The sequence below is a fragment of the Phasianus colchicus genome, chromosome 4 (genome assembly GCF_987193195.1).
Source record: "Phasianus colchicus chromosome 4, bPhaCol1.hap1.1, whole genome shotgun sequence".
Taxonomy (NCBI): domain Eukaryota; kingdom Metazoa; phylum Chordata; class Aves; order Galliformes; family Phasianidae; genus Phasianus; species Phasianus colchicus.
This window is the reverse complement of record NC_143439.1, coordinates 43,370,066-43,442,154: the sequence shown is the minus strand read 5'-3', so window position 1 is coordinate 43,442,154 and position 72,089 is coordinate 43,370,066. Positions and strand designations below refer to the sequence as shown.

The following is a 72,089-nucleotide window of genomic DNA, read 5'->3' as shown; positions in this document are numbered from 1 at the left end:
ATGCATTAATAAGTAGAAATATTAGTACCATATGATTTATGAAAGCAAAAAACTAGAACCAGATCAACCAACAACATCTCTTCTTATTGGGTCTTAAAACTTTCCTCTGAGAGAATATTCAGGTCTTTAAGTTACTTTCATAGACCATATTCCAAAAGTCAAAGGGGCTTTTCATAGAGTAAAATGAAAAGTTAACAAAGGCAAGTTCCAAGTGGCCATTAGTCCTGATACAATGATTATTGCAAAAGGAGACAACGTGAGCTGTGAACTCTGAGAGGTAACATAATCCTTGTTGGCCTAAAGTCTTGTTATTTGTATTTTTCTCTCCTAGTTTTTCTGCATTTTGGTTACATCTACTTTGTGACAAAAAGTTATAAATAAAACACATGGAAAATCTTCCACATGTGTGACAAGATAAAAATAGACCAGAAATAACATTACTGCAGATAATTAAGTAAAAAAGCAGGAATGTAAGTTGTTACAGATTTTCTGCAATGTCACAAAAATGCATATGAACAATTTCCTATCTTAGGCATCAAAATTTTTGACAACTGCCAAATTAAATTTTCTATTGCCTTTTGTTGATTGTTCTGGGTGTTTTGCCCAAACTTAATTTTCCTCCTGTTGTTCAGATTAAGGAAAAGAGACGAATATAGATCTCAGTGCTGTGAGTTTTGAAACCATCTGTGTTTCACCGATGAAACTGCTTCAGGTCCTAGGCAAAGCACCCTTTTCAAATGGCCTCTCTCTCTCCCATGTAGTGTTTAAGAGGTCTGAAGAGCAATGCCTCCAGTGGATATAAACTTTGTTTAACTTTCCTGGGTGTATGTGAAAATATCAACATTGAATGTCTATATGCCACAGGCCTACAGGATTAGAGAAATAGGTTTTTTTTGTCTGATTTAAGGACAGTTATGGGTTATTCTTACCAGTTTCACATTCAGACCTAAGTTTAGGTGCTTATATTCAAAAGAGAGTATCTGTCTTCGGAGTTTTCTGTTGTCTGTTTTCTTTTCTATGAGAGTGGTGAGGTGCTGGAACAGGCTGCCCAGAGAGGTTGTGGGTGCCCCATCTCTAGAGGTGTTCAAGGCCAGATTTGGTGGGGCCCTGGGCAACCTACTCTAGTATTAAATGGGGAGGTTGGTGGCCCTGCCTGTAGCAAGGGGATTGGAGATTCATGGTCCTTGAGGTCCCTTCCAACCCAGGCCATTCTGTGATTCTGTAATTCCATTTAGCTTGAAGTGTTGTGAATCTCACACAGAGATCTGCTGATGGAGCATACATGTCCCCTAGGAACATCTAGCTTGTGGACTACTCTTCTGCAAAAGAGTGCTATGCTTTAATTCTCAAATTTCTAGCTCAAAAATTTCACTCATAAGCCCCACTAGAACTAAATGTAATACCCGCTACTGCAGCAGAGCAGGTGTCAGAAACTCAAAGTTATTGTGTTGCTTGACTTAGATTTACATGTATCATTCCATATGGACTACTTTGCAGAGACTAGATTCCTCAAAATCCAGATTTTCATCTGGAAGTAATCAGTGTTGTTGATGATAACTTCAAATAAATTTGAGGCATCAATTTAAAATCAGACAAAAATTGACCCAACTTTAACATAAGCTGAAAGACATGAAAAATGTTAAAAGTGTCTTAAATGGCCAAGTCAAAAGGTTAAAGTTCATTTATTCATAATGTTATAATTCTCTAATTTTTCAACTATTCCACTGAAATATTAAAATTCTAATAGAACATTTTTACTACTGAACAGGAAAGCAATGTTAAAGATACCTGCTTATATATTTTCAATAGTCAAGTAAAATGAGGTCAAAATTCAAACAATGTTGATATGATTCCTCCTAGGCATTCATTTTAATAGAGTCACCATGAATATTTAGTCAGTTGCTATGAGAAGATAATTTGGATGTGCATTTTTGAAAATAGCTCTTACATAAAAATGCAATTTTAATTGTATAGATACAATGCCATAAAATTAAATTCCACAAAACCATAAACATGTGAAAAACACATTCTCAGGGAAAATATTTCTGTGCTGCCATCCAATATAGAATCTCAGAAGTAATACTAAGAGGATCATGCAAAGTACGTTTTAAAATTATTAATTAATTTTAATTATTTGTAGTTTTCTGAGTCACCTTATGTTTAAGCAACAACGTAACTGTTTCTGTTGAAGAAAACAGTTTTTAAATTAGTTAGAGAATTCCATTTGATGACAGAAAATTAGCTGCAAAACTTTTCCTATTTGAAGAAGGCACATAAATTGTATCTGCTAAAACCAGGATACATTCACCTAGGTTTTAAATAATGTTATCTGATACAACAGATAAGGCCTTCTCATATCTAATTTTCGTGGTCTTACAACTCATATGAAAAGCCTCTATCATATTTTCCTTGCAGACATTAACTTTTCACTTGTTTGTTTTTGTTCACACTCTTACTAAGAAAAACAAAGTGAAGAAATGCAGAGCTGCTTTTTATATGTGTATTTTATAGGTATTTTATACACATGTACATGTCTTTTTATACATAGTTTATGCACATGCTATATGTGAATACACACACATATGCAAATTTTATGTGGTTTTTTTTCACACTGATTGCTCCTGGCTTCCTGCATGTAAATGAGACAATTAGAAAATTATAATCTATGTGTAAATATGAACAATGTGAGAATATTTTTGACAACAATCAAAGCAGTCCTCTTCAACAGTAGAAATCAAAAAATAATGAATTTACAAAATTGCCTTTCAATATTTTACATTCACAAATCAATTAAGGATTGTTGTTTTTTTCCTGCCAAAAGAGGCATGTATAAAATAAAAATCTATGAAAATTCTTGAGAGCTTTTCCTGAGGACTTTGTTTGTCATGACTCACAGAGGACTTTTCAGAACACTGCACACTGTCATGAAGGAGATTTCTGTGAGTAATATATTACTTGGTCTAGACTATGTTCTTCTCTTTCCCACCATGCTCTTATAAAATGAGAATGTTACTTAAAAAAATCCCAGACTACCAAGATCCAGGGAAAATTCATATTATTTAAATTGGAAAGTCTAGAGAATACTGCTACTCAAGTCTCAAGGAGGAAGTATATAAGGGAAGACAGAATCCGGGAATATAACCTACTGTTTTCCAGAAATAACAGCTGATTCTCCTCAAACACAGCTGTCTAGGAAGAAGACTTTGGAATGTATACTGGTCCCACAAATTTACCAAAAGGCTAGAGAGAGCTCACATGAACTTCAACATTCATTCTCTCATGCATCTATACTACATTTTCCAAGTAGTATATGCAAGTTTAACATGAAAGCACAGAAGCAGCTTATCTATGTTACTTCTATAGCAGTTGCCACCTCCAGTTCTGTATGTATGTATATATATATTTGGTAGTTAGTTGGATTATGACACTTGAAACTTATTTCAGTTCTGTTTCCTGTTTCTTATGAAACCTACCACAACAACATCTACACATTTTGAAATTAGTACAGAAAGATTTCTGCTGTAAAATACATTCATTTGATGATTATCTTTACTGTTTGCAACTACTTCCACTTGATAAGTCCTCTTCCACTAGAAATAATTGAAAATGATGTAACCAAAACACAGAATCCAAAATCATCATGATAATAGAACAACAGTATGATATTTACTGTATCCTGGCATTTCTCAAGCTGCCCAGTTTTTGATCACTGATTAGACTTAGGAAAAAAGAAGAAAAAGACAGGATTTATTATAGTGTTGATCAGAAGGTTCTTTATTGGTCAAGTGCTTTTTTCATACTGTCATTTTCAATGGATTGCTCTGACAGGAAAGGTTATTAAATTTTCTGGTGCAAAAAGAAATAGAAAAGGAGAAATATAATTGGTTTGGCTGAAAAGTTCAGAAAGGTCTGGCACACTGGACAGTCGGACACTGACTTTATTCTACTACAGGGCTACATTTTGCAATGAAAGCAAAGGTCATTCAGCACTGCAGATGATTCAGTTTCTTGTGCCTTGCATAGGCAGCAAGATGTCTTTTTTAAAAGGTATATTTTCAATAATCTTTCAAATCATTTGTCTGTAACAACTGCTTAGAGGTCTGATGTTGAAATACATTAGCTTATCAAAGTATTTTCTTCTCTACAGCATGTAAAGTTTCATGCTAGATATTGTAAACTTGTAATTGATTTTCCAAACAGTTACAAAGAGCTGGGGTAAAAGGAAGGTCATGTTTTGAAGAAAAATGGATATCTGTATGTTCTAATAAGAAAAATAGGTGACAGATAGTATTTTTGTAGATTGCAAGCTTTTCATTTTCAAGGCATGTTGAGCAGTGTTCATTTCACTTCATCACAGTCCACAATAATACCAAAAATGACTTTACTTTGTGTTAAAGGAGAAATATAAGATTTGTCAGTCTTGGAAAGCTGGCTATTCATTTCAAAGACTGCAACACGACTTGTTTTTTCCCTCTTCAACACAAGTGCTTTTACTGCTATGTTGAAGGAAAAAAATATTAAACAATGCTGATGTTTATCTCAGAGTTCTCAAGAGAATAATTGTTACTTACACAGTTATATTTTTCATTTCAAATAGGTGAAAAATATCCAACAATGTATCAAACATGAATTGAGCTTCAAGATTAGAGCTAGGTACCTCTGTTTTCTAGATGTCTTAAGCACATAAAGAAAATTAATATTCTTGAAATAGTCACCCACTAGAATCTTCAGTTCCAAAGGTAATGGCTTTACACTGTAAAGGAGGTAAGTTACCTTTATCTTTAAAATAAGTCATCAGTTTGAAGATCACCTGGAACTGTTTTATCTATCAGCAGTGCGATGTCTTCCACTGAAACTTTGTATTTAGTGTCTGAATTGAATTTATGTGTTTTTCTTTACTTAATGTTGATACATTATTTGCTTACCAGAAGAATACTGGTTCTACAGAAAAACTGGCATTTTGGAACTGCTAATGCATGTAGATGAAGAAAAAATTAATTCAAAATTCTTTCAGACCTACTTCATGGGACTCAGTTGTGTGAGATACTATTAGAAAATATTTTCATAATGTGAAAGAGCAACATTGCCTATTCTTAGATCAATTTAAAGAAAAAATCATAGAAAGGCAGATGTAAAGTGTTAATACAGGGTTAGAACAACTTCCTGTTTTTCATTAAAATTGTATTCTGGAGGAAAGGAAGAAAGTTATTTCTTTATGTGAAAAAGAAAATTAAATGATTGTTTGAAAACAGTTTTTTTTTGTGTTTTTTTTTTTTTTCCCTCTAATTCAGGAACTTCAGTAAATAGGATCATTCTTTACATCAAATGCATGTAATAATAAACTTTCTCAGCTTTATTATATTTTGACTGTTTCATAAAAAAAAAAAAAAAAAAATTACAAACTTACATTGCAGTTTGAGACAATATTTAAATACATAGTAAGTAAAAGTGTGCCAGAGCTGGAAAAGCAGAGAACAAGTACAGATTTTCTTGAGCTGACATGCTTAGAGCCTTTGTGAATGCACATTTAATAGGGTCCCTCAATCTACTGCTTTAACATCCATTCCAGGTAATGAGAAAACATATTCCTCCCTACGAAATATTTTTGTTGAAAGACTGGGAAAAGGAGGAAGAGTAGTCAGCTTTAGAACTGTTTTCTCATCACTCTTATTCTTTTCTCAACAATTATCCAGTTCTATGCTTGTATGCCTCTCTCAGTAGAAGGGGTTTAAGAGCATAAGCAGATACCAAATGGAAGTATATGGCAACAGCATAGCCACAGATTTTTTCCTGACAGAAAGGAAGTTGCCTCATTACCCTAATTCTAGCACCTTGAAAAGTAATTCTGCCACATGGCCCAGATTTAGCCACACATAGAGGAAGATCTGCTATTGTGAGACTTGGAAGTTTCTTCTTTTCCATTCATGTGAAGCAACGATTTCACCACTGTCATCAATATGCGACTCTAAGGAACTATTTGATTTATGCCTGAATTCAGTTCTGCTATTTGGATACAAATGTGTAAGGAATATCTAACAATTCTAATGCAGTAATGACAACACTGTACTTTACCATTAGATTATAGAGATCGTAACATGTTTTAACTGGAGCACTGCTATTAAAAACACGATAAGTATACAGAAACAAAGATTGATAACACTGTAGCTTTGGAAACTGGATTAACCTGGGGACTCAAACTCAGTGCCAATCACTTTGATTAACAATGCAGAGATGGCTACTCAGCATGAACTTACTCCACAACAGCTAATTCTGTTCTTACCATAAACTGAGAAAATTTAATTCCCAGTTTGGAGCTTGGGAAGTAGCTGGTATAACAATGGGATATGATTAGGTTACAAAACAGAAGCCATGCTTATTGAATGATAAATCATTGACTAAATCCCTTTTAGTCATCTTCTGCAAAGGTTTTCCCATGTTATTTTCTTTTCAGAGATTTTCATTTCTCACCTTTCCCAAGAGAAGTTATGCTTCTTGTTGTACCTACTTCTGTACCTTCTATGGTTCCACCAGCTTCAAAGACAATTAGTCAGTTCCACAAGATGATAAAACTGCCATGACAATACCACACAGCTGTAAAGTTTTCTTGTGTGTTACAGTGATATTTTCTCTATAGTTGCACAGAGCAAATTACTTGATGATGAATAATGGCTAGACTGGAGCAAAGTTCTTTGACTAAAGCTGCAGTTTTGATCATGAAACAAGGTACCAGAAATCTGAAATCTGAAAATTCAATCACACAGAGGATAAGAATATGAGTTTCTCTGTGCTCATACCAGCTATATTGTGTTCAAGCAGACTGTGCAGTTCATGAACCCTGCAGAAATTAATGCACAAACCCAAAAAGTAACATTCCTAAATGATGTGACAGTTTCATCATGTAACTGATTTGAAACACTCTGTTCTTTTTTCATCTTCCCCTACTTATATGTTTGTACTCTTTGTTTTGCTTAGTGACATCATCCAATAATGTAAAGCTTTGTTTCTCTATAGTAATTTTTTCAACAATATACATTATTATACCTGTAAGCCTCTTTTACATATTTTTATTCTTTTTAAGATTATACACTTTTAAGTTTTAAGCTCTTACTGAAGTTCAAACAGGAAGTTGGGATAGTCAGAATTAATGTTTCAGGAGAATCACTGTGTCACCTTAATTTACATTTTTATGTTGTGATTTGACAGATTATATGTTATTACATTATCTTTAACAGCCAAACTATTTCATTTCAACATATTTAAAAAAAAATCCTTGCCATAGTTATCTTAAGTTAGCGTTGACTTAGGAAACTTATCTTGCTTTTTCAAGATAAGAGCACTGTATGTAGAAATTCAAAGATGAAACAGATAGAAATAACTATTTTTAGTCAACTTTAAAAATCTTATTTATATTGACAATGAGAAGGAAATATCTTTTTTATTTGTGACTCTGTCCTCATCTAGAGGACTAAGACTGCTTGCTATATTAATACAACACTTTCTACTTTCTCATTTATTTTCTAGTATACCTCTGCAAATTGGAGAGCTAAGTTTTTCTAGTGAAAAATCAGAAAACATATCTATAAAGTATTAACTTCATTTTCATATATTTGCCCACATACACTAAATGCATCGTTTTTCATAACACTAATTACAAAGCGCTTCATATAGACACACAAGTATATATGTGTATGTATGTATGTATGACTAGCAATTCTAAGTATATATGAGGGATAATATAAATTATTAAAATATAAATTTCACTGCAACTGCAAACTTAGAGGAAATAAACACAGCCATCTATACATGAACCTAGCATACAGAGTATCTGTTTCACTAATACTGAGTCTCTTTCAGCTTCCATCTACAGTATTTTTATAGCTTTTATATGCTTCCTACTTGAAAAGTTCATGACAAGGACCATGAACTATTTTTGATTTTCTAGTTCGACCTTCAATAACAGCATATATTTCATATATATTTCTATGCAAAAGTTTAGGAACTGTGCATAACATTCTCATGTAAGTTAAACAAAGAAAGTATAAGTTCAAAGAGTGCTTTAGTTTTCAAACTGATGTACATATGGAACACAGATCTGAAAAGCCAACTAAAGTTAATGAGAATCTGTATATTGACTCAATAGCTTTGGCATAGGCTGAACGTGACTGAGTATGTTGTTTATTTCCAGCTGCTTAACTGTGATAGCCAATAGCTAACTTCAGCTAGATAATTTAAAGGCGTTTCTCTTATTATTTTTCCATGTAAGCAATCTTAACTTTTGCTACAGTGATACTAGGAAGTCATAAACTAAGAGACAGATGGTCACTACAATGAAGAACAGGAGAATTGGTAGTCTGTGCAAAGGAAGAGGTTTATCAAACAGCTTTGTGATCCACATGAAGAAATTGTGATATATTTAGTATGCTGAAATATTATAAAACAAGCAAGAAAGCTACAATGAAATTATACAGAACTTTTTTTTTGCCTTGCTGGTTTCAAAACTAATGATTAATTTTGCATGGTAAAATTGAATAGTCATTTTGAAGGCTATTTTTAAGGTTTCTAACTTCTGCAGGGCTCTGAAGCACAAATGTATAGTAATTCAGTAAATAATCTATTGATCTTTCCTTGTATATACTCTGTATATAAGTCTGAGCAAGTGAAGTTCTATTTCAAGTAGTTAAAAATCCCTTGATGCTGATATTTCTTCATGCTTACTCTTTGGCAATTCACTCACATTCCCTACACAGCACACAACTATACCAGGAAAGAGCATGTAATTCTGTGGAAATAAATTATTGCTAAACCTTTTTTCTTCCACTTGGTTTGTTTTAGGGCCTTGATGTATCTAGCATTTGCAGTGGCTGAGGACTTCAGCTTTATTTCTTCAAGAAAGAGGAACATATCTATATGGTGAAATTGAAGATAATCTGCAGCAGAATAACTGATGTGTTTTTAAACACCAATTACTCCATGTTTTTTAAGGGGGTTGTGATATAACGGTTTTACAACCATGTTGTCTCTCATGTTTGTGGCAGTTAATGGGATTCAAATTACCAAGAAATGTGGTATCTATTATGAAACCAAATATTTTTGTTAGGAAAAATGAATGTTTCTGGAACACCCTAAAAGAAGATTGTATCAGAGGATGGGAGTCTAGTCTTGTTATTACTGCATGGGAATTTTTCTTAATTGTATTATTTCAGAAGTTGAAGACTGGATTTATTGGACAAACTGGGTATGCAATAAATTTTTAGATAGAAACTCTTTTTAACTGGTATTCATAATTACAGATTTTACTATACATAACACATTGATTAGGGCTGCTTCCATTCAATAGCAAATAAATAATAGAATTTATCTCGAATACTAAAAAAAAAGATCCCTTATACTGTGTATTTAAGGGTTCTATTAGAACTTTCTCTACTGAATAACTTTTTACTAAATAAATTAAAGAACTTTACTTATTGGAGGAATTGCATGTCACTGGGATGTAATGAAGATCTTTGGGTCGTCCAAATTTGAATTACCATGATTTAAAATATATGACCAGCTCCAGATGTCATCAGTTTGTACATAAATACAATGCTGCCACTGACAGTATTCCTACATTAAGTTACTGCACTTCTTGCTTAAGTTTTTGTCTAGAAAAAGAACTAAAACAAAATTTGTCATTATTTTTATTTATTTATTATTTGTTATTATTTTTATTATTTTTTTTATCAAAAGCATTTTCATGTATATTTATTCCTTGATACTTATGTTATTTGATTCAAGAGGGGAAAATTAACATTTTTCCTTCCACAGAATGGAATAGCTATTAATCTTGTTCAGTAAAGAATTTCCATTAAAAGTAAATATCTTCCTATTCCACAGGAGACATAGGAATATATAGTAATTTTACATCCATATGGAGTTTCAACTTCATATCTTGGCAGATACCTGCAAGGAACTTCTGCTGATGATTTTCTTCTGCTGGAAGTACTTCTCTTTTAAAATTTTCTTTACTCTTTTTGGAAAAAAAAAATGAGTTACTGAAGAAAAGTAATTGTTGTGACGAAATGAAGCAATGAAAAAAGAAGAGTTAGAAGTATACAAATGGTGAGACTGAGATACATCTAATGGGATACTTAAAACAAAATTACTGCATTGTTAAAAATAGTGAAGAATTTATATCTTGATTAAAAATTTTAGACAGAAAACATTTTCTCATCAGAGCTTTGTTGCTGTACTGAAAGATCTTTTGGAAAAAGGAAAAATCTCTTGCTGAGGTCTTTGAGCTCTACTTGCCTTGCAGAGTACTCAATACTTACTTTTTCATGTGTCTACTCTGAAGATTCCTGTCAATACTGAAAATACACATTTATATTCATTATTCATATTCAGATAACCCACTAATTTCTATTGAGAATGATTTGCATGTTTTTATTGTTGCTTGCTGAAGCCATAGCTAAATACCTTCTGTATGGAAGATCTTCAGTTTGGGTTTTCTGTCCCATGGTTAGTTTTTTTCCTTCAGAGATTAAGTGCAATACTGATTGAGGTATTCCTTTTTTCTTCCCCTCTATAATTCACAATGCTTTTCAAGGATCGTTACATCTTTCATATTCTTATAATACACTGCCAAGAACACTAAATCTGTGCTGAAGAAACTGCCACATCTCTAACTGCAATAATGTGAAGAAGGTCACGTTACTAGGAAAAGAATACTTCCAATGAACAAAACTAGAAAGCAGGTAAGAAAGCAGACACTACCTGCTTCAAGACAACTCCTTTTATAGCTTTTGAGGACAAAGTCCTCAGAATGCTCTGCATCAACACTGCCATACAGAAGTTTAAACATATCTGTTCAAATTTCTCCTGCTGCTGTTGCTAACAACTGAATGAAGAAGAAATGAAGAAGAAAATCTGAAGTTACATAGAGAAATTTTCACCTGTTATGATTTAAATACACTGAGCTTTTCACTTAAAAGAATATTGAAAGCATACATGAGACAAACATCAATTTTGCTTGGGCTTTTGTCTTGAATTGTATGCTACTTGAACATTAACAAGTTGAATTTCTTATTTGTCTTTCTTTTATGAGTTCAAGAAGGAACTTGAATTCCTGATCCTAAATAGGCAACACAGTGAGGGCTAGACAGAACAACTAGAAGTACTGTATTTCTGCATACAAATAACAAAAATCTGATTGAGGATATGATAGTCATTGCTATCCTTGAACTAACTGACCATGAAGCAGTGTGTTTAAGATCTTGAGAGGAGTGATGAAAAACAATAGCAGAATGAAATCCCTAGGCTCCAGTGACTTGGCCTGTTCAGGAAAAAGCTACATAGTGTAAAAGTGAGACAAAGGCTAAAGAACTTCGCAGTTCCTATCCCTCAGTTTGGAAATAGCTGCTTCCAGCCCTGCCAGCTCTCTGCATCTCACAGCAAGTTTTGAGGGAGTGAAAGAGAGTTGAGTTAGTTGTTACTGAGTAAAGAGGAGAACTCACCTTGTCAGTAGGCAGATTTCAGAGACTCCTGAAGAACAAGATGGGAGGCTGCTTGCTAAATTCTTTGGAGTGTTATACAACCAAGAGTGGTTCCTAGTGACTGGGAAAATAGATAAACAAAGTGTTATCTACACTCATCTTCAGAAAAAGAAGGCAGAAGCTTCTGGGTAGCTGGTCAGCCTAACTTCAGTCCCCAGGAAAGTCATGAAGTGAATCCTTCTGAAAGGCATTTTTGGACACATCAGATCCTTCTGAAAATCATTTTTGAATGCATTCAGTGAAGGAAGGTGATTGGGAACAGCCTGCACAGTCAGTATGTCAAAAGGTAGTTGGCCAGCTCATCTCTGAAAAAAAAAAATTAGCTCTAGAGACAAGGGAAGAGCAGTGCATGCTATTTATCCTGACCTTAGCAAGGCTTTGAACATGATCTCCTATTGTAGCCTTTAGCAAAAATCTAACTGGAAGCCAGATGTACTATAAGTTTTGCTCCTCAAGAGTTGTAATATAGTTGTAATATATCCAATAGGACATTTTCATCAACAGTCTGGATGTGAAATGGACTACTCCCATTAGCAAGGTCTCAGAGTAACCTAAACAAAATAAAGAAATTGGCAATCAAAAGCTCAGAAAGTTCAACAAAGTCAAATAAAAAAAGTTTTGTATCAAACAACCCAATGTAATGCTGCAGTTAGTTACTGACTAGATGGGGAGCAGCACTGCTAGAAGGAGCAGGAGGTAGGTTAGTTGGTTTCAAGATGTCCTCTCCAAACTAAATTATTCTGTGTCTGTTACTAGTTAGCATGGGATGGCAGCCAAACTCATATTCTTATGTCTACAGAGAACTAGAATTTGTAGAGGAAAATTTGTAGTTGAGATGTAAAGCCTCTTTTTAAAATCAGAGATGGCCTGCTTTCTGTACCATTATTTTCAATTACTCTTTTTGCTTATAGAAAGATAAAGTGAAAAGGACCATTTCAAACAGAAATACAAAACGCCAAAGCTTTCATTTCCTTTCTGTTGAAAGAAAGAGATCCCTAGGAAGGCTTAAAAAGTGGTACAGCTAAAAACACTTTTTCTGTGGAAGTTGGGTTAGAAAAACATGTCAGATAAGTTTCTCCTCCCACTGAGGGATTTAATTCAGGATCTATGTTAATTAAATCTAAAAAAGAGGGAACCCTAAATACAGTCAAAAAAAGATAACATTGGCAAAAGACTTGGTTGAAATGTCAGTAGTTTAACAGAAATTTTACTAACCATGCATAATGTTGATCATAATTATTCATTCTTTTTAATTGACAACCCTAACATAATACAATTTAAACTTAAATACAGAGGACATCATGTATATTAAACACTGTATGTCCTTATAATAAAGATAATATCCTACTGACCAATGCGATCACGTGGAATGAATTCTCATAGAAACAGAGGATCAGAGATACCTGGCTCCAAAGCCAAGGTACATCCTCTACCATTTTCTCTAACAAATGTCTACCAGATTACAACAAAATATGAGTGAGTAATTAAATCGTATCAAACATGACAGATTTTTGTGATGCAGAAAATAAATCATAGACATTATGCTGTCATGCTTGCTGCACTTCTGGAAATCATTCAGACATTTGAACAATAATGTCAGAATACAACCCATGTACAGATGATCTTTACTGACAGAATTCTTCAAGGATTATATGAATTGTTTTTGTAAATGATGCAGTTTAAATGTTTACACTTAAATCTACTCAATTATTTTGGCTGTTTTTTTTATTTTTATTTTTATAATGTATTTCCCTACTTTGTTTGAAAAAAATCAAACTCTGAACTTTAATTGTAACTCATAAATTCTATGTCATTTCATCCACAAAAATTCTTTGTTTGGATGAAGTAATAGAAATGGTTTTCCAAGGGACTCTAAAAAAGGTCAAATAAAGTATGTTTATTAAAGTTTCCTAGCTTGTAGATTTGTAATTACCAAATAATAGTTTTGCGTTTGTGAGAGTCCTTTGTTTTTTGGCTCAAAGCTTGCTTCCTGAGGTATTTCTTGTGATAAGACTCTGATTGTTTTATTGAGGAGACAAGTGATGGGTGCTACCATGTGACAATCAACATCACTTTGGGGACATTTGAAAGCATCTTAATCCAGAGCTGCTTGCATCCAAAGAGAGTGCTCAGGAGTGTTTACTGGTGGAAAATCTGGCCTGTAACGAAATAGCTCCAGTTTGGTATGGGAAAATTGGGGAATGATACCATCGTGTCCTGTGAAAAACAGGATGCAGGTGGGCATCCCTGCTCCCTCTTATCTGCTAGCAAGGCCCGGAAGATGGGAAGAAAGGAGTTTCTGCTGAGATCCCAGAGCCAGAAGCTGCCACTCCAAGGAGAGCTGACTCAATCACTTTGGATTTGAGCTGTCACTCCGAAGAGAGCTCGACCACTTTGGACTTATAAATAAGTTGGTACTACCATTGAAAATTGGCCATCATCGCTGTGGTCACTGTTGTCGTCAACAAAACAGCGCCCTATGACTCACCACTACTGAAGATCAATGACTGAACTGCGAACCACACTGGATCCATGGTGGTGACTATGTCCCTCTTGCTTCCTATAGAGATTCCTCGCTTCTTCTTTCCTATCTTTTCTATCGCCCTCCTCCCCTTCCCCATTACCCTAATTCGTAATAGTGTCCATCCTCCTGTTCCCCATCTCCCTGATTAAGATTTGTAACTAGTCAGACCAACATTTGAACCATTGTTTCTTAATCTCACGCCGGGTATACAGATTGCAAAGAACCTCCTCTCCCTCCTATAAATTGGAGCATGATAGGTTCATCCCTAGAGATACAAATCTCCTACTATTTGTGTGGAGTTTTGAAGATTTTAAAATACTGTCATATTTTGTTCTTTTCTGTGGTGAGAATGGAGAATTTGTTAACAGGAACTGAATGTAACCTTAAAACTAACAGTAATAATTCATTTTTTGGTGATGTTTAATATTAGTACAATATTTGATTCTTCTCGCACCACAAAAGAGTCACTATCTTCTCAAAACTATTAGATTAAATAATTTCTACAACATTTTAAATGCATAACTAGAGACGATTTTTCATTCTAAAAGAAAAATATCCTAAATTCAACTTTCAACCGGTTGAAGACAACAGCTAAAGACACAGGTATAACACAATTTAGGCAAAGATAATTGCCTAAATATAAAATTTTAAAATATTAAGAAAGTTTTCAGTGGATTTTCTAAATGTTTTTACTATGAAGTGCAAGAGGACTAAAAACTGAAATCAGGAAATTCATTTTTACTGATTCCATTTACTTACGTATAAAAAATATAGAAACACAAAACTCACTACTATATTTTTATCTAAAATTTCCATTTTTCTTTGTTATCTTTTTACTGAAGATTTGATTTTTTGTTTGTTTAGAAGCTTTGATCATTAATTTTGACAAGACACAACTCTCATCCTTTGAGTAGTACTTTGCAATATTTTAGAATTTTATAGAATTGCATGAATGGTTAAAAAAGAGTAGAAAATAAGGTGATATTTTCATGTATGTGCATGTTCTGGAGCCTGAGTCTGTTGGTCCAGTGATAGCAATCAGTATGATTGAGAGAGATGAAGATGTTTTGGTTGACTGAAAACAAATAATTAATCCTTACCTCTTGCAGGACAAAAAATTACAAAGCTAGTTATAATTCACAATGTATTTTAAAAATGTGTTGTTGTTGTTGTTGTTTTTCATTAAAGGACAAAAGCATTAAAATTTCTAGCCAGAGACAACATAAATAAAAACATTTGGGTATGTGACAGCTGTGCCTGCTAGATAAGAGAAGCATTGTGAAATGGTGAAGAAGTAATTTTCCTGCAACTAATTTATAGTCACCACTTCTATAAAAACAGAGGTGTGGGGAGCTGGATGAGACAGAGAGGTAATCGGTCCCAGCTTCCTGGGGAAAAAGTTCAATACTTATTTTCTGAACATTCTGAACTGTCAGAGTGATACCTTTATTCCAGTTCATTTTTCAAACTTTTTAGATATTAATTAATACAGTGAAGAATTTTCAAGCAGATCCAAAATTTATTTATTTCTTAGATTTCAAACAGCTGTGCAGCTGCTAAAAGCAATTCTGTCTGCTTTAAATAATGGAAAAGAATTCAAAAAGTGTTTATAAACTATAATTTCATCCAGTAGCTCTTTGGCCAGTCAAGACAAGGCTATTAGTTCCCCTTAAGAAATAAACATGATTTATTTCTAGGGAGTGAACAATCTCTTTGGATTGTACATCAGTAGGCAGTTTTGCAAAAAACTAATGCATATTTCAGGTATGAAAATATGAATGTTAATTGCCTAGAAGTTAGTTTCAATAAATCTCTTCCCCTTCCCAAATTCTTAGTTAGAAAACAATTACAAAAGAGAGAGGGCTCATTATTTCAGTAGCCAAGCAGAGATGGCATCTGAAATAAAATTAACTTCTGACATAATATACAGTTGACTCTTGGGAAAACCTACTGAATTTCCTGTGTATGAGGAGACAATACAGAATTTCCTTTGAATTGTGAAGAATGACCTCTCCGAATGCAATTATCTGTAAGAGCAGTTATCGTTATATCTGTGTACACTGAAGTGATCTTTACAAGAGTGTCTTATGTGTTGATAGATTCATTCTAGCTTTGGGGAAAATGTTTATAAATAATAATAAAAAAATTTAAATGGAGTTAAATACATAGAAATGTTTCAGTGCTATCTGGCAATGAGCATTATTAAAGAACTAACTGGTGTGGTCTAAAACCTTCTTTTCACTTGAGATTGTTCAGATTAGAGATGACAGTAATCTTGGGAGGCCACTTTGCAGCCCTACAGTAGGGCTTGTAAGCAGAGAGCTTGTAAGCAGAAGGGAGACTGACTTCTTAGGTGGTCTGATAGTGATAGGACAAGGGAGAATGTCTTTAAACTTGAAGAGGAGACATTTAGGTTAGATGCTATGAGGAAATGCTTTACTCAGAAGGTGGAGAGACACTGGGACAGGCTGCCCAGAGAAGCTTTGAGAGTTGCCTCTCATCCCTGGAGGTATCCAAGGCCAGACAGGATGGAGACCTAGGCAGCCTAATCTGGTGGGCAGCAAACCTGCACACTGCAGGTGTTTTGAACTACTTATCTGTAAGGTCCATTCCAACCTAAGCCATTCTATAGAATGCAACTACTTCTTACGGTTTCTTCTTTATAGGAAGGGTTATTAAGCACTGGAATAGGCTCTCCAGGGAGGTGGTTAAATCACCATCCCTGGATGTGTTTAAAAGCCATTTGGATGTGGTGCTCAGGGACATGATTTAGTGGAGGGTTGTCAGTTAGGGTAGTATGATTGGTTAGGTTGTGGTTGGACTCGATGGTCTTTTCCAACTTGAGTGATTCTGTGATTCTGTGGTCCTTTTTTCCTGTAAAGCTTTATGTCTTAAGAAAAAAAAAAATACTTTTCTCATGGAAAAGTGTTTTGTTAAGGAAAGATCCTTAGAAATCTACTTTCACCTCACAAATGATTGTATCATCTTCCATGTTCAAGAAATAGAAATAATTGAAGACAATTTAAAGAGAGATGAGATAAACCATAACAGTGTCACTGAAGTTAAAAAGTTAATTCCAGTTAATAAAGTTAATAAACTTAATTCCTTTTTGAGAAGGAAGGACAACATAAATAACTCAAAATTTCTCATTTTCACTCCATTACCTTTTTCCAGCTTTGTGTCAAGTAAAGTGTTCTATTACTAAATGTTATAATTTTATTTAGCTACTTGGGTGTCTGTCATCTGCTTTAAATTTACTCTGTGGTACAAATAGCTTTTTTTTTGATTGTTCCTAAAATGTAAATACACAAAGGGTTCTCTAATACTGAGGAAATAATAGTTTTCTGAAAACATAACAAGAGATTAAAAATTTTCATTTTACTGAAAAAAAAAAAAATCACTAAATGTAAATCACTTAATAGATTTTCCTCAAGCATATCTAGTTGTCAATATCATTATGCTACCAAGTTAATTAGTCTTTGATATTCTTTTTTTTCCCCATTAAAAATTGTCTTACAGATGAGGGATGTTTTCTTATACAGAGCATGAAAAAAAATAAGACATAGGATATATATATCTATCCTATATAAATATTCTCAGAACTGTATTTTTTAATCAGAGTAATCACTGTTTCTCTGGCTGACAGATTGAAAGATGTGCTTTGTGGTAGTGAAAGAAAACTGCAGCATTAGTTAATCCCAATCAATTTTTCAACCAATTTACATTTAATATAATTTCAGAACTAAGCTTAGGTAACATCCAGGAAGTCAGATGAATCTTTGTCAAGATAGAGAAAAATAGTCTAAGGCAAGAATCTTACCAAATATACAGTGGGTGGAAGTGGGGATGCATTTTTCTTTAAGAGTATAAGATTTATATGCGACTTTCATTTTCTTCATGAAGATTATTCTGGTTTACTAGGAGAAAAATTAAAGTACATACATCTGATAGCTACACAAAAGAACATATTATTACTTAGCTTTTTAACATTGCAAGATAATAGGTAATCTGAATCCAGCTACAGTTTAGAAAGAGCTCTGAATGTGAAACAAAAGTAACAGATTTTAACATTCTCTAAATTCACACACTGCTAATAGAACTGTGCAAATTTTTTCCATCATGGTACAAAAAGTTACTTTTCCCAACTAATGTATTCCCTTCTAACAAAATTTGTACTTAATATGTAATTATGGCTTATACTCTTCCAACATGCCTGTTGCACATAAAGTGCAAAGCACCAGCTATACTCACAGCTGCCCACCTCCACACCCTCATACCCCCACACTCACATCCACCCACACCCACACACATTCATACCCACTTCTCAGAGCAAATTAGAAACAAGAAAGTATTAAGCTGTGTACAACTGATAGTTTATATTCACATCACCGGAATGAAATTCCAGGAAATTAATGGTTATGTATATATTAATGCACACAAATTAAATGAGTCACTTTTCCTGGTTTTCACTTATTAGTGTTACTTATAGAATTTCTAGTGGCAGAGACTTTGGTTTTCATTAGTGCATCCTTTTATTTTACCAGAAAAATGCAGTTAGTAAACTTTCAAAAAAATTGAAGTAATATTCTTAAATAGTACCATTTATATTTTACAAGCTTGTTTGTATTCCACTGTTGAAAATTAAACTCACATTTCTGCTGAAGCACAAATTATATTAACATATAAATATATATAAATATATAAATATATATATAAAACCTAAAGGGAGCCCCTCAGTCCATCCTATATTTCTTGTCTTTTCTCAGAATCTAAACTTTTTAACAAAACTGTGGTACTCTGTATTTGCATAACTTCTTACAAAAAATATTTTTTAAACATATTGTTCACCAGAGAACTCAAAGACTGTTTCAAAACCACTCACTTCTGAATGATGACAAACGGAAAATCTACTAAAATATCTAGGGATATAATGAAGTCAATGATGTTATTAAAGCAGGTCTTGAAAATTAATAAGGATGCTTTGATAAATCCATATTCAAGCAGACATGTGGTTCTTATGGGGAAAACAACAACAACAAAAGCAACACATACAAATAAAAATTAATGATTGCAGTAGTAAGCATCCCAATTGAAAAAAAAAAAAAAATAGAGTTTAGAGTTCTAAGTAAAAATGTACCTCCTACTGAAAGAACATTAGAGGTTTACATTTGGTGGAAGAAGAAGGAAATAGACTGTTTAGGAATACGCACCTCACATTTTCTCTTTTGAATCCCCCCAAAATTTACAAATAACTGAGAGATATGAATGGATTTTATATGCCTTTCTTCATATTTAACCAAAACAAATCACCTCCTTCAGGCATCTCAGATTCTGAACCTAAGATGTCTCAGTCCCTACTGAGAACTTTCACCTGGAATACAGACAACTGATTGTTCAATAAACTCATGTTAGCCAAATGACTCTGATTTGTTTAACCAGATTTGAGCTATACCATTTCCACGCTAATAAAATGAGAAGGGCCCTCTTTCTTTCTATACAGTAGCTTGTCTGTCAAAACAGTGTTTCTCAGATTTTGTAACTGATGACTCATCTGATCTTTTGGGAACAAAAAAAGAAAACAAAATATCAAACTGAGATAATTTTGTATTGCCACAGCAGTTTTCACTCTGCAACCAAAGTAGGATGAAACCTTAAGTCGTCTCTTACTGATTAGGCCAGTCTTGTTTGTTTGCTTCTTTTAGAATGCATGCAGTTTTCTTGACTATATGTATGTAGATCATTCCAAAATTAATGCTTCCTATTTATTTCCTCAAAAACTACAACAGACACAAAGAGCACAAAACACTAGCTGATAAGCAAATTCTCAGCTACAAAACACTATTTTTCAACATAGTCACCATCAGTAGCTATGCATTTTTGCCAGCAATGAACAAGAGCCTGTATGCAACATTCATAAGTAACTTCATCAGAAACGGTAACCCACTGTTTCACGGCTTCAGTTACAGCATAATCTGTCATATGGCAACAGAATGAAATGGGATATTGGTAAGAAAGTTTATCCTCTACATCCACCTCTCATGTCGTGGACCAAGATAATAAAATAGGATGCATTACTTTTGAGGTAGCCCTCAATCAATGATGAGTAAAGACCATTATCTGTTTAATACAATCTTGTCAGGTATTTATGAGCCTGCTCTTCTCTACATAGTATGCTGACACACTACTGATCTCAATATCATAAGACAAATGTTTTAAAATTTGACTTTACGTTTTTGTTGTTGGTTTTGTTTGTTTATTTCTCTTAATATGCATGGATTATACAACATAAAATCCTATAGCTCAAATATTATTTCTAATGGCCAGTACATGTAAAATGTGCATTTCTACAAACTTTTGCAAATTTATCTATAAATTAAGCAACAAACAAGATAACAGAAATATATCTAGGGTAAAAAAAAAAAAAAAAGTAGTGGTGGAGAGTGTGAAAGTTAATATCACCTTAACTGACAAAATTAATATTTCTTATTGAAACTGATTTTTACTAGCAATAGGTTATTTAACTACTTTTCCATGCCATTATGTAACCATAAAATGTCATAGATAGTACCTCAGCAGTGCGGCAGATGTCAAACTACATACTCAGATGAAATATTAGGTGATATGATCAAGATTCTCTAGGAAAGAGTGAATTTTATTCGAATAAATGTTTATTTGAGGGAGGTGGTAAAGGAGTCATGAATTAAGACAAATTCAAGTTACTTTCACCACAATGAATCTAAAATAATTGTTTCTCACTGTTTAACCAACAGGCAATTTTTGTCAGCAACTGAATGAAATTTCAGAATAGGCTAAAATAATAAATTCTTTGATACTTATCTCAGAAATGCAACTATATCCTGGGGCAAGAGATACCTAACAACTCTTTTTCTGGTCTACCATCCCCTACAGAGCTTCAGAACTGGTCAGGCCCCTGTATTTATTATCCTTCTAAAGACACTGTAAGAACTGCTGAAATGCTACAGAAGCCAGCAGTAAACATCAGGGGAGGTTAACACTGCCAGGGCTATCACACAAGTTCAGCCAGCCAAACACTGATCTCAGTTTCTTTGGAAGAAATCCAACAGGAGACAATGGAGTTGTATTGGATGTGTAGTGCTGTAACTGAGATCTGAATTATTTCAGCAGAATTTAAGTGTGTCTGTGTAAATGGAGTTTTGTAATGTTCTACAGAACTGACTATACAGCTGCAAACACAAAATGTTATTTACTATTCTGTGTTCATATCTACTTCAGAATCTCATCAACACTGAAACTTTGGCACACAACTGGATTCATTTAATGACAGCCTTCATTTTCTAATTCTAAGGGTACTTTAATTAGTTATGGACATGTGCAATCTGTACTTGACCACCTGATGTAATGATTCCATAAGGAAAAAAAAAAAAGCATTACTGGAACATTCCTTAAAATTAGTCTGCCAGAACAGATTTCTGAAATGATAATTATAAATAAATAAATTAATGAATAAAGTGAATTAAAAGTCATGTTTTGTCAAATAAAATAAATATCTTGAGTGAGTGTGCATGTAAATGCTAAGGTGTACAGGTACTTTTTGTCCAATGAATGTAAAATTTGAAACTGATATTCAAATTCATGTTTCAAACATGATTATATTTTCTTTTATAATATCCAGTAGGGCTAATTCTATTTATGTATTTTCTGTTCTACAAAACACCTACTCCTTTTAAACAAAGCCATATATGGTTTGGAAGCAGACTTACTATTCATATGTATAAAACAGAAAATGGCCACCCTCTTTGCAGAGACATTATACACAGTTCCTGAAAAAATAATAGTGAACATCTTGTGTTTCATGTACTTCTTCCTATTAAAAGCAAATTGAAAATTAAAGCAGCATGGCTTCATAATAACACTGTCTATGGATCTGAACTTCATGAGGTTCAGCAGAGACAAGTATAAGGTCTTGCAACCAGGTTGTGACAGCTCCCACTATTAGTACAAGCAAACAAAAGGGAACAAAAGGATTGAACACAGCTCTGACAAAAAGGACTTGGAAGTACTGGGGGATACAAGCTGGACAGGAGCCAGCCAGGAACATGCCCTCACAGCCCAGAAAGCCAACGGTATGGCAGACTGCACCTGAAGAATCATGGCCAGCAGGTTGAGCGGGGTGACCCTGTCCCTCTACTCTGTCCTGGTGAGACTTCACCTGGAGTACCAGATGTGGAGTCCTGAGTAAAGGAGAGACATAAACTTGTTGAAGCATGTCCAGAGGGGGTCACAAAAATCATCAAAGGGATGGAACCATTCTCCTATGAGGACAGGCTGAGATAGCTGGGGCTGTTCAGCCTAGAGAAGAAAAGTCTCCAGGCATACCTGATAGCAACCTTTCAGTATCTAAAGGGGAGCTGTAAGAAAGAAGTGGACAGACTCTTTAGCAGGATCTGTAGTGACAGGACAAGGGGAAATGGCTTCGAAGTAAAATAGAGGAGCTTTAGACTGGTTATAGGGAAAACGTTTTTTTTACAATAAGGGTAACAGGAACAGGTTGCTTAGAGAGGTGGTCATGTCCCATCCTTGGAGACATTCAAGGTTGGGATGGACAGGGCTCTGAGCAACCTGACCTAAATGTAGGTTCATTGCAGGGAAGTTGGACTAGATGTTCAACTAAAATAAAGTTCCCTTCCAACTCAAACAGATCTATGACTATGTAATTAATTAGGTAGAACTAGATTTTAGCCATTTAAAACAGGGCAATATACAAGTGGGTAAAATAAGCTTATTAATTCAACGTATTACAGCAAATTTGTTTTCATTCTTGGCTGAGTTGAAATTAAAAGTTGAAATTAGCTGTCATCACATAGCTTTTTTGCAGATAATCCTCAGCAATTTGAGATCAAAATAACACTCAGGCACTGCAATAGTTACAATTAGGAGCATGTCCTTCACCAAAAAAGAAGGCAGCAAAATTATCTTTGGAAAACATTTGGCTTAATTTGGCTAGTACTTCTGAGCACTAAAAAAACTACAGTGAAACATAGTTTGAATTGAATTGAGACAGAAACCATGAACAGATAATAATATAGAATATACTTCGATTTATGCTTCATCATTCTTTCAAAACGATGTCAACAGCCTTTACATTTACCAAAGTTTAAGACAAGCTCATTACAATTGTGTTGTAAAAGCAATGGCTGTACAGTCTCAGGAACAAATAACGTGGTCCATGCAGTCATGTGAATGAACAATGTATCCGTTTGTAATTTATTTGTGTTTTTGTTCTCATCCCACCTGGCATTTAACACCTCTGGGGATGGGGCATCCACAACTTCACTGAGCAAACTGTTCCAATGTCTCACCACCCTCTGAGAAAAGAATTTCCACCTAATATCTAACCTAAATCTTTCCTCTTTTAGTTTAAAGACATTCTACCTTGTCCTATCACTATCAGACTACATGAAAATTCGATTTCCCTCCAGATTATAACCTCCCCTCAAGTACTGCAATGAGGTCTCCCCAGGACCGTCTCCAAGCTAAATGAGGCCATCTCCCTTGACCTTTCTTCATAGGAGACATGCTCCAGATCTTTGATCATCTTCATGGCCCTCCTTTGGATCTACTCCAACAGCTTCATATCTTTCATATGTTAGGGGCCCCAGATCTAGTCCTTCTTTACAGAGCTGCTGTAAATGAATTCTTCTAGCAGTCTACACTTATCTGGGATTATCTTGACCAAGTGCAAAACCTTGCATTTGGCCTTCTTGAATCTCATTAGTTCATGTGGGCCTACTTTTAAAGGCTGTCCAGGTCCCTCCAAATGATTACCGCTACTTCTCTTGTGTCAATTGCCCCACTCAGCTTAGTGTCATCAGCAAACTTGCTGAAGGTACACCATTCGTGACCAGCCTCTATATGGACACAGATCCCTTTACCTCAGTCCTCTTGCTGCAACAATCCAACCAATTCTTTTTCTGCTGAATCTAGCCTTCAAATACATAATTCTCAAATATAGAGACAAGGATGTGATGGAGGACCATGTCAGAAGCCTTGCACAAATACAGACAGATAACATCACTTTCTGTTCCTCTGACCACCCATTATTCCATTACAAGGCCATCAGATTGATCAGGTACTATCTGCCCTTGGTGAAACTGTGCTGACTGTCTCAGATCACCTCCTCACCTCACATGTACATTGATATCTCTTCCAGGAGAAGTTGCTCCATGACTTTCCATGGCACAAAGGTGAGGTTCACCAGCTTGCAGTTTCCCAGATCATCCTTTCTCACTTTCTTGAAAATAGTAGTGATGTTTCCCTTTTTCCAGTCACTAGGGGCTTTGACTAACAGCCACATCTTTTCAAATATGATGAAGAGTGCTTTGGCAACAACATCAGCCTATTCCTTCAGGACCCTGGGATGCATGTCATCTAGCCCCGTAGACTTGTGCATATTTGATATCATGAAGTGTTCCCGTACTTTTTTTCAGTGAGAGAGATTTTACCCACCTGACTTCTACCTAGATATTAAGGGAGACAAGAGGCTTAGAAATCCTGACTGTCAGAGAGGACTGAGGCAAAGAATTTGTTGAATACCTCAGTCTTCTCTATGTCTGTGGAAGTCAGTTCTCCCTTCACATTTATCAGAGGGGGTAAATTCTATTTGCCTGCCTCTATTAACTAATGTATCTTTAGAATCCCTTGTTATTTTTAACATTCCTCATCAAGTTCAGTTCTATCTGTACCTTGGCTTTCCTGCTCCCATCTCTGCACATCTGGATGGCATGTTTATTGCAGACACTTCCTCCCTTTTGTAAAAAATAAGACAAACCACAAATACTAGTTAGGAGTAACTTGGGTAGCAAGAATAAGTTTGAAACAGCATTATGTTGATTGTAATTTGAAAAGGTTTGTAACCCTGTTTTCCTCCACAATCTCAACAAGGCCCCAGAGTTTATTGATTTTTACTGCTTGTAGACTAGAATTGCAAGGGGGGGGGGGTAAATCTTAACTATTAACATAATTAAACTATCCACAAGATCTGCTGTAAAACCATCTGCAAAATAAATCTCCCTTCCAACTACAGATATCTATGAAGAATCTTAAAAGTTTCACTACCCTAGTGAATGTACGTTGAACAGATGGAGAACACTGCCAGGTCACAAAATATATCATGCATTGTAAAAAGATTATCCCCTGAGAGCCCGCCAACCTAATTAATTTACTATATACACTTTTCTGTCCCTTACTTCCCATCCAGCTGCTCTGGGGAAGTGCTAGACTTTTCTGTATTCATCCACTTCAAGTTGGAAAAGCTATTATAAATATTCCCTAAATCCAGGCCTTGCGAATAAGCATATTATCATAACTTTGCTGAAAAGTGCAGCCCACTTTTAATCACTCCCTACACAACACTATTAAAATTCAAAATGAAAAACTGACTTTTTATTGGTCTTTCCTTGAACTACCCATTCCCTTTGTAACACATTAATTAGGAAACAGGAAATCTACTCCAAAAATAATTTCATCAAGAAAACTTATTCCATGTTCCTTGTTTTTCTAGAAATATGCTAAATAAAGATACTTTATTCTAGACTTCTCAAAGTGAGTTTTGAATCTTTGGATTGCACTTAGCTCTTCCATTTCTCATATACTGTTCTAGTTGAAGCCAACTCTTCAAACCCTGTCAAACTTAAATGTCTTATGGTAAACAAAAACAGTATTTTTGGTCAGCACTCCGTTTCTATTTAACTCAAAATCCTGCAGTGTTTAATCATAGAATTTCTATATCAGTCATGAAAATAAATTTTAAGAAAAGCAAAAAATATTTTCAAACACTTAAGAAGCAATTACTGTATCTTTGTTGTTACAAGTTTCATGAATTACTGGCTTTTAATAATTCTGCCTCAAACCCAAAATTCAATTCAGAAATTTGTAACACCAGCAACATAATTTTGCTGGACTTTATTGATTGAAGCTGGAGATCTTTGAGCCTAGCTGATTTTCAGTTTCAATTGATTAACACAGAAATGACATTCCAGCTGAGCATTTGACGGTCAATAAATTCCTACTTTTTATTGGGTTAGTACTTGAAATGTCTGAAATATTAACTTCACATTCACCCACGTCAGACAATGAGTCAGTTATAGATACTGAATTAAAACCAGGAATATGTCTGGTGACTAAACACCTCATGGATTTCCATCACTTCTTGTAGAAGAAAGAATCTTGGAATACATGTGGAAAAAAGTGAACTCTGAAATGTTATTACAAGTCTGGAATTGCTGCAAATTAAACTTCATTACCTTGGGAAAAATTTAACATTCACAAATATAATGTGAAATTATCCATACTTTCATATTCAAGTACTTACTTTACTAAGATGCTAAATGAACAGCCTCCTGAAAACTTTCATTTCTATTGCTTCCTGCACTAAAAGATCTGTAAGGTGATTTAGTATTTTCTTAAAAGACCATTCCTCCATTTTTAATATGTTACTATAATATTGAGAGTGTTACCACTACCACACCAGGGATTTAAATTAATGATATGTCCTTGTTATTTATTTATTTATTTATTTGCTGTGTGCTTTAGTTTAATAAAACTTACAAATACACTACAATAAAGAAAAATTTCCCACTTTTTAATTTTTTCACATTACAATCAAGATCACTGGACAATTGTTAACTTTCTCTTTCTGAGAATATATTTTATTCTAATTACCATGGAAATTTGTACAAAAAAAAAAAAAGGGTTATTATAGTATGCGTATCACACGTAGTGGTGTCCAAAATAAAATCCATATTCGGAGTCAGTTTGTCTGCTACAAATACGATTTTAACTTTATAACAATGATGGCTTCCATATGGTGCTGGAGATCATCAAGATAGGAGGGATAGGGAAATAATTGACTGGAACAGATCTTTTCCTTTCTACTTGATAGAAAATATTTTAGCAGATGCCTTTTCAGAAGGAACTCTTCCAGCTCTCTGGAAATGAAGCATATGAAGCTCACTACTTTAACAGCCAGTGATAAACACTATAGGGGAAAATTTTATTTTGACTAGCATTAAGGGACATATCTTTAAATATCCACTGCAAATTACTCAACTTAAAGTTAAAATTATATACACTGAAATAGATTATAATATTTTAGCTATTATTCAACAGTCCTAAAGTGAAATTTCTCTATATGGTAGAAATTTGGTTTCTTTGCTACTACTGAACAGATTCATTTCAGTGAGAAACCACTTAGAAATCCTCCTTTGTGAAATGGAAAGCATAGCTCTTCAATGGAACAAGGGAACAAGGATGAACTTGACTCTTTCCTTGGCATAATGCCACAACTATTACCGTTGAGCCAGGAGAAGACTGTAGCCAGTGGAAAATGGAAAAGAGATTTTTCTCATCGAGTCATACAGGAGTCTTGATGATACTAAAGCAAAATAACAGTGAATTTGGCTTCTAGGTATTCAGAAAGTGGATATGTTTCCACTTATTAAGCACACTTCTGTAAGAAGTAATGCACAGCTATAATTGAACAATAATTTCTAGGAAAGTTTCTGATTTAGCATCGCTCAAATGAGTGATTTAATTTAATAGCAAGTAAAAAATGTAAAAGTATTGTGGGGAAAGTTCAAGATGACTTTTTTTTTTTTTAATATCTTCTTACTTCCTGCCATATCACAGTTGAAATTATTTCAATTACATTGCCAGATTTTATCTAGACTATAACTGTGAGAAGAAACAGTGATCAGTGTTTCAGCTATAGATTGTTTCAGAATGAGCTGTCTTTACTAAAAATAAAAATTCTTAAGAATATTTTTTGTCACCAAAACAATGAATAATTCTTACTGTGTGACTAACTCATGAGGTTCTTTCATTCTCATAAGGTCCTTTCAATAGCTGAAGGCCTTCCACTACCTGAAGGGGGCCTACAGGAAATCTGGAGAGGGACTTTTTATAAGGGCATGTAGTGACAGGACAAGGGGAAATGGTTTTAAACTGTAAGAATGTAGATTTAGACTAGGCATTAGGAAGAAATTCTTTACTGTGAAGGTGGTGAGACACTGGAACAGGTTGCCCAGTGAGGCTGTGGATGCCATCCCTCACCCCTTCGCCCCCTTCCCCCCCCCCTCCCCCCCGTCCTCTCTAGGAGCATTTGAAGCCAGGCTAGATGGGGCTATGAGACACCCTGGTCTAGAGGGAGATATCCCTGCCTATAGCAGGGGATTTGGATCTAGATGATCTAAAAGGCTCCTTCCAACCCAAACCATTCTATTATTCTGTGATTCTCTACTAAACAAACAGGCTTAGATAAGTTATCTATGCTGAACAATGTAGAAAAGAGGTCTATTTCAAAACAGATAACTTTATTTTGTTGACGACAAGTACTAATAAAGGACTGATATTAAAGACATCTAACATGGTTTACCTTACTGTCTTGACAAACAAGTTCCAGTGCGTCCTATAGTCCTCAATAGACTTCGCCAAGATTGTCAAATACAGCTTGTTGGATAGAAAGTACCTTAGATTCAATAAAACTGAAACTTTGCTTTGCAGGGCGGTGGGGGGTGGTGACGGGGAACAAGGAACCACTACTATTCTTTGAAATGCAAATGGCCCATAAAATAATAATTTTCATCTTCATTTTCCTAACACTGAGAGATGAACATTAAAAATCATAAGATACTCTGAGTTTTCAACATGCCAAACTTATTGCAGTCAGCATATTAAAAGTAAAATGCACAAAAAAAAACCCTGAATATAATAGGCCTACATATCTTCATTTTAGGCTTATTCCTTACGTAGTTGTCCTTAAAAAGTAGCCTAAGTGAATTCAATTCAAACTATGGCAGCCTTTGTGACAAAACTGCAACAGAGGATGGAAGACAAGCAGCAGACAGAGCACACTGCAGGTTTCACTCTACTGCTTCATACTTTTTCAAAAACAGACTAAAATCAGTTTTTTTCAGGGAAAGCTATATGCAACCTTCACTTCTGATGTTCATATGATGGCAGTAAACCGGTCAAAAAGTTTTCCAGCCTGGAAACCTAATGTGTTCCTACGACTCTATGCGTTCCTTGAACATTAATCCACCAAAAATCCAAAACTTGACTTTCATTTTGGGTATATTTAGTGAGTCATCGGATGCTGATGCAAGAGTATATCGTGCAAAAGCAGCACCCTCAGACGTAATTATGACCCTCAGGCTACTTTACCATATAATTTCAGAGAAGGGCCATCTGTACATCTCTTGGTCCCTCAAATTATTATTGTGGTACTATCAAGAGGTATTTGACTGAAAGATTAACAAGACCAGAACCCAAGAAGGATTTCATAAAGAAAATAAACAGTTTATATGCTGAGTTGTTTTTCTTATTTATACTGGTAGTAGGTTTTCTGAAGCTAAAAGTAGGACTGACTTTCTCATAAGTTAGAGCAATGAACTGTGAAGACAATCTGAATCCAAGACTGAGTGAGACCTATCATGCCTTCAAAAAAGGGAAGGGAGTATGTGTAAAGAAGGTGCTGTTAATAGCATTAAACAGGGAACGGACTCTTTCAGTTGTGACTAGAAAAAGTCCAGGTTTCTCTTAGACAAACTCTACCTGTACTCTATGAAAAGGAAAACTGGAGGTGTAGTAGTGAGCCTGTGAATGCAACATGCACACAAACTAAAACAGCTTTCACAGAAAAATTCTGAGTTTCCAACTGTGTGTTTTAAATTTTCAGCATCTTAGGTGCTTAGCTGCTAAGCAATGGCAATACTTAGTCTGATTGAAATGAACTGAATAGATGCATTAAGTATTAAAAACAATAATTACTTAGATTATGAATTTGGGACAGGTGCAGATATTGTAAGTGCTGTTCTCTAACAAATTTGTTTTCCTGACATTCAGTTCCAAGTTGTATTTGTACTGCCTAAAGGAATAATCAGTTGTAACAGCAGGATTTCTTGTATAGCTAAGAAATCACAGCTACATGTTAGGGACTTTGTCTCCTTGTTTTTGGAAACAGTTTGAAAGCTTTGGCCTCTATCTGCAAGCAACTTTTAACCTTGAATATCAGCCATCTCTTTTGAATGACAGCCTTCTTAATTTACAAATATTTAACTTTCCATGTGTAAATACTGACTTGCTTTGAACTAGAACTTATATTACAATTTTTTTACTTTCAATAAATCAGCCAAAATCTTTCCCATAATGCTGCAGTGTTCCTGTGCATACAAGGAAAGATAGCTACATCTAGTTCTTAAATTTTAGAAATGTCGATATAAAAATAAGTGATTAAAATAGTAATATTCAATGCAGAGCAGAACACTTTCTGCAGATCATATTATAAAATTCTGCATGCTTGACATTATCCTTAATTACTTTGAAAAGTGAACAGTCTGAAGAAAATTGAATGGCCTTTTGATGTGTTTTTTTGGAAGATACATCTAAAATTGGTGTAAGTAAAAAAATGGAGTCAAGTCAGAGGATAGGTAAAAGACTGAAAGAATAAGAACCTGAGAAAATAATCAATAATATGGAGATCACACAGGAAGTCTTTCACCTATAAGTCTAAAGTGGATGAACATGTATTAAGAAGTATTACTTGTATTACTTTTCCATCCTTGCCTAATTTGGTATGGTTTTTTCTAGAATGGCATGGGAAGGCGGGAAGGAGGAAGAGAAGGAAGAGAAGGAAGGGATGGAAAGAGGAAAAATGAAGCTCTCTTACCAAATGAGATCTGAATACACTACAGCTCTAACAAATATATCCAAAGAAAAATTAGTGCCTGGGTTATAATCACAGCTAACAATGTTTTCAGTAATTTTGTGTAGGACTCTATTTTATGCTTCATTACTGCATTCAAAGTGGTGAGCTTCCTTATAAAATTTTCAGGTTACAGCAAGTTAGAGGGATGTAATAGCTCCTGAGAATTGGATTAAAATGTCAGATGTTTTCAATAAATTGAAGAGTTGATCTGGAATTAGCATAGTTAATTTCAATATATATAGCGACAAAATACTACTCTTTGTGATCAAATGAAGAAAGTCAAATAACTGATAGTCAGTTTATGTGCTGTGGATTATAATTACTCAGAAATTACAGGATATAATTTAATAATTTATGCAAATATATTTTTGTTTTATTAATCTTTTCCACTTTCTCTTTTTCCCTATAGAGTATCCTGTTTACATTATGGAATCCTAGTATAATACACAATCTGGGGAAGAAAAACTGTATATCTGTAGATTTTGATTTGTATAACTGTGATCTTATAGATCTTCGGAGTCAGATTCAGTAAAAATGATCATACTATTTAGTTGTGGCTTGAGGAACTTGATAAAGCTGCAACGGTGTACCCAGGTGGCACAATGGCATCCTGGCTTGTATGAGAAAAAGTGTTGCCAGCAGAAGCAGAGAAATGATGGTTCCTCTGTTCAGCCCTGGTGAGGCCACACCTCAAGTACTGTGTTCAGTTTTGGGCTCCTCGCTACTAGAAGGATATTGAGGCCCTGGAACATATTCAGAGAAGGGCAACGAAGCTGGTGAGAGTTCTGGAGCACAAGTCATATGAGGAGCAGTTGAGGAAGCTGGGATTGTTCAGATTGGAGGAGACTCGGGGGTGATCTTATTTCTCTCTACAGCTACCTGAAGAGAGGTTGTGATGAGGTGGGTGTTGGCTTCTTCTCTCATGTAACTAGTGATAGGACTGAGCTAGAGGGAATGGCCTCAAGTTGTGCCAGGGGAGATTCAGGTTGGACATTTGGAAATACTCTGAGTGAGTGGTCAGGTACTGGAACAGGCTGCCCAGGGAAGTAGTGGAGTCATTGTCCCTGAAGGTGTTCAAGAAATATGTAGATGTTGTACTGAGGGACATGGTTTGGAGGGGAAATATTGGTGATAGGTGGACAGTTGGCTGGATGATCTTAGAAGATTTTTCCTTCCTTTGTGATTCTATCATTCTATTCAAATTCTTGCACTCAACATAACAAACAGAGACTATAAACACGCATTGTGTCCATCTAGACTATTATTATTATTATAGAAAAGGGACAAGGAAAGATGAAGGAAGATCTTCGTAAGATTTATAAAAAGGGAATAAAATCCTCCTGGAGAGGAAGATCTGAGAGTTTTGTTGTAAATGACTGAAAAGAAAACAATTCATTTGACTGATATTTTGTACGACTTTTGAGTTCATCTCAACAGCACTTCAATTTTTCTGTCATTCCCCACCAGCTTGACAAGTGGAGCAGAAAGAAAGAAAGACCACTTTTACCAAGTTTTTTTTACACACTTAGTTACAATTACATATTTGAGACAATTTTTCTTGAAACATGGGAAAATTTAGAGATTGTCATCATTGCATATCTCTTAGAATTTAAGACAGTGGCATCACAATAGATGTGAATCAAACTTTGAACACATTGTTGGCTGTTTAGATTTATGTATGAAATGGTCTGCAATGGTAATAAATCATTTTTTTTTGTTTGCTGTTTTAGATTTTGACTGGCAATGTGTACTGGAAAAGGTCATCATCTTCTTTTATCTTGGCCCTTAGGGGAGATCACAGAAATCTTCTAGGATCTGCTCCATGATCTTCCTAGGCACAGAGGTGAGGTTCACCGGCCAGTAGTTCCCCGGGTCTTCCTTTCTTCCTTTCTTAAAAATAGGAGTAATGTTTCCCTTTTTCCAGTCACCGGGGACTTCCCCAGACAGCCATGATTTTTCAAATATGATGGAGAGCGGTTTGGCAACCACATCAGCCGTCTCTTTCAGAACCCTAGAATGGATATCATCCAGCCCCGTGGACTTATACACGTTCAATTTCATGAGATCTACTTGTGGTACTTCAGATAGATGTGACCAGTCAATCATGCTGTATTAAGTATAATTTACTGGCACTTTATAAGTGCAACAGTAAAAACATATGAATTTTTCACAGTCTTAGACTTTGGAGCATGATCTAATGTTGCGAAAAGAAAGGAATTGTTAGGATGTTTTCACTTTATCAAATTAATTAATTCATGAGATGAGATGCAGAAAGGAAAGGTGAAAATTTACAGTTTTCTAACTATTTTGAAATTTTCATAAATACCTGTGAGAAGTCATATTGTCATATTTCTTACTCAATTTAAATTTTGCCTAACAAGGAGCCACCATTTAAATACAAAAACATATTCTGCCCACATACATTCAATCTTTCTGTATCACCAATTCTGCACAAATAAACTGCTACGAAGAATATTATTATTTATAGAAGTCAAAGATAAGATTTGTCAGTGAAGACTCTCGAAAATAAGAATGCAGTCTTTTAGACAAGCAAATGCAAACTATAAATATGTTCATTGTCCTTTCATAGTGCAAGATTATTTTTTTACCCAATGCCTTTACCACTGTCATGGTTTTAAAATCATAGGAAGATTGAACAAGACAATTACCCTCATTCTTTGTTACTATTCTTTAAACATTTTTTCCAGTATAATGGTAAGCATATGCTTCAATAGTGTGTGTTCTGCAGTCTGAATAGGCCATCTAATTCATGTGTCTCTGTATATGTTAGTTAGCTGACAATATTGTTAATCTTGAACACTGATTATTATAGTCCCAGCAAGCTTCTTGTTACAGTATTAAGGTATTAGGATAAAAACAAACAAAAAACACTTTAAGACCCTGCAAGACAATTTTTACTATTGTTCCCATAACCTCATAATCTCATTCTGAGATATAGAAACATATTGACAAGATGAGGCACATCACTAACACAGCATTGACTTAGCTAATTATTCTGTTGTCTTTTCATAGGATATTGACACAGAAACACATTGTGACTACTATCTTATGCATAATAATATAAAACAAATAAAATCAATGTTATCCGGGAAGAAGAGATAACAAATAGCCGCTCACAAATGATTCTATATTTCACTCTAGGGATGCATAGTAAGCTGTAAAACCTGAAAGAAATGTTATAACTTTGAAAAGATTAATGTACAGGCCATTACTGGACTGGGAAAAACAGGGATGCAGGGCAGTATATAAAATCACATAGCACTGACTTTTTAAAGAGCAAATTGAAAAGCATGTTTACAGTTAAAGATAATCAACAAACTACTTAACATTGCAAAGCAGCAGTAGAGTCTGTAAACAACCAAAATAAACACAAAATAAAGTATGTCATTTATCCAATAAGACAGGGATGGTGCATGGTACAAACAATGTCGGTAGGAAATTTAGAATTGAAGATGAACATTGCAATGACTGACTTTCAAGGAACATGTCGCATTATCAAGCCTGTGTCAGCTCCAGATAAAATGCACAGGGACTCCTACTCTCTGCCTAAGTTAGCAAGCAGGAAATGCTAAGAAAGAAGCTTAGGCTGCACTGGTCAGAGGCAATTATGTCCAACTGAGAGAATAACAAAATATCCAATATATTAAAAATATGCCTGAATTCAAGTGGTTAAAACACTCTAAGGCACTGATGCTGGACAATTTGGCTTGAATAAATTTAATAGACTTTAAGAAAGGAATGAAACTTAAATCAGTTCTTCTATGTTCCACCAATTAATTAACTACTAATTGCACCAGAAAATGTTACTTTGAATACCAGTGGTATGGCACAGCCCTGGGAATAGTTAGGGGTGACCATATTGCAACTTTCTGCTAAGCTCTTGAGTACCTGGACCAGTGCTTGAATACCTAGATCAGTGCTTGATTAATATAGCAACAGCAACAGCAACAGCAACCAGCATAATTATGTTTCATGCTGGTTTTTCAAGTTCCTTGTTATACATTTTTAATAGAAGATAAAGCCACAGTTTGAAACTTTTCATCTGAATTTTCTTCTGTTTTAATGAAAAAAATATAGTATTTTTCAAGTTCTGTGGGTTTTGTTATGTCAACATTGCTGTGCTACATGACTGGAATGTCTCTTTTGACTGAAGTTTTGCATTGTTTAGCACTGTTCTCAAAGATTTTTGTTTACAGCACAAATATCCTTGTATTATCTCATCTGGGAATTTCTGCTCAAAATGTGGACCAATTCTAATAGTTAGGAATCTGTCCCTGGCATCTTCTAGCAGGTAGCAAGAGACAATGGAATGACAAGGATAACTGGAAAAGTGAAAGTCCTTTCCTAAACTGTGTGAGATTTGTAGTTTAGTAAAATACAACTTCTGCAGCCTCAGCTGAGGAGGAAACTTGTCCCAGGCATGAAAAAACAAGAGAGAAGGCTTATGAGGAAAAATAAGATGCCAATGTTATCAGACATTCCTACAGTTTCAGCTGGCTGGTGGCTAGCTCCAGCAACTCAGTCTAATTCCTTTCCCTAAATTGGTCAAATAATATAATAAATATAATTTAAACATAAAGTCTACATTTTGAGGTTTGTTTGAGCCTTTTTTTTTCTGTCACAAATGATGCAATTTCCTAACTACTACTTGTTCATGTTCTAACCTTGTTCTTCTTCCTTCTCACAACTTTTTCACTCATTTCACTCATTCACTTCCCCTAACATACAGAAATATTTTGCAATTAAAACCATGGAAAATCATATATGCTGGCTACTCATAAGTCTATTCAAGCTCTTATATTTTTTCTTCTCACACTTAATTGGCATCCACATTTATCTGAAACTATTTTGGGACAATCTAGACTCTGCACAGTGCCAGCTGTGTGGTATTCACATGCTATTCAAGTAGGTGGCACCCTGTTCCTCCCATAAACACAGGAAATGATTCAACAATATACATTCCTGGAGTACTGATGAGCTGGGAGGAGATTTTTTTCATCAGAAAAACTTCATTAATAAAATGTAGTTCTTTGTAGGACAGAGATTCTAGGTGGCTATCAAAAGCACGATAATATAGCTCAGAGATAAGGACTCTTATGCCTCCAATAATAATCATAGCTTTGGCTTTTTAAAGTGCAAGATGGACACACGTTGATGTTTCAAGCTTAACAACTTGTTTTGTTCAAAGACAAATCTATCAACACACTGAAGAGACAGATCATAGTAGGCAGGGCATGCTTAAAACTTTTTTGCTAGCAAATATGATTTTTTATGTTAGAGTCATGAAACTGACTCACTCATAGGAATCCTTCTAGTTGTTTTATATATTTCTACTCCCTGTCATACTGAAATCCGTTTTGTAGCAAAAGCAGTTTATTCATCTTAAATGTTGCTGAGGCTACCATAAGCATGGATAAGATGACAAGTCCAAAATGTAGTCAGTGTCTATGGACAAAAAAAAAAAAAAAGTTTCAGGAAGACTTACAGAAGACTTAACAGAGAAACATGGCTTATGTAAGAACAGACCTCTGGATGTCAGAGTTGGTTCCTGGATTCCTGTAGTTTATGAGCCAATGCTAAGGAAAAAAGTTACTGATTTCACTTTGTGCTAATATACTGGAGCGTATGCAAAAGATGTTCAATAATAACTAGGTATCAAGCCAACCATCACTGCCAAGCACACAGTAATCTTCAACACAGAAACAGAGAGCTTTCTCCATAATGCGAGGAGCATAATATACATAACATTCCAGAACTGACATCATAGCAGATAGTCAATAGTTCCCTTATATGTAAATTTTATGCTTTAATAAGTATATATAAAAGTAAAGTGAATTTAAGTGTCTGTAACTTCTGTCCATGCAGTACTATTGTAAGGTGTTGAGCTCTTACTAATTCTCTTTTAACTAGTGTCTTCATGCAAATAAAAATGAAGAATTTCATGGTCTCAGATAGACATATGGAGAAAATGGAAAATCAAGACTATATATTAATCTATATATACACACATATATTTTTGAAACCATGGGAAAAAATTCAGTCTAGTGCTTGAAATACCTCTAATGGCCAGATTTTTTATTGTAAAGTCAAAACACTGAAGCATATGATGTATTTGAACAGTTATACCTAAAAAAAGAGACATATTTAGTGAGTTGTACATGCAAATGTTCTGTGAGACAAGCAGTGTACACAAGATCTCCAAGAGGAACTCATCTGTTAATGCCAAGATGCTATACAAGAATGTGTGAGAAATAAAAATTCAATGTCTGGGAAACTTCATTCTGTAAAATCCATCAAATATGAACCTCTGCTCAGATCTCCAGACAATATTTGCTTTAAAGGATGTGAGACATGTTGTGCTGTATAATTGGGTATATATTAAAACAAGCAAACAAACAAACAATATGCTTTTGTCACCTGAAGTGCATATTTTTATTTCTGAGGTACTCCACAAGAACTTTCACTTTTTAAAGATACTTCTGATATTTTACTTATATTTGAAAGACTAATATGAAAAAAATAGATTTTATGGAAAAATAGAATGTAGATTGTGATTATTTTAGTATTTTAGGAGCAAGCCTAAGCAAGTATTCAATATGAATTATATTTTATGATACAGATAACATCTTATTTTTTATGTAGCATTTCATTTTAAATTTTTTTTAACAACGTTCAAAACTGGAACACCTGGAACTCTTTCTTTTCTCCATTTTTTGTGTACATGTATGGGAACTGCTGAATCACGGTCTGAACCTCTGATTGATCACCTGAGGTGAGCAATGAGTCAGCCAGGAGCACAGGTGAAGGCAATTCACCTGTGCTGCCGGAAGGGGTGGAGCCTGGCTCCACCTCTCCTAGACCCATTTAAGAGCTGACTACCAGTGGAAAAGGGTCTCTTCTGGAGATCTGCTCTGCTGGAGTTTCACAAGCAAGCACAGAATACAGGTAAGTGTCCTATCTTTTCTGCTTTGGTGTAATAACTATGTAGCTAAGCTCTCTGTTATACCTCATAACTATAAATTCTGTACATTCACTGATTGTACAGTTGTCTTGCTCTGATTTCTAGGAGGGAGAAAAGGTTTTTTAATATCTGTATATCTGGTGTAAGATTAAGAAACAATGGTTCAAATGTTGGTCTGACCAGTTTATTACAGATCTTAATCAGGGAAATGGGAAGGGGAGGATGGACGCTACTGTGAATTAGGGTAATGGGGAAGGGGAGGAGGGCGATAGGAAAGAAGAAGCAAGGAATCTCTATAGGAAGCAATAGGGACATAGTCACCACTGTGGATCCAGTGTGGTTCACAGTTCAGCCATTGATTTTCAGTAGTGGTGGGTCATTGGGCGTTGTCGATCTGATGATGATGGTGACTATGGCAATGATGGCTCCTTTTCAGTGTTTTCAAAGTGGTTGAGTCAGCTATCTTCAGAGTGACAGCTCAAATCCAAAGTGATTGAGTCAGCTCTCCTTGGAGTGGCAACTTCTGGCTCTGGGATCTCAGCAGAAACTCCTTTGTTTCCACCTTCTGGGCCTTGCCAGCAGATAAGTGAGAGTAGGGATTTTTTCACAGTACATGATGGTATCATTCCCCAGTTTTCTCATAGCATGCTGGAGCTATTTAGTCACAGGCCAGATCTTCTGCCTATAAACACTCCTGAGCACTCTCTTCTGGAGGTAAGCAACTCTGGAGGAAGGGGCTTTCAAATGTTCCCAAAGTGATGTTGATTGTCATATGGTAGCACCCATCACTTGTCTCCTCAACAAATCAATCAGAGTCTTATTACAAGAAATACCTCAGGAAGCAAGCTTTGAGACAACAAAAACAAAGAAGGATTCTCACAACAGTACACAAGAATTGCATGTCTGTGTGTCTATATACACTCAAAAATATGTGCATATATGTGCTTATTTATGCCCATTATATTAACCTTAGAGCAGTTACATTGTTCTTCAACACTGCAGAGCCAGTCTAGGTGTACTTACTCAGAAGTGAGAGTCTGTGTAGATCTCAGATAAATTACTTTGATAAATCTTCAGCAAATTATTCATTTTGAGTAACTGCCTTTACAGCCTCCAGGTCACTGAGTTATCATCGAATCATTTGAGTTGAAAAGGACCTTTAATGGTCATCTAACCCAACCCCAGCAATAAACAGGGAAATCCACAGCTGGACCAGGTTGCTCAGAGCCCTGTCTAGCCTGGCCTTTAATGTCTCCAGGGATGGAGCACCCACAGCCTCTCTGGGCAACTTGCTCTACTGCTTCACCATCATTATTCTAAAAAATATTTTCCTTATATCTAGTCTAAATCTTCCTTCTTTTAGTTTGAAACCTTTTCCCCTTGTCATGTCTTCTCAGAGCCGCCTTGTCTCCAGGCTGAGCAGCCCCAGCTCTCTTAGCCTGTCCTTATAGGGATGGTGTTCCATCCTTGCATCATTTTTGTGGCCCTCTTCTGGATGTGTTCCAACAGGTCTATTGTTCTCCTGGAAATTCTGGAAAATTCAACAGCAAAAACTTTTTTTTTTTTTTGGAAAAATCACTGGGTTTATTTATTGTGAGATTGGAAGGCTTCATTTCAGGCCCTCTGACAGCTCTGGGAAATAGAAGCATCCTTCTTCACATTTTGCCAATTACTAAGAGGTTTTGCCTGTAGAAACTCATGAACTATAACATTAATACATAATTCATCTGTTTTTGGTGAGTTATTCTATCATAATATTGTTTATACATATGTACTATAGAACACAAGTGCATACTCATTGGAATTTTGTATATTTACACAAGTAGGGATCTTTGAAGCAGTTTTGTTATAAAATTCAGATTATTCTTCTCACTTTAAAAGGGAATTTAATTAAATTCAAGTGATATTTTCAACTGCTACCAAGGACTTGGAAAATTATTGATTGTTTGTCCATTAAAGAATACTCATAGTCTGAGCTTACTACCTTAACAACAGCAATGACAAAACAACCAAGAAAAGACCTTTCGCTCCCATGAAAAACAATGAGTCAAGTCAACTACTTAACTGCACTACCTTTTTTTCTCAGAAACTGGGCAATAAGTTAAAAAAAAAAAAATTACTCAGCTTTATTCTTTTCATTGCATATGTAATCTTCCTTTATTTTTATCTTTTTGCTATATTTGTTCATTACTTAGTAATTTCTTAATCTTTGCTTAATTATTGTTGTGCCACAATGTTTTTCTTGAATTAATATTGGCTTTATTGCATCTATCTCTCTCTTCTTTGAAATAACTAAACCCCTACCTGGACAATAGAGCTGTGAAATGTTCCCTGCTTTATGAATTCAAGACTCCTCCTCTACTTCTGAGCAGAGGATCAGGGCACCTTCTCCTTAAAATGTGCACAGTCTGTGGTTTACCAGTGGAGTCATATCGCATAGAAATTTTGAAGGTATTGAAGAGAGAAATGATGATTGGGGGGATATTTGTTATTCAGAAGCATTTCTCACTGTAATTATTTAGTGATGTACAGTATATTGGTATTCTTATTGGTTAAAATATAGCATACAGGCAATTGTCCATCAGAAGAGACAAAAATTTCCATGAGTCTGATTACAGAATCACCATTCTCCATATTTGTATGTAGAGAATAAAACAAACCTCAACACAAGATTATCTTCAGTTTTGTTGCAGTGCACTTGATGGGATTGCCATGTATTAGCATATGTAGGAATAAAGAATCCAGTACTTTGCCTAGACAAGAATCAAGCAAGAGAAATATATACTTATCAGCCTTTTCCTTCCTATGGAAATTGCTGGCTGCTAACTCCTGAGATCTTGTAGCTAGAGCACCTACCCCAGTGTGTTTGATTCATGCCAACTGTATGGGAACTGTTAATCGTGGCCTAAACATCTGATTGACCAACTGAGGCAAGCAATGAGTCAGCCATGGGAGCACAAGTGAAAGCAATTCACCTGTGCTACCAGAATGGGTAGAGTCTGGCTCCACCTCTCCTAGATCCCATTTAAGTGCTGACTGCCACTGAGGAAGGGTCTGTTTCTGGAGATTGCTCCTCGTGGAGTTTTTCATGAGCCTACAACAATGGTGAGCATTTTTTATTTCTCTTTCTACTGCAATAATCCTACTTAGCCTAACCTCTGTACACCTATTGATTGTACACCAACTCTATGATATAGTTAGGATTAGGTACTGCAAATTCCAGCCTTGGCCAGACTTACACAGTATATTGCATAAATCAGTGCACATACCTAGCCATTTGGAAGGCATTATCTATTGGAGTAAATAGATGAATTTGTACATTGGTTTGGTTTACAACATGTAGCACTCAACACAGTCAGAAAGAGCAACAGAATAAGGAATAAGACAAAGCATTTTTACTTTTACCTGTGCAGACAGCAAAGAAATTCTCAGTGTTTCCACTGGGTTAAAGTTTTTGAGGAATGCATATACTGTTTTGTCCTTTCACAGTATTTGAAAACTTATTTACATTTAGCCTAGAGCCATGCTTACATGTTCAGTTTAACTTCAGGCCTTTCCAAACATGTAGGGAATGGACCACCCTGTAGGTAGCCCTCATTTTTTTTGTTCTGAAACCAGCTGTGAGAAGCTTCGGATGCTGAACATGCACTTACCCTGACAGATGTCCTAGAATATTCAAGTGCTCTTTATTACAGTGTATTTTGTTGTAACTAGTAGTTAGAAAAAGCTTCTCCTCCTTAGTCCAGATCTTGATGGTAGTAATTCAATTACTGTTTAAATTGCTACATATTTTGATTGCAATACATACCAGATGTAGTTTCCCGGTGAATTTATTTTACTTAAATCAAATATATAAATCTCAGTGTTCACCTGAGCAAGGGAAACATGAAGTCCTCAAGCTTTAAAATTTTGATGTAAAGAAAGGTGAGCACTTCTTAGAGATGGAAAATACTGGACACTATTGGGCTTTGAGTACCTGAAAATATTTTTGTTTGAACAGTAATTTAACTGCACTACTGATATGTCACTAATGGAAGCAACAAAAAAGAAATAAAACAAGCAAGAATAAAACAAACAAAATGTGCACTCTGTTCTGAAAATCTGTTCACTTTCAAGATCATACTCTTGTTTCCTCAGCAACCCTGCTCTATAGGAAGTTCCTGACTGAACTTAACAGAATATAAAACTGTGAGATTGGCCATTGGCCAGTTATTTCTGTATGTTCTTTCTGAGGACAATAAGTATAATAAGTCTATTGGATATCTCCTTTAGAGAGAAGAGAAAACATAGAGGAAACGTAAAGGAATTAAGAAGCAAAAGAAAAAAGCAAAGTCTAGCAGAAGAGCTAGAAGATAACAAACCTGACTGTTGCTCCTTGCTTCGACATAGAAGGTGTATGAGTCTGCTGAGGTACTTAATGAGTTGGGATAACATTTAAATACTTTCCCACTCTTACCCTACTGATAAAAATACCTGTATTGATTGTGCTACAAGAAAGTGTAAGTGTACATCTAATGTAGACTACTAAAGTTCTTGGATACTGTGCACTGTTCTCATTCTTTTATCAGAGGAAGAAAAGAAAAATCAACTGCAGCAATTACTATGAAATATTTTGAATTTTGTCTGTAGTGTAGCTGCCCTTGCATTTAGATCTGTAATTTGCTCTGTTTATATTAGCAAGAAGTAGCATGCTTAACATTTAACTTAAACTAATGTACTGAATTACTAGTGAAAGCCACTAAGGTCTTCAGTGCATACCTAGTAATTCTTTAACTCCTGTTGCCATTTTATATAGACTTAGAGAAATGTTCTCCAGTTCTTTCTGTCATAACTATTTAAAATACTATTAGTCAACTAATAGTTAAGAGCTGGGTTTGCTCAAAGATATTTAAATCAGGCTTGTATAGTATAAGCTTGGGGGGAAAACTGATGCAGTTTAGGGTTTCAGATCTTTATAGTGATGATAACAAAATTCCCAAGAAAAGCATAAACTGTCTATTAAATCTCCTGGCAAAGAATTGATTGACATTACAAGCAAACTGGAAATGGTGTTATTGCAAGATGAAGAATGATTGAAGAGACTTTGAGATTTAAAATCTTTCTCTGAGCTTTTTCAGCAGAACTGAAGAAAGAAGATGAACAGAAGTGATTTTTTTTATATTATTTTAGCAGGAATAATATGCTGATTACAAAAAAAGGGATGAAGACAAATAGACTCAAGTTACAAATAATACTTTTTTCATGAACTTGTGTTCAGTTAACTTCTAGATTTTTTTTGTCATAGTACTCCAGAAAGGTCTATTTAGAATTTGTGTTAACTTTAAAACCAATGGACTACATAGTGAATACAAGGAGTCACTGTAATCTCTTAACATTAAAGAACCGAAAGTCACACAGGCCGAAGCCAGTGAAGTAATGGATGTAGAAGACTATTTTTCCCCTCCTAAAGTGAAACTCATAAACAAGACCGTATTGTCTTTTTCATACACTCTATCTTGAGAAATGAATGTGAGGATATGGACTTCTAAAAGGCTTCTATATTTGCGTAGTGAATAGATTCAATGTAATATCCACTTTTCCAACATTAACTTATATAAATACTCAAATGCTTGTGTACACTTACATAAGTCAGCAAAATCAGAAAACATTTGAGAGAAATTACAGAAAACAGTTTAGTAAAGAGAATGGATGTGGGGGGGAGTCATGTTTGCTTTAGGTGTATTTCTCTACTTGTTCATGGATGTACATAATTTCTTTACTTTTCATTTTCAACCTATAGATACTTGAGCTTAAACCCAGTTTTGGAACAAACTTTTAAAGTACCACTTCTAATAAGTTATTTAAGGAGCAGAAGTTACTGGCTTGGTCTGAGTACGATGCCTATTGAAACCCAACATATCACAAAGAAGAAATGCAAAAAGAAATAGATTATTGCCTGTCTTTGAGAAATAAAAAGCATCTTGATTCTTTCAAGTGGAAAGGGGAGCTGAGCTAAATATATTAGAAACTATATCGGGTAAAAAATATTTGATATCTTCATTAGTGTTCTGGTATTTAAAACTGACTGTAGTGATGCCACATCAGATCTCATAACAGCTCAGAAGAAAAATTTTCAGATATGAAGTCTAACATTGATCCTAAACAAAACGAACTTTAATATAAAATTGGTTTATTTATCAATCTTTATGTACTCATCAATAAGTTGTATCTGATCTCTCATTAAATAATCTCAAGAGGAGAAAAGAATCTCAAGAGTATAAATGTGGAGTTTCTGTGGAACAAAGTAAAAAAAAAAAAAACTTGAATGGGAAAGAAAAAGAAGGAAAAGAAAAGCAGAAAGTAGAATATTACTACTTGGGTAAATAGAGGTAAATAAAATTGTCATTACTTCAAGTTTTGTTGCCTGAGTGATGACATGATACACCTGTGAATCACTGTGTTGAGACTAGATATACTAACAGGTTACAAAAGGAATAATTCTCTGCATAAGTGCCAGTCTAACTGCTTACATATATGCATTAGCCAATGGCATATGTTTGACAATGCAAAATTAGTATAACCACTATTTCTTTTTGGTGAATTCTATTCAGTTGCCCTGATGGTTTGCTTCTACAAAGTTATCACGACTAAGATATATGACAACTTGCTAGGCTGTGGAAACTCAATTTTTACTCCTATAGTTGTGGAATTAGGTTGCCAAATTGCTGCCTGAGCTCCACATAAAGTGAAAATGTATTATTTTAGCCAGACATTTTCTTTAGCTTTTATAAAAGAAGATTAGTCTCTCACTGTAAGAATAAAATCTTCTAATCGTTAGCAGAAATGATTCAGTTATTGACTGATGATGACTTTAGGAAAATATTAAAATTAGTTCATTTTTGTAGATTTTTATGCCTATCTCTATTGTAGTTACATGCATGTACATGTATGCTTGTGTACATTTGTATATGCACAATGAATGAACAATTTCTCTTCATATCATATTTCATAATATGAAAAATATAATCAATAAGCCTTCATCCTTATCATATCCAAAATACATATCAGAAACTGGTCTGATAGGAAACTTAAACATCTGCTTTATAAGAAAGTACTGTTTGTTTTCAAAAAAAAAAAATTGTATTTCTTTATATAGCATAGAAAGGTAGCATAATTTGAATCTTGTGTAATCTTAATGTTGTTTTCCTCTTCACGTGATCTGGGTACTGCCAGAAAAGAATAACAACAGCAACAATAATATTAATGAAATTAACTTAAAAAAAAAAAAAAACCCTACGGAGTACGGAAACAAGAATGTTAACATTTCAAAGAGAATCTCATCCTAAACTGACATAACTTTTTTTTTGCTTTGATTGAATTTTGGCTTGTAGAGAAAAATATGAATGTTTCTGAAACTACAAACTTAAGATTTGAAAGAAATAAGAAACATCTTATACAGTGACAAGAAGATGAAAGAACACTATCAGAAGAGTTCAAGTTACACTGAGGTAGACTGTCACTTTCATTCTAGGCTTAAATAAAGAGTAGCATATACCTCTGGAGTAATTGAAGTGATCTATTATTGTCTAGATCCAGATGATTACTCCACATATGTGACCACTTATACCATCAGTGTAGAGATGTACAATACTCTTTTTTTTCCAGCTTTTCTCAATTCACTCCTTGTCCATCTATGTGAGAAAAGCGATAATTCCCTGGAGTTTTCTCCATTTTTCAATAGAAAATACTACTGTGGGAGTGTTTTACTTCTGTTTTTTGCACTGCTTGTTTTGATAACTGGGAAGTGGATAAGAACTCTGACTTGTTTATTTGTGAACAATCATTTGCACCCAAAGCAGAAAACAAGAAAATAAGTGTGAGTCAGAGAATTTAAAGTTTGTTTTACTTTCATTTTTACTGATATGTTTTACAGATGCTTGCTATGGATTTCAGTCTCAGATTGCCTTCAATTACATAGTCCCACTAATAAGTACAGCCTATGGAATAGAATATATCCTCCACTTCTTCTGGCACAGAATTAAATTATTTCATAATTCATTTTAATGAATTCTTCATGAATTCTTGGTTATTTCATTTTCAATACAGTTATTTTTAATTTCATTATGTTCTGTTAAATAATTGATTAATGTATATGTAAGTAGATAAAGTTCTAGAGAGGCAGGTATACTACTATGTTTTCGTTGCATCTTTTTTTTGTTTCATACTTTTCACTTTCTGCTTCACATCCATAGTGATGGAAGTACTTAAAAATACGTAATTTTCTATTTCATTTAATTACTACTTCATTCTGTCTTATCCTTGCACATGCTATAATTTCTTCCTTTCAACAATGTTCCACGTTCACCACAGAATTATTTTCTTCATTATAGACAGACATATAGTATAAATATATAAAACATCCTCTTAATTTTGTTTAACTATCCTAGAAGAAATAAAATATTGATTTTAATACTCTCAAGTTCTATAAAAAATAGAAATACCATCAACAAGTTCATTTTGCAAAACTGTAGAAATGACTTGACATTTTGGTTGTCCTCTTACAAGAACTGACAGGGTATAGCATGTAATTTATATTAAAAACAAACAAAAAAAAGCAATACATTTGATCTTGTGTAATTTTTAACTGGGTACTATACTCCTTGTTACCAGTATAAAAACAGACTAAATCTTCCTAGGCCTAAATGGTTACTATGATTGTCACAAACCATAATGGTAATAGGACATTTTTCTCAATATTAAAGGATTTCTATGAGTTATCACCCATGTAAGAGACAAAGACTTTTCACAGTGGGGATAAGATGATAAAGCATGATGATATCAGTGAAAAAATATGCTGTAGAATAGGTTGACCATCATCCTGACTAATGACATAAAACAGATGTATTCAGTCAACTGAAAGTGAATATCTCTTACAAATATAGCAAAAATTATAACAGAAAAGGAGGAAGAATATTCCTGATTCTTCTTAATCATTGTTGTTTGTTTTGTGAGAGCCACAAGTATCTTGCATTTGGGTGCTTCTTAAGGAACTAATTATGACTTTGAATGATTGGGCCTCATTGGACCATTAATTCTTTCACTGGTTTTATGATTTTTAGTTATCAGTATTCCACCTCATAACATCATGTAGTGCACTGGGAGTTTGACTGCTGATGCTCAAGTTCTGGGTGCCTATCCAGAGAAGAACAACTACATTCCCAAGGGGCTTTGTGGTCAGTGAGGAGATGTAACTTCTGGCAAGGTCACCTGATGCGCTCTTTCCCATTTGCTTTTCTTCATCAGCTCAACTGGACTGCACTTCTCACCTTAGCATTGTGGTGAGACCTATCCACCTTTCGCACCTCTCATTATATTTTGCTGATACTATATTTAGTAATTTAGCTTGTTTCACCTCAGATTGTTGCCGCTGTCTTCAATTATTTTGGGATCCCCTGTTTCCCTTTTCTAGGGAAAAAGTCACAGAACCGGGCCAAACCAGCCCGTAAACCGTTGACAGTCACTCATTCTTATTCAGGAAATGCAATAAATTTTCATTGCTACTACTTAATTGATGTAGTAACTGACATTATTAAGAGTTCTTAGTTATACAACTCTAAACTCAGAAAGAATTTTCCAAATCTCTTCCTTCTGTTCTGTGATTTGCTCCAGAGTAGTCATTTGCTTGGAGTAGCCTAGTATTATGTGTCAAGAATACAGCTGGTGTGAAAACTGCTGTACTTTAATTTGTAGGGCAATTACATTGCCCATTTTTTAGGTCTATTTAGCCTTTTTGTACTCGGCTAAGTGAGTAGGCTATGTTATCCACACAGTAGCTGTAAAAATAAAATCGTTCAGCAGTCAGAGATTCAGAACAGATAAAACAAAGTGAAATTTTACATTTGGTAATAGAAATCCTTGCAGTATTTTTTAAAACACCAAAACAATTAATATTCATATATACATATTCATGTATCTTTCTGAACAGTGGCAATTAAATAGAATGGGAATGGTCATTCTTCTTTTGTAGCTTAAGTAGAAAAATAAGAATAAAATAATGGATAAGAATAAAAATATAAAATCATGGAAATGCTGTAGAGGAGAAATTCTGGTATAACTTGTCTCCTGGAAAAGCTTGTCTCTTTTCACAAGTCATTTAAGATTTAGGAATATGTTACAAAGATAAATGAAACCTTCAATCAATAGAAATACATATTCCTCTGTAAAAATCAGTCAAATGATGGCATTTACTAACAGAATGGTTTCTGCTCTGTTATGGTTTTTGCTTACCCTATGGATTAATAAATAGAAGCAGCAAATATCTTCTATCAAAATGTAGAGGGCGGTTTGTAGAAAACATATTTAGTTTATACGATTCTACCATAAAGATTATACTAAGCCTTTTTTTCTGCAAAATTTCTTGTTGCTCCAACACTCACTTTGAAGTTTTAAGCACAATATGAAAATGTATTTTATTTCTGTCTTCAGTAGCAGACAAAAAAATCAAGACTTAAATATGCAAGTTAGAGGGTAGTTGCTCTGTAAAACATAAGAACATCAGCATTCACCTTCTTTTCTACATTGCTGCTTTCAGAGAATAACAAAACAAAAACCACTCAGAATAGCTTTGTCATCTTCCCAGAAATAGTATAAGAATTGCGTTATAAATGGTCTTAAAATTAATGCTGCCTGAAGGATCAAAAATGGAAAGAGCAATGAAGCTTGATTGCCCAGGATTTTTAGCAGTTTATATTATGGGCATAACATAAGAAAATTTCCTGAAGGAACAGCCCTTTGCTGTCACAGTAATAGCAACTAACTTATTTCAATAAATCTCTTTCATCTGTGTCACAATAGTTATTTGATTCCAGCTTGTACTTCAGCTGACAAAGAAGGGAAACTCTAGATGAGCTGACATTGCTATCAGTGCTGAAGTCAAATCCTGGGGCTGCTCTCTACAGTTCCTTCCCTATACAGTTTGCTTATCACAGCTTTTTGCTGCCTGGCTGTATAAGCCTGCAGGCAAGTGTGAGGCATGCCCAGCCATGACACCATCTGAAGTCACCAGCTAGTGCTATTAGAAGAAACAGAAACATAGTCAAATTCCTGGTAAGAGTTAGGCCACATACCCCTTGTGAGTTAGAAGACCTTTTGGGGTCTATCTTTACACCTAGGGAGGTATTAGGTGGTGGTGAAAAGGTTTTTCAAGTTTTTATCTCTGTTTATTCTGAGAACCAGAGGTTTTACTCTAATTCCTCCGCTGAATAGGATGGCACATCACACAACACAGCTTTGTGGCACAAGTTATAATTTTAGTGCAATAGATGATCTCAGAGGCTTGTGCTATAATTTCATGTTTTCTATATTGTATCTCAGTAAATGTCACAGGATTCTTAATTCTGTGATATCTGAAGGAAGCCCAAAACACTCAGTGTGAAATATGTCATTGTATTGTTCTGAAGCATTACACAGTTTAGCATTAATGTATATTCTAGTGAATGATTTAAGTGAGAATATATGTAGAAATCACTTTTTGGCTTCTCACTGAGCTACTGAAGAGTTAGTGTGCAGTTCCATATCCATATCCTGGTATTCATAATAACATACATCTTTTTCAGCACACCTTAGTCTCCAGAGTTATCCAATTTTGTGACACTTCTGAGATGACTTTTAACACTAGAGAAGAAAACTGAAAAAAAAATCACTGGTAATAGAGATAGTGATAAAAGAAATTATGTCTCCATGGGAAAATCTATATATTTTTTCCTCCTTACTGTGTTCCCTTTTTTCCATTTTGTTTCCCTGTGTTCTACCTATTCCTGCTCAATCACCTTAAATTTACTGTACTCTCTTCAGTTTATACTTTCATATGCTGAAGTCCTAGAGAACTGCTGTGCAATTTAATTCAAGGTAGATTCATTTCACTAAAAGAGAATTATCATTGCTTATATTTAATAAGAGTAAAAGTGTACATAGCAGTAACAGCATTTTGCAAGAGTATGAAATGCTTAACTAAGTTATAAAGCTTAAGATAATATATGTAGGGACAACTTCATTAAACATTTTCCTGCAATCATAGAAACTATAGTGGTGAGCATATAAGTCCTACAGAAATGATTTTTTGTTTTTTAAAAGTACATCTTGAGGTAAGATTTGTATGTATTCAAGAAGCAGTACTTCTAAAACCTGAGGATCCTATCTTTGTCTGTATGCCTGTGGCTCATTCTCTGAGATATTAGCTATACATTCTTCCAAAACACTTTTAAATTTTAATGCTGGAATTAATCTTGTAAACATAAATAATAAGCATATTCTATAGAAATACATCTGTTTTCACTTTCTTTTTTGATTAAAAAAAAAAACTGCCAGCATTATTTAAAAATCCCATTCTGTGCTCATGCATTATTTGCATATTCATAATCTGATTACTGATTAATTCAAAATAATTATGAAATTTGCATGAATTGTCTCTGCTTATTTAACCTGCTTCAGGCATTACAAATTTTTGTTACAGTGTCTATTCCAAACTAGTACAAAAGCTCTGCAAGCTTTTGAGTCAATCTTTCTAAGGCTGCTACTGCTAGCTGAAGTTTACCATAATTCTCTGGAAAATGTTTTGCAGGAAGTCCTGACTTAGACTATTCACACGATTATTTTCTGTGGGCAAGCACCTACAATTAAGAACATACATAGTTTAAAAGAAAGAATGGAGAAAATATTTAAACTGTCCTTAATAAACCTGTCCTATGTAGAGGTAATCTGCTGATCAATTAAAAATTGATTAAGAAGTAACATGGTAAGTTACTACAGTAGTTTAGGCTAATAACACATTGGGTCTTCCTACTCTAAGTGTCTGAGTATTTATCTGATGCTCAAAGTAAAGCTCTGCTTAATTCTCTTTTCAGAAAACTTATCTAGAGGCAGTATTGATTTTTTTTTTTTTCCTAAGATCAAGAAAAGTTTTAGTTTGTATAACTGTAACTGTCTTCTCTTTTTTTCCCCCTCCCACCTGGTTTGTTTGTTTTGTTTCTTTAATATCTACAGGAACTGTACTAGGAAAATTCAAATTCAAAATTGCTTGTAGGGTAAAGGACTTTTTTTTTTCCAAAAGCTTTATCAAAGCCTTAGCTATTTCTAGATTCTCAGCCTCAGAAACTGGATAAATTTATGCATATATTTCTTGTAAAGTGTACTTAATAGTGATAATCAATGAAACCCTGAGCAAGAAACACAGTATCCTTTCAGTGACTAATTCCAGCTTTTATCTGAGCGTAATTTTACAGACCAGAGATGAAGCTGCTTATCTTCTTCCAGTTTCCTCAGTTGCTGATCATTTCAAGTTAAATTTTAAGACTCCGTCCTCCCACTAGTTGATATGTTCCTTCTGTGTTGCTGAAGACCCCCAGAATCTTAACTTAATCACCTTTTCTAAAGAAGAATAATGCAAAAAATGAAATTGTTTCAGTCCAAGGCTAAGCTTATGGATTTGCAAATTTGTAAGGCCAACATTTTGTAAAAACAGTTCTTAAAAGTGACGTAAGTTGGGTTGCATGTTTTTTTGTGGTGTTTTATTTTTCTTCAGTTACTTGCACCTGCAACTTTCCAAGTACAATTACTCCTAGGTACAAACAATATAGCCTAAAAACTAGTTTTAAAAATCAAAAGGTTTTCTGGGACCTGTTTGAAATGCTGGGAAATAATAGCTACTCCTTTCATTATGGTTGCCTTGCTAAAGTATTTAAATCATCACTTTGTAAAGCACTTCAAGGTACTTAGAATATGAGTGGTGCCTTACAAAATGAATTATAATGTATTCTCTTCTGATCTTTTCTTTTTCTTTTCTCTTCTGTTTTAGATTATCCACTTGATAATGATCTGTCTGAGAAGATCGTCATAATTTCAAAGCATTTCATCCTTTGCTCCACATTCTGCAAATCTGTGGAAGATCTCTGGAAGATCTCTGGAAGCTTTAATGTCATCATGTAGTAAGTCATTGTGAAAAAATGTTAAATCTTTGTATTAATTTTCATCCTTACCTGATATTTTATTTCCTTTTGCATCAGTTGTATTATGAATGTTTCCTGGGTGGAGAACAACCTAATTTCTTGTACTTCAAATGCTTGCAGCTCTGTGATACTGATATAAGGCAAGATGAACTGATGCTTCTACCAAAACAAATATTTGAGTCGTGCTCTGTTGCTTTTCCTTGAAATGAAGACATGAATTTTTTTTTTTATCAAATACAATCTATCCTATAACATCTTTCTGTTCTTTTGCAAGAAAAACTGCTTTTTTTTTTCTCCTGCTATGGATGATACATCTTCAAACGCTTACTTTTCTCAAGTATATGTATGATGAGAGAAAGCAAAATGAAGGCTGCAGAAGGAATGGATTTCTTTTTTCAAGTTCCAGAGTATGAAAATGAGAACTGCTTTTATGTAAGGTCAAATAGTTTATGTTATGTCATCCATACCTATGATTTATCCATGCCTCTCTAAGGTAAGTGCTGTAGTCAAAAAGTTATTGAGCTTTCTGAAGAAAAAACATTTCAGCGTGAAATTCAGTTCTTTTCTGAAATACAAAGGTCAAGCTAAAGGACCATATGCGTGTACATATGTGTGAAAATGTGTGTTATTTGGCTGTTCCAAATCAGTAGAGTCAGCTTTCCTGGAGAAAAAGTACAAATCACACCACATCTGTATATGTGTAACTCCAAAGTGTACAATTTGTTTACACTTTCATCTAGTGTAATTTGTACTCACAGAAATTTCTGTGACAATTTTAAATATTTATATTAATGTATATTTATATATAAACATATAATATATAAATATAGAAATAGATTTTTTAAAAACATGCATAAAATATTTTTTTCTAAATATTTCACTTATGGAAAGTCTACAAAAAAAAAGCATTGGATGGAAAATTCACCAATTGTTACGCTTGAGTTCCTTTGCATATCTCTTGTGTGGAAAAGTAGGAAAACTAGTCATCTTCAATTCGCTAAAATTAAACTAATTAAAGAGTTAATGTTTTCTCTGAGTAATTGATTTGTATATAGAAATATATTGTTCAGAATGTAATTTCTCTGTACTCTAGCTGCATTATTTCAGCTTTAACAAAAATAGATTTAATTATTTAGAAAATACTTTGGTAAATATTAAAGCATATATATAATTTTCTTTCTTGAACTCTAATGATAGTGTGAGTATTATTACATAATTACCTTTTTTGGCTATTCTATAGTAACTATTAAACCTCAGCAAGATAAGGCAGAGAAAAAATCACAAATTCTTCAAGCAAATGAACTCAGTGAAGATTACATCTGTCCATTTTCTGACAAAGAATACAGGATGTAACAGTACTGACTTGTACATTGAACATGTTTAAAAAAAAACAAACAAACAAACAACAACAAAAAGAACCAAGAATAATAATTCTGAAAAATTGTATTGCAAAGACAATTTCCTTTCAACAAAATTTAGCTGATAAAGCCATGCAACTATTTTAGCTTCATGAAACATCTTTAATTTTTATTGTGAAGAACTCTGGAGTTTATGAGCTTCAGCTTAAAAATTGAAAAGATGCAACTGACATCAGTAATTGGAACGGCATAAAGAGAATATTTTACGTTGCTGTTATTTTGCTTAGGCTGAAAGTAATAAAGACATGATTCCAACAAAAGTGAGGTCTCTTAAGGTCACCCTAAAGTTATTAGTGTGCTTATTGGTATGTCAGCTCCTCTTTTTCTTTCAACCTGACATTTCCCATTGCATGTGATAAAGCTGATCGTCAGCAGTTAAGACAAACATTATCTGATGCAATGAAAGCAACAGTATTATCCTTTACCATCTTGGGGTGAACAGTACTTTTTAATAAGTCAATTATTTTCTATGGAAATGAGCACTGCGAACAGAACCACACAAGCGTTCTGTTTCAGTGAATTCATTAGAAGGTGGGATGGTAGTGAGTATACTTTTAGCTGGGAGTTTTCTGCTGGCTATGAATACTCAAGATAATGGTAGAGAAACATGCTCCAGAGCCTCACTCCAAATCATTCTAAGTCAAAATACCATTTTTTTCTTTGCCTCGAAAGACCATAGCCTAAAAAAGTAGAGGAGCCTCTACTTTGAACTTATAGGGTGTTGGGAAGAAGTAAAATATTAGGAGTGCAGTAATCAGACCAATAATGCAGTTTCCAGAGTGTTACAAGAGATTACTTTTGCCTTAAAGAATAAATAATAATCATAAGTCAATGAAAATGTAGCAAAAAAAAAAGATTATTATGAGGATGGAGAGGAAATAAAGCTTACAGCAGTAAGATCATGAAAATATTAGTTTGATTCAGATTTGTCAATTCAGAACTTGGAATATGTTTCAATTTTTATTTTTTGTTGTGGTTTTGTCTTCTGAGGCTGAATACAGAACCTTTTACATGAGATCACAAGCCACCACGTGACCTGAGGAGTGAGTGATATTTTCAGTTGGTTCAACTAGGAGATTACTATTCTTTCCCTGTAGCCAGTAAAAGTGACTATAATCTACTGATTATAACTAACCTTGTTATAATTATGCCCAAAGGAACAAAAGTACTTGCTTGATTTTCAAAAAGATAAAACCATTAGTAAAATATCCAAAGGAAATGGAGCAGTAAGTCAGATGTATCTGCCCTTTGATCTCTGTACATGAATGCCTTCAACCTAGTCTTCTAATTGTTTCATATAAGCCTTCAGAATGGAGGTCAATGCAGAAATATTTTAATGTCCACCTAAAATTTTGTCATATTGAGTTAATTTTAGATCTCTTTCTCAATAGTTTCAGTTATTATTTATAAGCTGTGTACTGCAGATTCAGTTAGTCATTTTTATGCTTGGAACACACAATAGATGTAAGCTCCTTGTATGCCGAAAAAGTGAATAGAAGTCCCTTTGGGCATCAAAATCAAAGAGAAATTCAGTCTGCTTCTCAGATTATAATTAGTCTGAAGAAAATCTCCAGAGTCTGCTTAACTAGATATGAAGGTCTCTCTTTTTAGGTTAAATTGTGGTTCTGACACGCAAATGGGTTTGCTCATCTAACAAAATTCAAGCAGGCATTGGAAGAGGAGAGATGATCAAGAGAACCAATTTGGTTTCTGATCATTTTGTATTAAAGCCACAACGTAGGAAAGTTAATTCTTGTGTTTGAAAAGTGAAAATATATTTGTAAAGACTCTACTCTGTGACAAAGCACTGTGTTCCAAGATAAGCAATTAATTTCTGTATTCAAATATCAATGGGCCTGAACTGCAAAAAGCTGGATAGAACTGGAAAAGAAGTGTATACTTGTTAATCTGTACATTTATGATGGTCCTCAAAAAAACAGCTGAGGACAGAACTGAAGTGTGGTATGGACTGTTGATTTGCTCTGCCAGCTAGTTGTCATCTGAAAAACTGACTTCAGACTTACGGATCATTTGAAAAGTTCTCATTTTCAAAGCTTCCCAGCCTGAAGAGTTGAACCATGTTTCAGAATTGTACTGTCATGTTCTCTCTTCCCATTACATTTATCACTAGTGTTATCTCTTTTGTCTCAACTGGCTAGGTAAAGTTGAAGGCATGAACATTTTTCCAGATAAAAAAGGGTAACTGATGGTGGGTTTACATCACCCTTTTCATTTACAGAAAATACACAAAGTCTTGTTTCTTCAGATATAGTATTATAAAAATATGAAGAATAGTCCTTTTGATTGCAGTTCCATCTGCCCTCAGCTAGAATTTGTATTATAAAACTATTTTCCAGATCTGTGCTTTCATTGCCTTTATAGGCTGCAACTCATGATTGTTTGTCACCTTGTTTCAGTTTCTCTACTTTTTTCTGCCTCTTTCTCACAGCCAAATCTGTGTAAAAAATAATTACTGTATGCATTGCCTAGCCTGGTTTGGTGGTTTTTGGAGGAAATTACATTTCAGATTAGGTCAGAGAACACTACAGTTTCTATAGAGTAACTATTCCCTACGTATTCTACAAAGGAACCGTGGCAATTAAGCTTTTTAGATTAAATTACTATTAATTTTAATCTGTGAGCTAAGGTGTTAGCATTTCATTGTTGTTTTGTTTTTTTGTTTGTTTTTTGGTTTTTTTTGGCAGTGATGATGCTGCCAAGAGAAGCCTGAGGGCTATCAAAAATGACTTCAAGGATCTGGGGAGGGTACTTGATGGTGAAGGGAGTGCAGGTGGTCATCTCTTCTATCCCTTCAGTGGTGGGGAAGGGCATTGAGAGGATCAAAAAAACCCTTCTCATAAATAAATGGCTTAGAGGTTGGTGCAGACACAAGAATTTTGGTTTTTTTGACCATGGGGCAATTTACTCAGCTCCTGGCATGACGGCTGCAGATGGAGCTCACCTGTCTGCAAGGGGTAAAAGGATCCTAGCCCAGGAGCTGGCGGGGCTCATTGAAAGGTCTTTAAACTAGGTAGGAAGGGGGAAGGGGACAAAATGAGGGCTGCTGAGGTTGTGCGGGTAGTTCAAGGCTCAAAAGATAACTTGATGGGTGATGAGGGTGGAGTTCGAAGGGATAGAGAGTGGCAGGGGAATGCTGCTTCCCTTAAGTGTCTGTACACTAATGCGTGCAGTATGGGAAATAAACAGGAAGAGTTGGAGATCTGCGTGCGGTCGCACGGCTACGATCTCATTGCTATTACGGAGACGTGGTGGGACAGCTTGCATGACTGGAATGTTGTCATGGAGGGCTATGAGCTTTTTAGGAAAGACTGGCCGGCGAGGCGGGGTGGTGGAGTTGCTCTTTATGTGAGAGAGCAGCTAGAATGTATTGAACTCCACCTGAGGGAGAGTGGTCTAGCAGTGGAGAGCTTGTGGGTGAGAATCAAGGAGCGGGCTGGTATGGCTGACACTGTTGTGGGAGTGTACTGCAGACCCCCTGATCAGGAAGAGGAGGTTGATGAGGCCTTCCATAAGCAACTGGAAGCAGCATCACGATCCCAGGCGCTGGTGCTTATGGGGGACTTCAATTATCCAGATATTTGCTGGATAAGCAATGTGGCCAGGCACGCGCAGTCCAATTGCAGTTCCTGCAATGTGTTGAGGACAACTTTCTGATGCAGGTGGTTGAGGAACCGACGAGGGGAGGGGTGTTGCTGGACCTTATTCTCACTAATAGAGAAGGGCTTGTCAGGGAAGTAAAGGTCAGGGGTAGCTTGGGTTGTAGTGATCACAAGATGGTGGAGTTCAAATCCTGAGTGGAAGAACTAAAGCAAAAAGTAGGATTTCTACCCTGGACTTTAGGAGAGCCGACTTTGATCTCTTCTGGGACCTACTTGGAGCTATCCTATGGGCTAGGGTGTTAGAAGGTAAGGGGGCCTGTGAGAGCTGGTTGACATTTAAACAGCTCTTCTTCCAAGCTCAGGATTGGTGCGTCCTTGTAAGGAAGAAATCGGGAAAGGGTGGCAGGAGACCTGTGTGGATGAGCAAGGAGCTCGTGCACAAACTCAAACGGAAGAAGAAGGTCCATGAAATGTGGAAAAAGGGTCTGACCACTTGGGAAGAATATAGAAATGTTGTCAGGGCCTGCAAGGATGTGACGAGGAAGGCTAAAGCCCACCTGGAATTGAACCTGGCGAAGGTGATAAAGGATAATAAAAAAGGCTTTTTTAAGTATGTTAACAGTAAAAGGAAGACTAGGGAGAATGTGGCTCCCCTGCTAAGTGAGGGGGGTGTTCTGGTAACGGGGGATGCTGAGAAGGCAGAGATACTGAATGCCTTCTTTGCTTCTGTCTTCAGTGAAAAAGCTCCCCCTCGGGAATCTGAGACCCTGGAGGTTAGTGAAAGGGTCTGGGTAATGGAAGACTTCCCTTTAGTCAGGGAAGAGGTGGTCCGAGAGTGCCTGGGCAACACCAATGTTCACAAATCCATGGGACCCAATGGGGTGCATTCATGGGTGCTGAGGGAACTGGCAGAGGTGATTGCTGAACCGCTCTCTGTCATCTTTGAAAGGTCTTGGAGAACGGGGGCGGTGTCTGAGGACTGGAGGGTAGCCAATGTCACTCCGGTCTTCAAAAAGGGCAAAAAGGAAGATCCAGGCAATTATATGCCAGTCAGCCTCACCTCTGTCCCTGGAAAGGTGATGGAACAGCTTGTGCTGAATTCCATCTCCAGACAACTGGAAGAAAAGGAGGTTATCAGGAGTAGTCAGCATGGGTTAACCAGGGGGAGGTCGTGCTTGACCAACCTGGTAGCCTTCTATGATGTTGTCTCTGGCTGGGTGGATGGGGGGAAAGCAGTGGATGTGGTCTACCTTGATTTCAGGAAGGCATTTGATACTGTCTCCCACGATGTCCTTATAAGAAAGCTGAGGAAGTGTGGGATAGATGAGTGGACAGTGAGGTGGGTTGAGAACTGGCTGACTGGCAGAGCGCAGAGGGTTGTTGGTGGTGGTGCAGAGTCTGGTTGGAGGCCTGTAACCAGCGGTGTTCCTCAGGGGTCGGTGTTGCGTCCGGTCTTGATCAACATCTTCATCAATGACCTTGATGAGGGGATAGTGGCCACCCTCAGCAAGTTTGCTGATGATACAAAGTTGGGAGGATTGGCTGACACGCCCGAAGGCTGTGCTGCCATTCAGCGAGACCTGGACAGGCTGGAGAGCTGGGCAGAAAGAAAACAGATGAGGTTTAACAAAAGCAAGTGTAGAGTCTTGCATCTGGGGAGGAATAATCGCATGCAGCAGTACAGGTTGGGGGATGACCTGCTGGAGAAGAACTCTGCGGAGAGGGACCTGGGTGTCCTGGTGGATGACAGGTTGGCCATGAGCCAGCAGTGTGCCCTTGTGACCAAGAGGGCCAACGGCATTCTGGGGTGCATTAAAAAGAGCGTGGCCAGCAGGTCAAGGGAGGTGATCCTCCCCCTCTACTCTGCCCTGGTAAGGCCTCATCTGGAGTACTGTGTCCTGTTCTGGGCTCCCCAGTACAAAAAAGACAGGGACCTCTTGGAAAGAGTCCAGCGGAGGGCCACAAAGATGGTGAAGGGCCTGGAACGTCTCTCCTATGAGGAAAGGCTGAGTGAGCTGGGTCTGTTTAGCCTTGAGAAGAGAAGACTGAGAGGAGACCTGATCCAGGTCTATAAATATCTAAGGTGTGGGGGGCAGAGTGGCGAGGCTGGACTCTTTTCAGCAGTATGTGGAGACAAGACAAGGGGAAATGGCTGAAAACTGAAGCATAGGAAGTTCCGCACAAATGTGCGCAAGAACTTCTTTACGGTGAGAGTGACGGAGCACTGGAACAGGCTGCCCAGGGAGGTTGTGGAGTCTCCTTCTCTGGAGATATTCAAGACCCGCCTGGATGCCTACTTGTGCAACCTGGTGTAGGGAACCTGCTTTGGCAGGGGGGGTTGGACTCGATGATCTCTGGAAGTCCCTTCCAACCCCTACAATTCTGTGATTCTGTGAAAGCAGAATATTAAGCTTCAAGTCTTACTGAAAAAGATTACAAGGAAGTCTTGTGCCATATTCCCGATACAAGCTTACTGTACAAAGGAGCTTCCCATCTTTTATACTAACGGTGAAGTAATATTTTTAGTAATGTAAGTCAAGAGGCTCATTTTTATTTATTATGGTTTAGCCCAGCAGACAGATAAATGCCCCACAATCATTCACTTGCTTTCCGACAGTGGGATGGGGGAGAGAATCATGAAAAAGTAGAGATAAAGACAGTTTAATAGGATGGAAAAAGAAGGGAAAATAAGTTATATAAATATACAGCACAAGTAATGTACAGTGCAACTGTTCACTACCCACCAACCAATGCCCAGCCAATCCTTGAGGAGCAGCAGCAGTACCTCCCCTCCCCCTCCCTTCTCCCTCCCCAGTTCCAATCCCCACTAGCCAACTTCCCCAGATTTGTTCTTCAGCATGACACTGTAATTTACGGAATATCACACTGGCCAGCTTGAGTCAACTGGTCATGTCAGTTTTCACTGAATTGTAATTCATTACAAATAAAACCATAATCTGCAATTAGGTGATAATAAGTTCCATTAATTATGCATTTGATTAACTGTTGGATTTTGTCAATTGTGAATTATATAACACCTTTAATTTTTTTTTAAATGCCTAGTATACTTATTTGCCACGAAATGCTCCATTTTTAAAAAAATTATTTGGTTTGAAAATGCTATAAACCTCTGTAAACCTTGGCCAGGTTAAGAATAATTTCTTCCTTACTTTGTCTTAGCATTCAGTAAACTCAAGGAAAGCTTAGTAAAGGAATGCTTTTTCAAAAGAAAGCTATTGCCTTTACTAAGGAAATAACTATTTAAAATAAATTTAACACCAAACAGGATTACAAGAAGTATACTTCAATGTAAGTCTTACTATTTCCATCTAATTCATAATTGAGTATCCTTTAAAAACTTTGTTCTGTTATGAATTATTTTTACTGCAGAATTTCACTGTGGCTGTTGGTAGTTTATGACCTTCTAAACACCATGAAAGCATCATAAACATTGTGTTGTGTATATGCACTGAAAATGACTGAGAAGGATCGCATACTTCATCATTCAGTCCCTGAGGCGGCTGGAAATTGTACAGACTGAAGAAAAAGTCTGGGAGTATAGAAAGAAATGAATCTCCATCTATCTACAAGAATGTCATTTTTCATAGTCTTCACTACAAATCACTTCTGTGTGGAATCCTGATGGAAGGGCTCAGCAGTGCCAAATATTTGTGTTTTGAGGGCTTTTTTATGTTGGCGTTGAGAGTAAGGAGGACAAATCGATAACCTTAATGAAACATTTGATAACTTTGTTTTGGACTATATCCAAATAAATATCATTTTACAAACCAATATCAAATCTTATGTGATTAAGGCAATGAATTTGCTCTTATTTGTTGATTTAAGTGTCATACCAGAATCTTCAAGGCCACACGCAGTTAGATAAAACATCAAATATTTTAATACTTTGAATGAATCAAGCCATAGCATGCATCTATAGAAAAAGGAGGAAATTCTGACGTGTTTGTGGAAATATTGACCAGCCATTCAATCTGGGTAAGTACGCAGATACTCTAATGTGCAGGATACTGTTCCATGTGTCAGACAAAGCAAGAGGTAATTCATTTACTATTCTTTGTGCTCTATCTGAACAACATACTGTAGTTTAATGAGCACTTAATTTTTTGTTATACACTTGAACAGGCAATCTGATTTATTATTAATACTTGCTTGACTTTTTTTTTTTTGTTGTTTTGAGTTTGAGCTCAATTCCTTGCCAATTTATGGGACAAATTCTAGATAAATTGAAATCGGGCAGAAGAATCGGGTCCAGAAAATTTTTGAAATCTGTAGTACAGTAGTTTGTTGCAACCTTTTATGAAATTAGTAGTCATGTTTGTCAGTCTTCTGTTTACCCTGATAAAACTTCTTTTTGCTAATTTTATTACTCCGTGTGAACAACAACTCTAATTAATTATTTACAGTATGTAATTATTTTCTAATAAATAATTTTAAAACTGTTAGAGGACATAGAATTCCATTAGCTATAAAGGTTCTAGTACTCCTCTAACTGCTTTTGGCATTTTGTTTTATTCTTGGAAAAGGTTTCTGATATCATTTTCCTTTTCAGAGAGTGAATGAAAATTATTCTAGAAGAATTATTCTATTTCATTTTTTCAGAGCTCTTAATGTATATTGTTAGCACTGAGCAGGAATGGATATAATTCTCATGGAGACATTCAGTTTCTGTAAAGCAAAATGCAAATGCCTTAACATGCAGAGGAGCAACTTCAGATACCAACACAGGAGGGGGGGACAACAAGCTGAAAAGCAGCTCTGCAGAGAAGGTTCTGATGGATACAAGCTAGCAGTGAGCCAGCAATAGATCCCTACAAAACAGGAGACCAGCAACACCCTGGACTGCATCCAGAAAAGTGTCCCCAGCAGCTGATGAGTGGCAATCCTTCCTCTGTACTGGTAAGACACAGCTGGACTCCCCAGAACAAGAAGAACATGAGCATACTGGAGTGAGTCTAGTGAATGGCCATCTCTGGTGTGAGGAGAGGTTCAGAGCTGGGAGTGTTGAGCCTGGAAAATAGAAGTCTCATGGCGGATCTTACCTATGTGTGTAAATATTTGATGGAAGGTAGTAATGAAAGGCAGAGTCATTTCTCTGAAAGAAAAAGAGGCAATAGGCACAAAATAAAATACAAGAATACAGGAAATTCCATCTAAATATGAGAAAGTAAAGACAGTTTTCCTGTGAGGATGGTTGGATACTTGAACTGGTTGCCTGGAGAAGTTTTGGAGTCTCAATCCTTGGAGTTACTAGAAACATATGTAACCTCCTACAGTCAACCCTAGTTTGTGCAGGTTGTTCAATTAAATTGTCTCCAGAAGTACCTTTCAACCTCATCTGTGATTTTGTGGTCATACAGGCAGAGTGACATTTAAAGTATAACACCTATTGGCCTCTGTTATCTTAAGTAGTTAAAAGATTTCAACCTCTTCAGTTCTGTGATTCTGTGACTGTTACATCGTTGTGTTTTATATTCAGTAGTTAGTTGGTTGAAATATTTCTTCTAAATTTTTTATTTCACTATGGCTAAAAATTCTTCAGAAATGAAATTTTGAAAGAATCATTTGTTGGGAACTTTGTGGGATTCTCCCTTCATCTGGGGGTGCCAGAGGGAAAAAAAATACACATGATTACTGCTAACAACTTAACAGGAAAAAAAAAAATTAACAACCTCACACATAAAGAGAGAAAATATAGTTAGTGGTCTGTGTAAGAGATGAATATAGGAATTGCCTGGTTTGTTGTGATTTTTGCATGAGAAAATGTTATCACTTTGTTTCGACCTTTGTTTTAACATGCCAGCTACTTGTCCATCAAACTAAAATATGTACATCTCTTCATTATTTTATCCCATTTTTTATAAAATTCCAGAAGGTGTTTGAATTACAGTTCAGAATTCTAACACAGAATTTCTGTAGCATTTGTAGTATTCTTGCCAGCTTAATCACTTTTGACATGCCAGTAATTCACATTCAAGACAGTAAAATATGTTCAGAAAAGATCAAAGTTTTTATAAGATCTTATTTTTAAACTTGCATGTAAAGAAACTTTGAGGCAACATCATGAATACGAGCAAGTAATGGCATGGTTCCTAGTATACAAAAAGCAGTTGGAGGGCATATATGCTTATTTACATAATTAGATATGAGTTAGACTGAGATAACCATTGTGTAATTATACATGCAGAAGAAATGGTTGGTACAAAAAATCAAAAACCTGGGTTATATATCCAGTACAGAGGTTGTTATAATAGCAACTTAATGAAATAATGAATATAATGTCAGGTTCTTATGTGTGACATTTTGTCGCTATATATCAAAGTGCTTTACAAGAAAGGTGAGTTATTTTTCCTTTTCATTCAGTTATCTATTTCTGTTGTAAAGAAAAAAATGTGAAGAAATGTCTGAACCTGGTTGCAGGTAAATCTGTAAAACTGAACAATGTCAAGACTGTTTTCAAATGTCAGCTAGTACATCTGTCTGGGGTCTCCACCATCTTAAGACTCCCAAGATAAGGTGGGATGTTAAGTGGATGCTCCAAGTGCACTCCCCTATGCAGTACACACCACATAGCAGAAGTTGCCCTCTTGCATTTACATATTATCAAAAGAAACTTTATTTTTCATATTAAGCAGAAAATACCAGAAAGAACTGAAAAAAAGTGATGTGTTTGCCTGGCAACTCACAAAATGCAGACTTTTGCTTCTGACGCTATGAAACAACCTGGTTTAGCATTTGGATCTCTCCATCATATCAGTGGTGATGAAACAGAGTTAATTACAATACATTTTATCATTGCATAAGTAAGTTACTTAGAGAATAGACTCCTTCTCCAATGGCAATTGACTTCATGTATGATTCTCCAAATTCTTTTTATATTTGCAGGCCCAGATTTAAAGTAGACAGCTTTGGAAACATATATGCAACATATAGACATGCAATATTACATATACATTACATACATCTTATGTATACAGAAAATACATAATAATTTATTGCCACAGGACCATTTTGTGTCCAGCAGCATAAATAAGTTCAAAATCCCTTTGTTGGCTTCTAAATGTAGTGATCTGAAAGCAACAATTAAGTCAGCGAAGCTCTGATTGCCATGCAGGAGAGTAAATAAGGGGATTGTCTACTTTAGAACTGACCTATCCCTTATGGTCTGTTCCTGTTTCTACCTACAGTCTGTAGCAGAAATACTGATTTGATCCAGCACAGATGTTCTTATGTTGAAAAAAATGAGATCACCTGTCCCCCTTTTTTTTCTTTTTTCCCCAGCTTCTTACAGTCAGACTTCTGAGGCAGACTTACCACAGGGCTTGCAGCCAATGTTCTGGATGTTGCACGCTATAACATCTACTCTGTTTATGCAACCCTATCTTGTTTAGCCTACACTTCACAAAACAGAGTCTAAATTTTAACAAGGTTAAGAAGACAGTATACATTGTCTAATTAGGAGAGAGGGTTTTTGAATTATTCAATCCTGCCAACTCTTTTTTTTTATTCCTTCAACTACAGAATTCCTCTCTTCTGGAGAACTGGAATTCCCCTTTGATAGAAAGGTACTTTCAAGAATACCAAAAGAAAAAAAAAGTAAATAAATTAAAATTAAAAATTACTTGCTTTTGTGGTGTGCAATAACAAATGCCAGATGTAAATCTAAGCTAGTGTGTGAGTGATTAAAGAAATATGTCCTTATACTTTATTAAAGTAACCAAACAGAAAGCCTGAAACTGAATCTCTGGTTTCAGTAGATTGTACACAGTGTTTGAACTCAGGAGAAACAAGTTATGCTAGTGGTGGTGTATGCATGTCCATAATGGTCTGAGGATACAGGCAAGTCAAGGTTTGGAGGGAGAGGTCATATCTTGACTAAGATGAACTGTTATAGTTGGAGAAAAATTAAAACTAGCTTTCTTTCCCTCATAAATTCCATTAGATATTATTTGGAATATATTACTGAAGGATTAATTGCTATGGAAAAACAGGATTTGGGGAATTTCAGCCTTTCTAAACTAGCTGCTCTATTACAAGACTTCCTGTTAGGAGAAGGATAAAAAATGTCCATAAGCAGAAAAATTATAATCTGGCATGTCCTTAAAATTCATATGAGTGTAGAGCAACCTTAGAAAAATATTATAGAATTATAAAATTTAGAAAAATATAATTCTTTTATGTATTTATTGTTTTAGAAAATACTTTCTGCATTCAGTTCTCTGCTTTAGGAATTTACTATTATAGGATCTTGATATGAAAGGAAAGTTCAGATCAAAAGGAATCTCAAAAGATCTCTAACACTTTTCTGCAAAATGGGGTTCAACTATGAGATCATAATGGGTTGTTCAGGATTTTATTAAGCTATGTTTTGAAAACTTCCAGAGGTAGAGGTTGCATAACATTCCTAGGCAATTTCTTTAGCTGTCCATCTCGTAACAAAATAATTTTTTTCTTATATCCAATCTAAATGTTTCAACATTCTTTTCCTCTTGTCCTTCCTGAGACTGATTCAATCATCTCAATAGCTTCTGCACAGGCATTGGAAGGACAGGACCCTGTTAGGTACTCCCCAAAATCTTTTCTCCAGCCCTTATCTCAGCCTCCCCCACAAAGAATACTACATAGTAAGTATAATTTGGATTCTTAGAAAAACAGTGAAATCTGTGATTTTTTTTACCTCAGAGTTTTATGTGTCTAATGTTTTTTTTTCTGGAAAACCATTATGTTGCTTACATATGTTGAGTTTTTGGACTATGGTAGCTAGCATATAGAACAAAAATTCAAAGACTGTTTAAGAGAAACAAATTGCACCATTCCATACCAACTGCCAAATAACCATTTTACCCTAATCCCACTACCTGCCTAATTGTGCATCTACTTCTTTTTAGCTCTCATGCTCTGCCATAGGCAACATTTCTGCATACTTCTATAATAAACAATACTGTAAGAAAGGAACTGCAAACAGTTTTATTGTCCTTAAAACTCTTGAAAAGCCCTAGAAAATGAGAGTCTGTAAAGAAACGTATGCAAGCTTGATTAACTACACCACAGAATACATGCAAAACTCTGACTGGTGCAGAGGGTTGAAGAGGGAGCTATCTAAGTAGAAGTATTGGTATAAATCATAATAAAATTACTGTGTCACCAGGACACAATTGATATGTTGTTTTAGCGTTATAATGCCTCACCTCACTGCATGGAGCACATTGCTGGTAAATAAGTTCTGTTTGAAGACAAATCAGTTCCCTATCCAAAAAATGAGTTGCAAAGAAAAGCAGGGAAAAGATAAAGAAATTAATGTTGCCCTAAATTCTAGTAGATTGAAAATATATTTTTCATACTTAGTTGTTATTATTCCCATTACAAGCAATTATAATACATTCTAGTGCAATTTCATGGCACATTCCCAAGCTCCAGCATTTTCATTACCATGGTAAATTGCCAAATACCTGGAAACCATAATCTGAAAACTGATGAAAAGAGATGATGAGATATTTGCATTCCAGCTGTTTAGAAGCATGCAAAGTGACAGTGTCTTATCATTTCAAGTTTAGAAAGTATATTCGGAAAATGTATTTTGTTTACACTTTAAAAGTATCATTTGAGTAAATAGCATTACTATATTAAGGAAAAAAATGATTCTATAAGAGCTGTTCTCACTACTCTTTACTCTGAATTTTTCCTATTGTGTTTGTTAAAGAAGCATCTTTCCTCAAATGACAAATTAATGGCAGCAATTTTGACACTTTGCACTAAATTAAGTAAGTCCATACATCTTCATGCTAGATAGAACACATCTATTATTCCATCTACCCTTAAATGCAGATTGACTTTCTCTTCTGAATTCCAAACAAGAATTTCAGGAAATTCTGTCTAAACATAACAAAAATCCTTTTTACCATAATTAACTTTGCAGTCTGAATTCAACATTTGCACGTGTCCAATGAGAGATATGGAATATTTTCCCCTTTTCTTTCTCATTGTTTAGGAAACTAAGAAAGACTTTGAACCCTTTAATTTTGTAGAAAACATGTAAATTTTCACTTCTTGTGATAGTTCTCTAGATGTCAGACTAATAAAGAAATGAGGTACTGGGAATAAATATTGTCAAAAAATCAAGATTGTCTTGAAACCAAATTCCTGAGCACAGCCATAATGGAGTGATTATTAGCAGTGGCTTAGGATCATATATATTTTTAATCAGTAAAATGAAATGTTATACAAAAATACTTATTTTTTTTCCTGTGGCCTTGTATTGAGCACTTGAACAATGAATCATCATCTGAAAGATCTTTTCTGCAGTGCAATAACATTTTTGTCTAAATATTTTTATTTTTCTTGTTAAAACTTTTTTAAGAACTCTCCTTTAGTGCATGTAAAGTTAAGGTCTTTAGTATACATTCCAGCTTTTCCATATCATCATGTTGTTATATCTGGCATATAGAGCCAAATTTTTTTGTATCTGTATTTCAAATTGTATATCTTTACATAGAGATTTTGTATCTGATCTATATGTATATTATTGTTTTGGGAGAAATTTCCTTCCATGTAAATAACAGCTGTTTTTATCTTTAATCATCCATCTTAATTTTAGTTTGATTTGGCTTCCCTCAAGTTTTCAGAGACAATACAAATCCCACTAAAGTAATGCTAAAGGATTCAGGATTGCCCCACAAATATTCTATAATCTTAAATGGATTTGTTTTATTTATCCTCTCAGCATTCACCTGTTTCTCATCTTTGGATCAAGCTTGGAGAGTGAAGAAGAATATTTTGACTGTACTTGTGATGCTATGGTCCTTGAACTTCAGCAATCTTATCTTTCCTAGTAGTTGCTCTTTACTTCATTTTGTAATTTCTTGTTTGAATTTTGAAGAAGATGGTCACTAAAGCAGGAGAACTGGAAATAACATTCAGTCTCTGTAATAAACAAAATATGAGATTTCTTTCTATTATGTAAATGTCTTTTCTTCTTGATTCTATTAAAAGCTGATATAAAATACTGTCTTTATATATCATCATTTCTGACTTGGCAAATGACTAGTAGAGTTAGGAAGATCTTACTTTGCCAGTATGAAAAGGTATTAGGATTTGCAGATAGAAAGCCATGAATAATCAGCATTGAAAATCAGGTAGAAGCTAAAGATTTGTTTAAAAGAAAAATTAAGAAAAACTTTTTATTATATGAAACTACTGTGCTTCCTCTTTTCAGAATAAAATCCATGTTTATTTTGAAACCTTCTTACCATACAAAATCTTAATGAAATATTTCAGTTTTACATAAGCCTTGTAACTGAATGATTTGCTTCTAAGACCTGTAAGAAAAATTTCTGTTCCACTTTGAAAGAAAAACAAATGGATCTTTTGGATTTCTCTTTGAGATGAAAATAAATTGCCTTTACTGATCAGATGCTGGTACTGGCTAAAAAGTTAATATTCATGTCAGTTTCTATTTTGTTATCTTTTATACACTACTTTTTCTGTTAGAAAATAAAAATATTTGATTAATTGTACACTATAAATTCATGCATTGTATTTCTTTACTGTTTGTATTGCAAGTTATTTTCTGTGGTGAAATTTATCTTTTTTTTTTTTATTGCATTTTTGACACTAAACTTGTTTGTGAGTCCATTTCTTATGTAATTTATTTAAGGGAAAAACACAGGATAAAACAAGTGTCACCTGTCATTTTCCTTTTACATAGGTTGCTCTGAAAATAATGCCTCCTATTTGTTTCCATGGTAACTGCAACGGATTCAAAGAGCACAATAAAAGTAGTTGATAGAACAAATTCTCAGCTACAAAGCACTATTTTTTAACATAGTCACCACCAGTAGATATATACTTTTGCCAGCTGTGAACATGTGGCTGCATACTGTGCTTGTAAGAATCTGTACCAGAGGGGCTGAGCTGCTGTCACCACTGCTAAAACACACCACCCACTACCTCACTGTGCTATCATTCACTGCTTTGTCTCCAGAAATGTCCAGCAAGCATCCATGAATATCAATTGGTGAAATTCAATTTCACCCCTTTGCTTCATGTGCACTTCCAAGTTAGACCCATTTTGTCAGACTGCCCCTCTGCTGCCATCTGTTGCACAGCAACAAAATTTATATGGCATATTCGCGAGAAGGTTTGAACCTCTACTGTCATATCACCAACATTGCCTCTGACATCTTGGAGCAGCCCTCATATTTTATTCTATGTCTTGTGATGCTTGTCTGCATTATTCTGCATGCCTGAATAAAATTGTTCTCATTTCTAAGTAAAAAAGAGCAACTTAAGCCTTTCTAATGTCACAGTGAAATCAACTCTGCCATTCAAGTGCTTATCTACAAAAAGAGTGTGATTACCCATGGGGTAAATTAAGGCACATTAAATCATGTAAGTGATTTCTTTATCTGATCGTGACAATTTTTTTTGATCACCTGAAGATGCCCTTAGTTGATAATTATCTCATAACTATTCAGTTAAATATGAAATCCAAAATATTAGTCAACTAGGTAAGATACAACTTCTAGTACAATAACTATTCCAATGAATTGTATTTTCTTTGAAATAATTTTCTATTACATGGGAGGTAATAGAGTCTTTCTTCCAAATGGACTGTGATGACAATTTCAAATTCTCCTATACCTGACAGATATGACTTCAAGCACCCTTTCCAGTTTTGTACTAGTTTCTTCTAATTTACTGATCTAAATGGCTTCTTGGACATTATGGTTTTGTGTGTGTATTTTCTTCCTTTTTTTTTTTTCTTAATCTTGTTTTGATATTTGCCAACTATACAACACCTTGCAATGCTACAATATTGTTTTTATTCTTTAAACTCAGAAGGTTGACATGTTTCTCATGCAGTATTTCCCCAAAATGTGCCATTTTGAAAAACCTGTGAAAATTTCATAGGCTAGGGGCAAGCATAATAAATCCCTGAAGTTTTTATTAAGGAGATATAGTACTCTGGTGACTTCTGAAGGCACAACACTTACTATACTTCATGCCTTAAATATCTCCAGGAAAAATCAAAATTAACTTAGTTAAATTTGATCATCAACATATATCTTACAATATGAAGTGGATCAGACCCTCTACACATGTAGCAGCATATCCACGTATTATTCATTATCAAAACACGTGACAATTGTCTTCTGTTATGGAATATACATAATTCATAAGACATCTATTCCATGTTATCACATTTAAGAGGTACAAAGCACAAAGGCATGAAGTGTGAGATGGATACATAAGAATGTTTCATTTTATATCACTTTTAATCATCTTTTTTGTATGGGAACTGTTGATCACAGCCTGATCACCACCTGAAGCAAGCAATGAGTCAGCTGCAGAAGCACAGGTGAAGGCAATTCATCTGTACTACTGGAAGGGGTGGAGTCTGACTCCACATCTCCTAGATCCATTCACATACTGACTGCCAGGGGGGAAGGATATCTTTCTGGAGGTGCTCCTTGTGGGCTTTGTTGCAAGTCTATAACATTGGTGAGCATTTTTCATTTATTTTCTTTCTACTGTGATAATCCTACTTAGCCTAACTTCTGTACACCTATTGATTGTACACTGTTATGTAAGAGTTAAGGAAACATTCATGTATCAGTTTATTCTATAGGAGTGTTTTTTTTTCATTATTTTGTTATGAAGTATTACTTACCGGTAATTCTCTTTTTAACTGAATTCTCTTTTTAACTGTAACCTCAACAGAGATATTTACAGATGGATTGTGGGTCAATTTAGCAGAACACAAAAGGTAAAATATCCATTGATAATGACAAATATTTTACTCTTACATATGTAATTTGTAAGTAGTGCTTGTTCTATAATTGTGTGTGTGTATGTATAGACATGTGTATGTATTTGTACACTGACATCACAATGAAAATAAGGAGCAATTTTCACTGGAAATTCTTTTTTCTTTTGTTTTAGTGAGTGTTTTAGAGGTATACTAAATATAAGTCTTCAGAACCAAGTGAAAGAATCTGGCATTTAGAACATCCCAACAGGTGGTATTTTATTAAATTGTATGGTAAATGAAAATCAGTTCACCGTGATCTCTGATCTCATGACTGCTATTCAAAGAGAACTAGTATTGGCATGCAAGTAAATCTCATTTTTCAAATACTGTCTCTGTCTTGAATAGGATAGCAAATTGAAATCTCATTGTACCAGACCATACCTCTATCCAAATGGAACATTTTACTTCTGTGATTTCAGTATATTTCATTTCACTTTCTCTCTCAGAGTTAAATGAATTTCTAGAAAAAAATGTTCAAGTTATTTGAAAAGTTACTGAAGAAAACTTTGTGCTGAAACGTGGTAGAAAGCCATATTTAACAGCTGGAGAAAAAAAAAAAAAAAAAAAAAAACAGAAAAAGAATTAGGAAAATTTAAATCATATCCAGAAAGAAAGCCTGTTTCAATTGACAAGAAATGTACATGTTTTTGCAGACATACTTATTGATAGTCTATGCCAGAGTTACTGCTAGAATTTTTTCTTAGAATCCAAAGTTCTGATAATAAGAAACACTCCGCTAAATATGTAATTAAAAGTATATTACTTAATACGAATCAAATGTCTATCACTATGGGTATTAAAGAAAGCTTATCTCTGAGAGTCTGAGAATGGAGTTTACTTCTGGAACATAATTAATACTCCAGAATTAGAACAAAATTGTGAATTATTTTGAGAAACTTAAAAAAATATTGATAAACATTTTCTTGTACGTGAGAAACAGACAGACTAACAGCCCAGTGATCAACATTTTTGACACCATCTGAGAACTCCACAGCTGATGTTATTTGCCACTTTTTTGTGGCAAGCCAATGGGTAGCCTGTGTACGCTGTCTTCTCCTCAGAAAGACTGTAAACTTAGCATTTCCTATGAAGTCAGACATTTAATGGGAGGAGCTTCAGAGAGAAAATAAGTGAAGTTTCTCCCTTTAGAACTGTGAGCTACTGTTTTTACATCTATTTAGCTTGGGAAGAAAGATGATAACTGCATCTATGCTATTTCTTCCATGTTAAAATATAGACCACTCAGTATGATCATAAAATCTTTTCTTACCAAGTACAGAGCTATGGGTACTGCTTAATATAGCAAATGCTAATATCACACAACCAGTGATTCCTAACAGGCATATTATGACCAACAAGCAAGTTTATCACTAAACTACATGACTGTTATATGTTAAAAGTGAGTAAAAGTTTAACGCAGAAAAATGCATGAAATGCATAAAATGTTTAAAATGCAAAAA

General features: G+C 35.1%; 1 long non-coding RNA gene across 1 annotated transcript; it reads left to right on the top strand.

Moving 5' to 3' along the window:
* The first annotated feature begins 37,729 nt into the window (after positions 1–37,729).
* LOC149918223 (uncharacterized) lies at positions 37,730–42,589 on the top strand. Its single transcript, XR_016466449.1, has 3 exons — positions 37,730–37,765; positions 40,800–40,886; positions 42,054–42,589. It is a non-coding gene; the product is annotated as an uncharacterized LOC149918223 (long non-coding RNA).
* Positions 42,590–72,089: the final 29,500 nt, after the last annotated feature.